The sequence below is a fragment of the Populus alba genome, chromosome 13 (assembly GCF_005239225.2).
Source record: "Populus alba chromosome 13, ASM523922v2, whole genome shotgun sequence".
NCBI classification, from domain to species: Eukaryota; Viridiplantae; Streptophyta; class Magnoliopsida; order Malpighiales; family Salicaceae; genus Populus; species Populus alba.
Genome location: NC_133296.1, coordinates 5,607,112 through 5,674,668, shown reverse-complemented (window position 1 = coordinate 5,674,668; position 67,557 = coordinate 5,607,112). Strand labels below are relative to the sequence as shown.

General features: G+C 32.5%; 7 protein-coding genes across 23 annotated transcripts in view; 4 read left to right on the top strand and 3 right to left on the bottom strand.

Annotated features, from left to right (window-relative positions):
• Positions 1-5,043: 5,043 nt before the first annotated feature.
• LOC118042409 (F-box protein At5g07610) lies at positions 5,044-8,927 on the bottom strand. Of its 9 annotated transcripts, none has more exons than XR_004686451.2 (3): positions 7,114-8,913; positions 6,466-6,570; positions 5,044-5,507 (listed from the first exon to the last, which is right to left on the bottom strand). XR_004686451.2 is itself a non-coding variant. In XM_035050063.2 (3 exons), the coding sequence occupies exon 2, from the start codon at positions 8,348-8,350 to the stop codon at positions 7,133-7,135; it is 1,218 nt and encodes a 405-aa protein (XP_034905954.1). In that variant the 5' UTR covers positions 8,351-8,672; positions 8,793-8,927; the 3' UTR covers positions 5,044-5,507; positions 7,114-7,132. The 9 variants fall into 9 exon arrangements, 6 of the variants coding, with proteins under 6 accessions (XP_034905954.1, XP_034905955.1, XP_034905958.1 ...); XR_004686450.2 differs by lacking the exon at positions 6,466-6,570 and having other exon boundaries at positions 5,044-5,159; positions 5,244-5,507; positions 7,114-8,911; XM_035050063.2 differs by lacking the exon at positions 6,466-6,570 and having other exon boundaries at positions 7,114-8,672; positions 8,793-8,927.
• A 6,344-nt stretch (positions 8,928-15,271) lies between these two features.
• LOC118042406 (uncharacterized) lies at positions 15,272-17,923 on the top strand. Of its 8 annotated transcripts, none has more exons than XM_035050059.2 (4): positions 15,272-15,427; positions 15,854-16,085; positions 16,196-16,236; positions 17,695-17,923. In XM_035050059.2, the coding sequence occupies exons 1-4, from the start codon at positions 15,371-15,373 to the stop codon at positions 17,863-17,865; spliced, it is 501 nt and encodes a 166-aa protein (XP_034905950.1). In that variant the 5' UTR covers positions 15,272-15,370; the 3' UTR covers positions 17,866-17,923. The 8 variants fall into 8 exon arrangements, with proteins under 8 accessions (XP_034905950.1, XP_034905949.1, XP_073260236.1 ...); XM_035050058.2 differs by having other exon boundaries at positions 17,692-17,923; XM_073404135.1 differs by having other exon boundaries at positions 16,193-16,236.
• Positions 17,924-25,963: 8,040 nt separating this feature from the next.
• On the top strand, positions 25,964-28,521 carry LOC118042405 (uncharacterized). Its single transcript, XM_035050053.2, has 4 exons — positions 25,964-26,090; positions 26,506-26,737; positions 26,844-26,884; positions 28,095-28,521. Exons 1-4 carry the CDS (start codon positions 26,025-26,027, stop codon positions 28,263-28,265), a joined length of 510 nt encoding a protein of 169 aa, XP_034905944.1. The 5' UTR covers positions 25,964-26,024; the 3' UTR covers positions 28,266-28,521.
• Positions 28,522-34,648: 6,127 nt separating this feature from the next.
• On the top strand, positions 34,649-42,360 carry LOC118042408 (uncharacterized). Of its 2 annotated transcripts, none has more exons than XM_035050061.2 (4): positions 34,649-34,772; positions 34,981-35,212; positions 35,323-35,363; positions 41,928-42,360. In XM_035050061.2, the coding sequence occupies exons 1-4, from the start codon at positions 34,713-34,715 to the stop codon at positions 42,096-42,098; spliced, it is 504 nt and encodes a 167-aa protein (XP_034905952.1). In that variant the 5' UTR covers positions 34,649-34,712; the 3' UTR covers positions 42,099-42,360. The 2 variants fall into 2 exon arrangements, 1 of the variants encoding a protein (XP_034905952.1); XR_004686449.2 differs by having other exon boundaries at positions 34,670-34,828; positions 34,981-35,215; positions 41,928-42,025.
• Positions 42,361-42,964: 604 nt separating this feature from the next.
• On the top strand, positions 42,965-44,642 carry LOC118042443 (GDSL esterase/lipase 1). Its single transcript, XM_035050111.2, has 5 exons — positions 42,965-43,254; positions 43,355-43,479; positions 43,562-43,792; positions 43,892-44,147; positions 44,242-44,642. The coding sequence occupies exons 1-5, from the start codon at positions 43,011-43,013 to the stop codon at positions 44,472-44,474; spliced, it is 1,089 nt and encodes a 362-aa protein (XP_034906002.1). The 5' UTR covers positions 42,965-43,010; the 3' UTR covers positions 44,475-44,642.
• A 6,106-nt stretch (positions 44,643-50,748) lies between these two features.
• On the bottom strand, positions 50,749-58,920 carry LOC118042418 (cationic amino acid transporter 2, vacuolar). Its single transcript, XM_035050079.2, has 14 exons — positions 58,256-58,920; positions 57,539-57,740; positions 57,075-57,159; positions 56,100-56,240; positions 55,858-55,976; positions 55,675-55,771; positions 55,366-55,538; positions 55,185-55,251; positions 53,832-53,990; positions 52,770-53,040; positions 52,321-52,429; positions 52,077-52,189; positions 51,293-51,368; positions 50,749-51,096 (listed from the first exon to the last, which is right to left on the bottom strand). The coding sequence occupies exons 1-14, from the start codon at positions 58,407-58,409 to the stop codon at positions 50,940-50,942; spliced, it is 1,923 nt and encodes a 640-aa protein (XP_034905970.1). The 5' UTR covers positions 58,410-58,920; the 3' UTR covers positions 50,749-50,939.
• Positions 58,921-64,563: 5,643 nt separating this feature from the next.
• Positions 64,564-67,557, bottom strand: part of LOC118042414 (uncharacterized) — a 7,882-nt gene continuing 4,888 nt past the window's right edge. Inside the window, exons 8-10 of the mRNA XM_035050071.1 lie at positions 67,231-67,316; positions 66,545-66,714; positions 64,564-65,210 (exon numbers count right to left, since the gene is read on the bottom strand). Coding sequence (XP_034905962.1) covers positions 64,900-65,210; positions 66,545-66,714; positions 67,231-67,316 — 567 coding nt within the window. The 3' untranslated portion in view covers positions 64,564-64,899. The remainder of the gene's footprint in view (positions 65,211-66,544; positions 66,715-67,230; positions 67,317-67,557) is intronic.

Genomic DNA, 67,557 nt, shown 5'->3' with positions numbered 1-67,557 from the left:
AAAAACTATAAAGTTCAATTCTCAATCAATCAAATATTGAAAGATGAAATAAAAAAAATAGTTTCAATTATACAAAAGGATTAAAAAAAAAATTAAAAGAATGATGATCAAAATTGAAATACAAAATAAATTTTATATTTGGATGAAAGGTGAAATTAAAAAGAAAAACCAATTTAGCAAAAGGATTCAAACAAATCAAAAAAATAAGGATCAAAATTTACATAAAAAAATAAAAATATTTTTAGATTGAAGGGTGCAATAAAAAAGAATAATAACTTTTACAAAAGAGCCAAGAAAAACAAATTAAAAATCAAAACAATGAGGACCAAGTTAGAAAATATAATATCATCATTTTAAATTGAGGAATGAAATTGAAAACCAATAAAACTTTTATAAAAAGATCAAAGAAAAAAAATTAAAATCAAAAGAATAAGAGACCAAATTGAAAAATACAATAATTGGTAAATTGAGATTGAATGATAAAATTAAAAACAAATAAAACTTATACAAAAGGGTCAAGAACAAAATTAAAAATTAAAATAATAAGGATTGAAGTTGAAATACTATCAACAAATAAGACCAAGCTACAATGTTCAAGAGAGGAGAGAGAAAAAAAAAAAAAAAAGGCCCATTGGTGATAAATTAAACCACCACTACTGACACTTGTCGATCCACATTGAAGAGTACACATTGGTACTTTCAATGGCACAACAAAAAAGTATTTTTTGATGTTAGGAGATGCATCACAAGTTAAAATTCTTTGTTAAAAAATGAAAAACCCCCTTGAGGCCAAGTATGTGTGTGTACTTTTAATAACATTGGTTGTTTTACCATGCTTTTGGTTAGCTTTTTTTTTTTTTTTAATATATATTTAGCCAAATAAAAAATTATCCCTCATTTTACATGACAATAACAAAAAAAAATAAAAATTAACTGCTCCTTTCATACTGTCTTACTAATTGAGACTCCTTTCTAGTTATTTCATGATTGAAGAAATTTATACCCCCCTCACTTCTTTCATGACCTCAACCTTGTTAACCATTACAACCACAATCTTAGTTACATTATTCTTTTTGCCATTTTTATTTTCTTATTTTTTTTAGCAATACTTTTGATTGGAGAATTTGAGATAAGAGCTCCTTTTCTTTTTCAATCTTTTTTCATATGCTTATAAATAACCCAAAGGCTGATCAATGGTTATAATCTCTAAATTCTTTAATTCTTCAATGGCCACCATAATGTAGTTAAATTTTGAGTCTATGGATCAAATATTTTTTTCAATCACCCTTACATCCTTCAATTTCTCTATGTACCTTCTTAATTGATGCACAACAACCAAGACTCCAGGAAAAAAAAAAAAAAAAGGATGGCGAGGTTTAGCAAATCCTAGTTCGTAGGTAATATGACCTATTTTAGACTATTGGAATACTAGAGATACATTACAACAAATTGATAATGATTTCTAGAAGAACTATTAAAGCCATTTAGTGTTATACTTGATGGGGTCATGCTTTTTCAACCTTGAAAAAATTTATGGGGACATTAGACCTAAAATATAGTTCACAAATATTTGTAGTAAAAAATAATGGAAGATAACCCAACAAATCACTCTTTGATTAGGAGCTTAAGCACATCTAAGACTACTTTATTAGACTTTTTATTTAGTTTATAACTAAACTTAATTTTATGTTATTTTTAGACTTCATCTTATTTAGTGGGTTTTAAACCTAATTGTTGGTTGTGATTAGGGTTTTACTAACACTATTTATATATAAATTATTTTTACTTGTTAGACAACTTTTGATGAGTCAAAAGGAACTAGACAACTTCTTCTTCTTCTCACTTTAATTTTAGTGATGTCTTGCATCGATATCTTAAAAACTATCATCATATCTTTCTTTCTTTTTTACTTATGTTTTGTAGAATTGACTTTATGAGACATTGACACATATAGAGTATTGGCTGAGATTGTCAATTGTATTATTATTTCTTGTTATATAATAAGTTATATGAGATTTTCTTGCTCCCGATTATTAAGGTATTATATTTCATTGGAAAGAAATAAAGGGTTGCAACTTCAACCTAGATTTGTTGTTCATATAATAGATAAATTAAAAAAAGAGTTTAAGAAGATAAATCTTTTCATTCAAGACTTGCAATGTTTAACAACTAAACTTCATAACACATCTCTTTGATTAGCATTGTTGTTTCACTTTTTTTTTTTCTCTGACTTGTAGCTAAAAAATATATCATCACAAGGTTTTTAATAGTATTATTACTATATTTTGTTGTTGCAATTATAAATATCCTTTTACAAATAGTCAATCAATTCTTATAATGGATTGGGAGAAGTATGTTTCTTAATTATCTTAATAATTAGGAGTAGAGTCTTATAAGTTTTCATATTTTATGCATATTATATTTGTGTAATGTATAAAATAAAATAAATAAATAATTTTTATAGATCCATCTTTCTTCATTTAAAATTTTAAATCAAACATGTTCTCCATATGCTTTAACTTTAGGTGGAGGAAAGTTATGGGAGCTACTTATTAACTTTATTCCTATAAGAGCTATTCTAAAGGTAATGACCTTTATTGCATTTTTCTACAACTTTTATTTTCTTTAAATTGCACTTCAAATTTTCTTTTGGTTTTGTCTTATAAGCTACTTTATAAATTATTACATAAACAAGACGAGGAATTAAAAAATGAGGCCTGCCACTAGGCTACATATTATGTACATTATAATTTCTCATGTAATATGTTTTATTTTTTTTTATAATGGTCACTCCTTTCTCCTTTTGAGCAATTTTAGGTTGTTGCATACTTACATTTACTTCATGTGTTAGGTTGCAACTTGATGGGGATGCATTATTAATGAATTAAAAAACATTGACTATAGTTTTATTGATCTCAACTCAGTTCCTTAACTCCAAACAAAATTAATTTTATTATTTACTCTCTATATCATGATTTTTCATAGATTCTTTATCAATCATAAATAACTTAGTGTGTATAAGCATCCAAAATAAGAAACTTTTTTGCTAACAATTACTATTTATCAATTAATTAATAATGAATCTAAAAAGGAAACAAACATAGATAATTAAATGATTTACATACATATAGGTGGTTTCCAATTTTGTTTATTAGTTGTTGATTCCTTATGCATCACAAGTGTTACAAATGATGCCTTTTGTTTTCAAAAAAAAAAAAAAAAAAAACAGAATTCATTGTTGAAGGAATAATATACATGAATGTATAATAACAAGGATGTGGAAATTTTGATAATAGTGATTATTTTAGAAAAATTGAGTGATACAACTCTGGTATTCAGAAAATTAATAGCAAAAGAAAAGTTTTAGTTATTATTGTCGATGTGCATGGCTTGAGGAGTTTCTTAACTATAAATATTGTATCTTGAGGTTATTTTTTGGTTTTTTTTTTTCTGGCCATTTTTCAATGAATAATTTTTGTATTTTTCAACAGGAACATATGGTGTGTTTGGGATAGAAAGCCATATTTCACCTTGAATATACTTTAATTTTTATAGAAAATAATATGATGAATTCATGTGTTGCAATATAAATCTAATTATGTTTTTAGTTTCCATCCTCATTCCAAGTACATGATTGAACCTTACTTCATTTCAAAATATTTTTTAAAAGTTTTTCTTTTAAAGTTGGAGACCTAAGAGGACTTCTAAAAAATCCTTTAATGAACATATGGCATTCTCTTAATGTTTTTCACCTTAACTAGTCAAGCTGTAAAAATATTCTCACATGCATTACCATATTCCTTCATGAACATGTTTGAGTCATCTAATGGTGCACCATGTTTTTCATCATTTGTTATTAAGATTTGTAAATTTTTTAATTATGTTTTATTTTACTAATTTGATTTTATCCATTTTAGATCATGATAGTTGCTATGGAATATTGGGAGCTTATGTTGTTCTGTTGTCCTAACATTTTAGTTTATCAAGTGTAGATGCTTGGTTATCAATTTCTTTTCTTGTTTGTTATCTTATGGAAAATATTCCTTAATGAAAAAGAACATTGATTATGGTTAAATAATTGCATTAGAAAATATATCACTTAGATACATGATAATTAGGTTTTTAACTTTTATCATACTTCAATAGATGTTTCTACCAAAAGTTGATTTTCATGAATGATTTTTTATATATATAGTTTGATTAAATGAATTTTATTTTTAGAATTCCTTTCTTATGTCTTTTCTCTCTTTTATTGAATAAAAATATGATTTATTATGTGATTTATTATGAGATTAAATCTACGCAAAATTTTATTACCTGAAATGAAATATTAGTTTTCATGTGAAACCAAATGTCATTTCATACACCCTATTGAGCTCAAATGGCTCTTTGACACTTTTTCTTATTATACATCTTTTAGTGTTTATGGTCAAGTTCGTAAGCATTTATAAAAGTTTTCTTATTAATAAATCTGGTCAAGAAAGGTGTCCTTGCATTATTATGCAACATTTAAATACATTGAGGGAGAAGAGAATAACTCTATTCTAAATTTAAAAGTCTTGGGAAGAACCTCTCTTGCCATATCCTTAAGAAGTTATGTTAATATTGTTGGCACTATTACATTTATAAAAAAGATTGCAAGTTTTGGATCTCTTTCCTCTTTATTCCTCTTATACCATTTTTATTTCTCCTTATAGGCTAAAAACTTGTCTACGAATATATGGTTAAGATGGGTTTGGAAGGTACCTCATTAATGGTTTGATATTTAATTATACCTCATCATTTGTTTGATATTTGACTATATTAAATGAAGTTGAATTTTGTCAAAACATTCTTAGTTTGATGACATCTTTGTTGTGAAAGCAGCTTTTGTTTGAAACAAATCTCAGTTTCCCCCTATCAATATCTGCATCATCTAAGGTTTATCTGTCACTTGATAGGAAAATTGCAAGTCCAGTTGCTGTCTTATAATCACAGGAATGCTTCCTCTCTAATCCTATCTCCTTGGATATCCTATCTCCTTGGATATGTAGGCTTCTTAAATATGGTCCAGAAATGCAGAATGTGTCCCCATTTTGATACAAATTATAAGACATGTTCCTGGTATAGACAGGGTGGTAGTTTAGAAACCCTCCTGCTGGCATTGCTTGATGCATTACCTAGAAAATTACAGCGAAAACATCAAAAAATCTCTCTGATTTTGTCCAAGAAATGTTTCCTTTTCCGTATTCCTAACTTCCTACCTGTGTCTTTGCATACTCGAAGTTCTTGATGTATGGTTTCAGAATCCTTAAGACAAAACAGGCGATCTGATTAGAAGATGAAAATTGTTGCTTGAAATCATGATTCATACCCACCACTTCTCACAAACACGCAAACGTTGGAACATACTATTCGTAACAAAGGTCTCCTGAGTTTATACAAAAAGCTGTCTTAACGTTCAGAAGGGGGAGGACAGGTACAATAGTGACTTCTTTATACAATATCCATGATGATGTGCCTTCAACCTGTCAAATTAACATAAGCCAATTACTTAGAAAACATGTTGAAAAAAAAAAAGGAAAAAAAAACCAGAAAACATGTCAATTATTATTAATGATTTGATAGGATAACTCTTTGTAGTCACCAAAAATTAAAAAGAAAAATCAAACTCCTCAATATAGTAATAGAGGCCAATGAAGATACTGCTGCACCACAACCTTGCAACATATCGATGATCTTTTCATCACTATCCAACCACCTTACCATCATCTCGCCATTACTAATACCACCCGTGCCTTGGGTCATAGACTTCTTTGAACTTTTATTAGCATAAGTTTTGTCTCTGGCAAAAATCATTATCGTTTTGTCTCATGCAGTGAGTGATGTTGATGGGAATAATTTCTGGATCACATAACTTATAAATGAAATTACTTGGAGAGCAAACTTTACATCAAATTAGACCATGTTGCTACAAAAAGGAAACGCTCACTTCCACACACAAATTTTAATTCAAGCTTGCCAGAGGAAATTGATGCATTTCAGAGTTCTGACTCCATGCCAAGGCCTGGTGTCCCTACATCCTTCTTCAGACTCCATTACCCCTATTTGCAGCATATCATTGACAAAACGTCTTGCTGAATAAATCGGTCAGACTTCAATATCCATGGTTCCATTCCCCTGCTTTAGATAGAAATCTCCTTCATAAGTCATTTTCTTTAAGATCCCTGAATGTCCATAATGACACCTTTAAATCCTAAATTTTCCTCGACAATGTTTTTGATTGAATTCTAAGCAGTCCCACCGCAAACATCTCATCCTACAAGCAAAAGGCAGAACTTTCTTATGGCTTGAGTGGAGATTAGCAACTTGCCACTCCAATTTCTCGTCTTCTATCTACATTTCATAGCACATGTTCCTTGCATCTAAGCTTAAAAGTAAGTTGTAACATTCAGACACCCTATTGTGCATTATGGGCAACCTTACCTTTATTGTTCATGCTAAATTATTAACCATAGATTGGTATTCCCATCCTTCTTCCAAGAACATGACCTGCCTGCTCAACAACTGATATCTAAAGGAGATATGTACCTAGACAAGATGAAATAAGACCATACTGATGCAGATGAATATCTAGCTTGTGTGAAAGAAATGGTAGAACTACTATCTTGGTGTGAATTATCAATTAAAATACCACTTAATCCAGTTGAAGTATTGAGAACTGACATGAATTCGCTCATAACTGGTTTAGCCTAGTGGTGCACTTTCTAGCATGCAAAATACAGGTGGGGTTAGATGGCTGTAGTTGGATTTGCAGGTCTACATTTGGATCCATAACACCATAAAATCTGAGAATTCTAATGAATTCTGAAAGGGAATAGGAAACAATAAAATTTCATTTCCCAACATGAAATCTAACTGGGCTGCTTTGCCAAAGGCAAAATAAAGCAGTGCAATTTTCTATATGAGCAGGGGTTATTACTACGTAAACAATTGTTGTCATACGGAGCATCATTCATCTCTAAATGCATGCTGGATATAATGCTTAAACTGTCAAAGGCCTGGAATTTGTGTGAAAATTAAAATTTGTGCAAGATAAAAATGACTGAAAACAGCAAGCTGATAACTAAATACCTGCCAAAAAGTGTTGTGCTCAAACAGAAACGAGGGACTGGAAGTATGGATGGGCTTGACACCCTTCATAATGCCATGGTACTCTAGCAATTTCCGAACGCCTAGGTCTTGGTTCTAAATCACAGATCTTGATTGATGTCCCATCACAAAGATTATAGGACATAGCTCTACCGTCCACAAATATCACAACCTTCTTCTCCTCATCCTTTTCGCCCTGAATAACACTCAATACTGAAAACACAGCATGCTTGTTCATGAAGTTCCATGTTAGTTCAGGAAACATCAATCTCATAGGATGCATATTTACATGGTAACTGAAAGACCATCCTGTATATTCGAATTCCATCTCGAAAACATCAAATTCTAAAGAGGAACGGTTCTTGGTCAGTACCAAATGCATATGACCTCGGGACTCCCCAAAGTACATGATATCCCAATCCAGACCTTCCCATGAAAACATAAAAGGCATCGGCATTTTCTTAACGGACTGGCTATCAATGTGAAAATACAGTGAGGTCTCTGCATAACTGTACCAATGAACAGAACCATCCAAAAATACTCCATTAGAATAAGTCATTCCCAATGGCATTTTGAAAAGGATAGGAAGTAGACTCCATGATTCAGTCTCTGATGAATAAACATCAATTTGAAATTCTTCCTTCGATGAACTCCCTTTGCAAATACAAACAACCTTGTAGTAAGGTGATATCAAAGGATCAAACGCCAAGCTCAGCGACAAATATGTAGGTTTTGGAGGAGAGAGTATCTTGAATTCCTTAGTAGTGGGATTACAAACAAAATATCTGAACTCACAAAGACCATCAGTTTTCATTTGTGTCGTCTTTACAAATTTGGGTTTATCCAACATCAATTTACAACAGCAAAGAAGCAAGCCATTGCAAGAATGTATTATTTTGACCTCAGAAACATTAAAATAATCGAAGAATGGGACTTTAGTGGAGTGTTTGAGAGGGACAAGATGGAATTCAGGAGTGGATTTATAGCCATTGCTGAGCATGAGAGCATCGGCTGTACGGTTTAGCATCCGTTGAAAGCGGGCGTGGCTAATGCAGAATTTGGGGTCAGAAATCAAAGAGTGCCATCGTTTTGATACGCACTTGAATTTCAGGAGAGATTTTGCAGGTGCCCACAGAAGGATTTCAGTTAAGAGGTCCACGTTGCTGGCAATTATTTCTGATGACCAACAAATTTCCAATTTCCCTTTGGGGTTCCTCATTTCTGCTGTTTTCCTTTTAACTCTTCAACGCACAAACAAACTCACTCCATAATTTATTGTAATTATAGAGATCAAAACTTCACTTGGAACACATCAAATTCTAAATCAAGACTCCAACATGCATAGCCACCCACCAGAAATGAGGAAAACATTACCTGTTTTTGGCCTCAACATGAACATCTTACAAGATCTGTTGAATTAAAACTGCGGATCTCACAAGTGACAATCCCTTCCAGCAAGCCACGCACAACCCCTTCTACTTTTCTACATATGAGAGTTAGGTTCGAGAGTCAACTGTCAGGTCAACGAAATATCAAGTAGCCTGGTAGAAAGAACATCAAAACAGTAGTGCAGGATAAGGCTTAAGAAGAAAATGGAAAAGAAAAAACATAAAGAGTTAATGGCCAGCTGTAGGGCATGATGAATAAGAGAGAGCAGATGCCTGAGCTTAACTCGGATAGGACCTGAAGGAATCCAATTGGAAGTGGTTTTCCACGAAGTTCTTCTTGTTAGCACTATAGTTAATTGCCTGCGTGTTCTTACATGGAACTCTTTGATAATATTAGAATTAGAAATTAGAATTAGAATTAGAATTAGAAATTAGAAAATATACTAAAAGTGATCAGCCTTTCACTGTAGCAATCCACAGTGAAAGGCTGATTTGTATCTTCTTCTTTTTTCGTTTTTTTTTCCCCTGTTTTTTGAGCTGTTTTCCTCTTTAAAAAAAAAAAAAAAAACTTTTTTTTTTCATTTTTTTCTATGCCTTTCAATTTCTTTTTTCTTCTTTCTTTGTTTTTTTTTTTCTTTTAATAATTTTTTTAATTTAGTTTGTTAATGTTAATTTTTTTATTTAATTATCAAACTTTCATGATACTAATCCCGTGTTTAACAAGTTAACTTGGTTTCATTCGTTTTTTTTTCTTTTTTTTTCCCTGTTTTTTGAGTTGTTTTCTTCTTAAAAAAAACTTTTTTTTTTCATTTTTTTTCTATGCCTTTTAGTTTCTTTTTCTTCTTTCTTTGTTTTTTTTTCTTATAATAATTTTTTTTTAATTTAGTTTGTTAATGTTAATTCTTTTTATTTAGTTATTAAACTTTCATAATATTGATCCCGTGTTTAACAGGTTAACTTGGTTTCACGAGTTAACAAAGATTTTTTTTTTGCATTTTTTTTAATTAATTTTTTTCGTTTACTTTAGTTTGTTCATGTTAAATTTCTTTCTATTTAGTTATTGTAGCAATCCACAGTGAAAGGCTGATTTGTATCTTTTTTTTCCCTGTTTTTTGAGCTGTTTTCTTCTTCAAAAAAAAACTTTTTTTTTTCATTTTTTTTCTATGCCTTCCAGTTTTTTTTTCTTCTTTCTTTGTTTTTTTTCTTCTTTTAATATTTTTTTTTAATTTAGTTTATTAATGTTAATTTTTTTATTTAGTTATCATACTTTCATGACACTGATGTCGTATTTAACAGGTTAACTCGGTTTCATTCGTTTTTTCTTTCTTTTTTCCCCCCTATTTTTTGAGCTGTTTTCTTCTTAAAAAAAAAAAACTTTTTTTTTCATTTTATTTCTATGCCTTTCAGTTTCTTTTTCTTCTTTCTTTGTTTTTTTTTTTCTTATAATAATTTTTTTAATTTAGTTTGTTAATGTTAATTTTTTTATTTAATTATCAAACTTTCATGATATTGATCCCGTATTTAACAGGTTAACTTGGTTTCACGAGTTAACAAAGATTTTGTTTTTGCTTTTTTTTTTAATTAATTTTTTTCGTTTACTTTAGTTTGTTAATGATAAATTTCTTTCTATTTAGTTATCAAAATTTCATGATACATATCTCAGGTTTCACGGGTTAACCAAGTTAATTCTAGATTAACCCGTCCATTTTTTTTGTTTTTTTTCTTTTTTTAATGTTAATTTTTTTTTATTTAGTTATCAAATTTTCATGACATGGATCTCGGGTTTAACGGGTTAACCTGGTTTGACAAGTTAACCCGAAGTTTTTTTTTTTGCTGTTTTTTTTTTAATTAATTTTTTTTTTGTTTAGTTTAGTTTGTTAATATTAATTTTTTTTCTATTTAGTTATAAGACTTTCATGACACATATCTCAGGTTTTACAGGTAAACCAAGTTAATTATGGGTTTACCCCTCCATTTTTTTTTGTTTTTTTTTTCTTTTGTTAATACTAATTTTTTTTATTTAGTTATTAGACTTTCATAACACAAATCTTGGGTTTAACGAGTTAACCTGGTTTGACAAGGTAACCCAAAGTTTTTTTTTTTTTTTTTCTTTTTAATTAATTTTTTTCGTTTAATTTAGTTTGTTAATGTTAGATTTCTTTCTATTTAGTTATCAGACTTTCATTACACATATCCTGAGTTTGACGGGTTAATGTGGTTTCACAGGTTAACTGAGTTAATTGTGGGTTAACCCGTCAATTGTTTTTTTATATTTAGTTATCAAACTTTCATGATGTAAATCCAAGGTTTGATGGGTTAACTTGGTTTGAAGGGTTAAACTAGTTAATTTAGATTTTTTCCCCTTTTTCTTCATTAGTTTTTTCTTCTTATAGGTTTTTTTTTTCTTCTTAATTAATATTTTTTTGTTTAATTTAGTTCATTAATATTAATTTTTTTTTATTTAGTTATCGACTGGTGCTTTTATTTATTTTTGTTGTTTTTATGTCTTTGACTCTGGATTGCACAGTGCAGTCTATAGTGAAAAGGCTTATGCGTTTTTTTTTTTTTTTACATTTTTTTTTTAAAATTTGGTTTGTTTATGTTAATTTTTTTTTTCTATTTAGTTATAAGACTTTCATGACATGGATCTCATGTTTGATAGGTTAGTCCGGTTAATTCAGATTTGTTTTCTTTTTTTTCATTAGTTTTTTTCTCTGTATAGGTTTTTTCTTCTTTGTTTTTCCCTTTCTAACTAAATTTTTTAATTTAGTTTGTTGATATTAAAATTCTTTTTATTTAGTTATCAAACTTTCATGAAACGGATCTCAGGTTTGACAGGTTACCCAGTTAATTTAGATTTTTTTTTTGTTTTTCTTCATTAGTTTTTTTTTTCTTCCTATAGGTTTTTTTTTTCTTTTAACCCAATTAGTTTTTTTCTTTCTTTTTTTTTTCTTTTGCTTTGTTGCCTTTGTTATGACATTGACTATGGACTGTAGAGTGCAGTCTATAATGAAAACCGATGCTTTTTGTTTGTTTTTGTTTTTTTTCCTTTTTAATTAATTGTTTTTGTTTATTTTAGTTTGTTAATGTTTAATTTTCTTCTATTTAGTTATTAAAACTTTCATGACACGGATCCCGGGTTTAACAGGTTAGCCCAGTTAATTTTAGGTTAACCCGTCAATTTTTTTTTCTATTTAGTTATCAAACTTTCACGACACGAATCCAATATTTGACGGGTTAACCTGATTTGAACGGTTAACCCAGTTAGTTCAGATTTTTTTTCTTTTTCATCATGTTGGTTTTTTTTTTATGTTTTTTTTTTTACTTAATCTATTTGATTATCATACTTTTATGATACGACTTTATAGCCAGACCCACATCCAAGGCTATTAAGTTTGATATTGCAGCCAAACCCACTTAAATTTGGATCATACAAGTTTAATATTATTACTAATATTATAAATATTACTCTTAGGTTAGACATTGTAGCCAAACCCAAGACTCTTGGGTATAACTTTGCAGAAAGACCTAATACTTTTAGATCTTAGTTTTTTTGATATTTTTTATACAAAAAAAAAAATGCCGCGGGTCATCTAACTAGTTTTAAAACTAATCTAAGTTTGTTTGGTTAACATGATGACCCGTCAATCTGGTCTTTGAACAAGGCTGGGTTTCAAAATAAACTTTGTAAAACTTGAAACCTAAACTCTGTTTTTCTTAAAAAAAAATAAAATAAATTATAAACGACATTGATTTAATGTTTTTTTTATATAAAAAAGTATTGAAATAATAATATTTTAAATATATTTATTAAAATCGAACCAATTTGGCGAGTTAAAAAAAAATTATGGAAATTATGGAAACTTATGAATATAAAATTTTAAAAAAATTGATGATAAGAGAAAAAAAAAACTTAAAAAGAAAAAACCTATTAAAATTTATAGTGCTTTGTAAGTGAGTGAACAATATTTTCCATGACTCTTTTAGGTTTCTTTTAATTTAATAATATTCATAAGTTTTTATAATTGAGGCAACTTTGTATATGGCCAACGAAAGGTAAAACTGGTTTTAGTCATAAATTAAAGTGGGTAGATTTGATTATTTAAAATGAAGAATATTTAATAAAATTTGAATTAGGATATGGTTGTTGATAAATTGAGTATTACGGTGGTCAAAGTTATTGCAAGAGATTGAATTGTATTGAGATTGGAGGGGAGGTTGGTTGTTTGTTATAGAAAAATATACATAAGAAAGAAAGAAAAATAGAGGAGAGGAAGAAGAGGTCGATTGTCAGATTATAAATTAATTATTATCAATGGCATGACCAACAAGACCAATAATTTCATTAGTTATTTTATCGGTAAAAATATCACATGACTATACAATTTGTTTTTTTTTTAATCTCATTGTACTATCCCATGTAATTCCCTCAATATTTACCGAGAAAATTTTTTTGTCAACATATTTACAGATGTACTTTATTGTGTGGTTAATTACATCAATAATGTTATCTGTAAAAGTCATACATTATCGTATTATTTGACTTTTTTATTTTCCCACTACGAATCTCTTAGTACATACAAAATATTTTTTTTGTCAGTGTTTACCAATAAATAAAGTGATAGAAAATTATGTTAGTAAATGTCATTATAATATACTGAGGGAATGACTGGCAATCAAGGGAATTACTTAGTTGTTAATTTCAGGATCTTGAGGGTTAGTTAAGGTACGTATAAGCTTACTCGGACATCCACGATAAAAAAAAAAGAAGAAAAAAAAAAAAAGGGGAGGTCCCATCACTTGCTACAAGAAAAAACAAAATAAAGTCCGGATAGTGCATGGATAACTTGTTGAAGAAATACCGACTTTTTCTTTCAATATAACTTGTTGAATAACTTGGAAATCAGGAAACTGTAAAAAAAAAAAAAACAAAAAAGAAAAAAAATCCTTTCTTCAGTTGGATTAGAAATACAAACCTACACCGTTACGTGGAAAAGTCTTCCTGTTATGAAACGGATTAAAAAAAAACTAGTAAATTAAGTCCAGACAGTACAAGGATTTGCATGTACATTGCCCTATTATATACAAAAATCTATTTAATAAAGTCCGGATAGTGCATGGATTCGCATGCACATTGCCCTATATATAAATGCAGTGCGCAGCCAGCCAGATATAACACCCCGAACATATTCAGTTCTTTGATTTGCTTGTTTTGAGTTGTCCCTGGGTGATTTGTTTCTTCGAGTTAGAGATTTAGCAAATATATCCCTAGAGATATGGCACGGATGTGCGGTTGCGGTCAAAGTGATCATCATATATTCATTGCTGATATGAATATTGATGAATATGACGATGGGTCTTTTGATCAACTGTTTGAAAAGTATCGACAAGAAACAGACGACAATGATGAGGCATTTACGTTGATGGAAAAGGAAATTATCAAGGGTTTGTTGTGGATGAGGAACAATGGTGCCAAGAGAGAGTCTTCCAAGTCCAGAAGTACAAGCCCCTCTAGTGATGGTAGTAGCCATGCTCAATTTACACACCCACTTGTGATATTGCCTGTTATACCCAAGAAGAAGAGAAGTGGGGATCAAGGGTTTATATATCCCAAGAAAAGCCCAAGTAGTTATGACAACTGTCAAGATGATGACGACGATCATCATCATATTCTTGAGGATGAGGAGGGTACGGTCTCTGGTAGGAAAGAGAGAGGATCTGGAATTCTTGATGGGTTTGTCAAGAAAAACAAGTACTGTAAGACTAGTGTTGCTGATGAAGTTAAGAAAGAGGGGAGACAGAAAGAGAAAAGAATCAATCGTACTAATAGAAAACGACGCTTTGCACTTGAAGATATTGACGAGGAGGAGGGAATGAGGTCGACAAGCAAACGAAGGAAGGGTGATTCAAGGGCACTGGACTTGGGTTTTGATTTCTCTGATGAAATAAAAGCTCTAATCGGAGAAGATGGAGATAAAGATTTCAAGCTAAGGATAAGGAAAAAGTTGTACCAAACCGATACGAGTGCACACCATGATCGTTTCACAATGCCTTGTAGGCAAATTAATGAATGCGAAAGTCTTTTAACCGGCGATGAGAAGACGAATATCTGTCAAGGCGATGGCATAGGAGTAACATTGGTAGAACTGGGGCTTGGTGATGAAAAAGATAGCACGTTCACCAGTCAACTGAGGCTGAAGCAGTGGAACATGAAGAACAGCAGTTCCTATGCGCTAAGAAGTAGCTGGAATGACGTCATGGTTAGGAATGTGGGAGCGCTCCATCAAGATGACTATGTGCAGATTTATTCCTTTAGGCGCAACGGGGAACTCTGGTTCGTCCTCATCAAGGAGTCTGATCATGAAGAAGGCCGCACAGATGGTGTCTTTGGAAGGACTAGTAGTGCTCAAGGGGAATGATGGGAAAGGTCCTGCTACAGTTTTGCTTGTCAAGAGAAGGAGAATGGAGACGGTGCTAGCTAGTACAAGCCATGCATAGATAGATATATAGAGAAGAGCAACCTTAAGCTTAATGTTTAATTACAGTCATTCATGTCTTCTTTGAGTAATGGGCGATGAATTTGCTTTTAATAAATATAGTTTTTTCAGAACAATTTATTAATTAGTTCTTTATATATATATATATATATATATATATATATATATATATATATATATATGTTTCTAGTAATTTCATACAGAATCAAATTCATTTATTTAGCCAAAAAAGTCTCATGGATCATGAGCTCATGGTCTTGTTATACATTGAGCCCATGTATTAGCTCGTTGGCCCATATTGGCCTAGTATTAAAAACACGAGCTGATATTCTTCTCTCCCTCTGGATTCATATCATGGCAGAACGAGAAGAAGAAGATTCAAAAGTCAATTCTCCTCCTCCTCCTCCTCCTGTACTCTCTTTCTCTATCTTTCTGATACAGTCTTGTTGTGCTTGTTAAATTGCCAAGTTATCCATTGGCTTTACTCAGTGTTATGTTTTTTTTTTTGCCTGTTATTATTTAAGAAATAGTGTTGAGCTAATTCACTTTATAAGCAAAAAGAACACCATTCTCAATGAAATTAAAAGAAAACCATTAATCTCAATTTTAAATTTGAATTTTTATTGCATTTGATTTAACAAAACCTATATGGGATTTGCTGAATTATGAACTTTTTTTTTGTCAATGCATGGATAAGATTTGGAGCCCATTTACATTTATTAGGAGATGAACTACGGGTTCATTCATTTTATTTATTATTAATAGTGTTTATTCTTCTTCTTCTTCTTCTCAATAAAACTCATTAATTAATATTTGACAATCTGCTGTAACCAATAGTTTTTGGAGGTCATATGCAAAAGTTTGGGAAAGACGAGTTGCTTTGCAGCAGGCACCAAGGCGGGATTTGCAGTGTCTTTGATAAACCGGAAGTTGGATGTCGGGGCACCTTTTGTTTTGCATATTGAAGCCGTTAAGGATGGGGAGGAACCCATTAGCTTTGGACCAGATGCGGTGCTTGTTGATTATGGCAATGGCTGGAAGTTGCAAACATTTACTGTGTTAGATTATGGTGGTATTAGCTTCTTTTAGTGTAGATTATCTTGTTGTCCTCTCTTGTGGTTGCTGTGTAGAGTTTGCTTAAGTGTTGGTTTTGCTAACATGATTTCTTTTCTGAAGTAGGTGTTAGACAAGCAGAACACTTTCAGCAGATTCCAAAACAGGTATGGATTTCTACATTGTCTTCATCAAATTTTGTTTTTTATCGTATCCATTAAGTAGAAGTTGCTGTATATACATATATTGTTTGATAAAAGAAACTAGGATGTATTTACAATATCGCTATATAGGGTACTGGGATAGTCTTCTTTCAACTCATAATCCATTGCAAAACTTGAAAAACTACGTCTCAATAAGTTCTATTGAGTTTTTTTGTTTGAGTCAATATTTATTTCGATACCATGGAGTTGATAAACTTGTTTTTCTAATTCCTTAATCTGTTGCTAATGAATGAGATATGGAAGATAGTAGTAGAAACCAGTCTGTATTTTTGGGTAAAAACAAATATAGGAACCTGACTTTAGCTTTTCTTTCAAATATGTTTACCAGAAGAGGTCAAGATGAATGATTGCATTTCAGATTTCAATGAATTTATATTATATAAGATTATTTTAATTAAAAATAGGATTGTGGCCTGGCAATGTGTTCCCAGCACTGAACCACTACTTGTCTCAAGATTCTAGACTAATTTGATATCTTTCTGTCAGAAGAAATTTGAATGGAATCAAACTGGAAATAGGACAATCTATGCATAGCTTGGTGTTGGTAGACGGCCAAGTGCTGGGTGCCTTCATTTGAAGGCTGTAATACTGGCTTGGTTAAAAAATGTGACAAAAGACAATAGTCCGTGTGCCTTGATGAGACCTTTTTATTTTCAAATAACTATGATTTGATCTGTAGTCATAGTTGCTGCCTTACTATATAAAGCCATACCAATATATAGAGAGACTGGTAGGTTTCAATCCACAAGTTCATTCTGTTCTACATCCATATGGCACCATTTTGTTGATCTCTTTTGACCCATACCAGCCTTCTCCAGTCATAATGGATGAACTAATATCAGATTGATTAAGAAAAGAAACTGGCAAGATTCCTGTGCAACAGTGTGAGAAATCATGTAATGTGGTGCTTAGAGCACAAATTATTGGTTGTGAGGAATACATAATGTGACCGATTATTAGGGTGACATCCATTTGGCTGTTATTTGCCACTCTTGTACGGCTATATGCTAGTTGTGTACCAGTATATCTGTGATAATTGTTTGGCTTTGTTGGTAAATTCATATTCTTGGGCCTATATTAGCACATGTATCATGTCATAAATATATATAAAATGAACTGGTAGCAGGACCATCCATCTCAATATTGTATTCACAAACTTGCCTTAATTTGACAGTTATTCATAGAAGAATACTAAACTCTGATCTTGATGAATATGAGGTTAAAGGCGTAATCTGATAATGATCTATTTATGAACCGAGTATAATGCTGCTTAGTGCCATAATTTTTCCTATGTGAGAGAAACTTTGGCTAATGAATTATTCCCCTCGTGTAAATGTTTACTGGGATTTGAAAATCGTGTGCTTAGCTAAATGATCTAATATCTTCTTTTACTTTCAGCAGAGTTGTGATGGTTCACGTCCTGCAAAGACAGCTACCAACCCAGGCATCAGTTTTTTGTACATGGCAAAGATACTTGTAGCCTTCGTTTTGCTTTTTGTGCTTGGAGCAAGTTTTACATTAGCTCTTGAGAATCTTCCTAGACTCATATTGTTGATCAACTCGTTCATGTAAATACTTGCTGGCATTCTTCTAGTGATGCATGGAGTGAATGACGCTGAGTTTGTATTTCTTTCTGGATAATTTGAATTGAGGCCCTTGAGAGTTATAACGCCAGAAGAGAAGAGCAACAGCAGATGAAGGCCTCGTAACAGGATGATCAAAATCTTTCAGAGGACCAGTGAATAAAACCTTGCACTGATAATGGGGTTGGAATCACAATTAATCTTTCCAACCCCATTATATATATATTACAGCCCAAGATTTGTTCTCTCCTTGGTTGAACCATCGATATGCTGTTTAATTCGTTACCTTGTCAAGATCCTGAATGTCTGTGGCTTGAGTTGAAAAAAAAAAATAAACCTGAGTTGCAAATACAAGATTGGGAAGTGAATCTTTTCATTTCTGGAAGGAGATGTGGGGGGTGTTGTTTCTGGTCGACAGTTCAATCCAGGTTGTCAATTCTGTTTCTTTTCATATGGAATGACTGAAATATTCCATACCAATTCAAAAAAAAAAAAAAACAATATTCATCTCATTTTAAATCTTGGTATGTTCTGGATTTTTTGGTTAAACTTCAGCTGGAACGTTTCAGTTTCATTCCACATATTTCGTTCCGCTCTTGAAAAGCCATTGAATCACGTTGAATCTTATTTAATTTAATTAATTAAACCATTCAAGTATAAAAAGCTCTTTTTCATTACTATTCTCAATAACAATGATATTAAAATAATATTGAAAATTATTATTACTATTTTTATTAACAATGATTAAAAGGTCTTTGAATAAGGCTGGGTTTCAAAATAAACTTTGTAAAACTTGAAACCTAAACTCTGTTTGTCTTAAAAAAAAAAAACATATTATAAACTACATTGATTTAATGTTTTTTTTTAATATATAAAAAGTATTGAAATAATAATATTTTAAATATATTTATTCAAATCGGACCAGTTTGGCAGGTCTACAAGAAAAAATAAATTATGGAAATTTATGAATATAAAATTAAAAAAAAAAATTGATGACAAGAGAAAAAAAAACTTAAAAAGAAAAAAAAAATCCTATTAAAGTTTATAGTGTTTTGTAAGTGTGCGAACAATATTTTCTATGACTCTTTTAGGTTTTTTTTAATTTAATAATATTCATAAGTTTTTATAATTGAGGTAACTCTGTATATGGCCAACGAAAGGTAAAGCTAGTTTTGGTCATAAATTAAAGGGGATAGATTTGTTTATTTAAAGTGAAGAATTCTTAATAAAATTTGAATCAGGACATGAATGTTGATAAATTGAGTATTGTTGCACGAGTGCGGCGTTGCGGCGAAATATTCCACTTCAATCTAAATGTATATCTAATGTATCTGGCAAATATGGGGAGATAAGAAATTCTTGCTGTTTATCGGTGAAAAATAGAATGGGAGTCGCCACATAATATTTTGGTCACTAAGAACCCTAACATGTCTAAGAGATCGGGTACGAGGACTGATTGCGTAAATGGAAGGTATTAACACCCCAAATACGCCTTACCTAAGGTAAGCTGCATTGTTTGATTTATCTGATAAAAAGCTAAGGTGTTATTGTATTTCCAGTTTTAGGTTTGTCTATGGTTCAAGAAAAATCCTCATCAGTCAAGAGATCCTTATCCTGTCGAGTAAAAACCTAACTGTTCCAACGTCTATATGAAAATTATATTTTTAATATCAGAAATACGTTTTACGTATAAATTTGTAATCCCATATACAAAGAGAAGACAAAAATAATTTTTTAGAATTTTTAAAATATTGGCTTAGTTCTCATGGTTCTAACAAACTTCTTGTTAAAGTCAAAGTGCATGCAAATACATATGTTTTTGAAATTTCTTTTGTTATGAAAATATGATGTGATGATTTTTTTTTTTTAATTTTGGAGAGACTAGGCCATATGCATTAAAACAAAATATATTTTTTTATTTTATAGTTTTTTTGATGTCTTGACGAAAACATGGTATTTTAATATTGGATTTGTATCTTTATGGTATAAAAATACAAACTAGTATTAAGCAATTTTGATAAAAATATGCAGGAAAATCAATATTTTTTTTTTTTTAAGGATTTTTCAGAATTTTGAAAACAAAACATTTATTTTATTTTATATTTTTTTGATGTCTTGACGAAAACAAAGTATTTTTAATACTGAATGTGTATCTTTACGGTATAAAAATACAAACCAATATTAAGCAATTTTGATAAAAATATGTAGGAAAATCAACAATTTTTTAAAGGATTTTCCAAAAAAAATTTTAATTTTTTATATATCTATATATATAAATAATATAAAAATAGTATAATATATAATATATAATATTAGGTGGGCTGGGCCGGACTCATCCCTAAAAGGGATTGGGCCAATCTCGACCCAACAAATCTCTCTTTTTATGTCTGGGCTAGACCCGACCTAGACATCTGGGCTGGGCCAGAACCAGCCTGCCCAGAAAACAAACTTGATGGGCTAGAGAATAAAACAAACATCACCACTGGGCTAGAATCAAACTAGCCCAGCAACAAAACTGACGGGGGGAATTATTTCCCCCCTCACCCTCCTACATCGTTCTGCATGCAGGAGGGAACACGACCATCGAAAGAAAACAATGAGGGGAAAGAAGGGTTACCTGGCGCGGAGGAGGCGGTGCCCTACTAGTAAGACTACTTCGCTGGCATTGCTGTGGTGAAGGCCGGTGGCGATGTCGTTGCTTATAGACGGCGGCTACAAACAGTAATGTTACTGTTTCAAGCGACGGAGAAAGAGGCTCCTGCTCTTCCCTTCTCCTCTGTTCTCCTCCTCTTCTTCTGCTGCATTTCCTTTTTTTTTTTTTGTTCTAGTTTAGACGTGTTGTTTTCAAGTCCCAACCTCTTTCAGTGTCAGTATCGTTTTTCCTTATCTCTCACGGTCCACTCTCCTTTACCTCTCACTGTCCCTCTCAGCCGGTTTTCTCTCCCTTTTGATTTGTTTTCCTTTTCATCTAACCCTCACAATCCCTCTCCTTTTTGGTTTGTTTTTTTTCCTCTTCGGTTCGTTCTCTCCTCTCTTTTTTTCCTGCCCCGCGTGCTGGCGTTCAGTCTCCATTTATAAGGGCAAGGGAGCGGGGCCTCTTTATTGTTGTGCATGAGGAGCAGGGCAATGCCAGGTTGGTTGGTAGGCATGGGCGGCAAGGCGTGGTGCCCTTGATTTCTCATCATCAAGGTGCGTGGAGTTTCGGGTCTTTTGCAGGGCAAGCGGCTCACAGGAATTAATGAAGAAAGAAGAAGAAAACTGCCTACCTTCCCCTGCTGCACGTCCGGGGGAAGGAGAAGGAAGAACAATGTCGCTCAAAACGATAATGTTCTTGTAAGACCCAGACTTTTGGCCCCAACCTAAACCCAAGTCAGCCCAAACCCAACCTAAGTTAACCTAGGTATTTAAGGAAGAGTTGCAAGAGAATTTCTTTCCTCATTTCTAATTCTTATAACCGCCATGACCCTCCCCTCCTCAAACCAAAGAGTTTAGTTTTTGATCTTGAGTTTTTGATTCAAGAAAGGTGGAAGTAGTAAGTAAGTGGTTCCCTTTCATATTACTTTTGATTATAGTTTGCTTATGGAGTGATTAAAGAAGAGATTAGGGTCTATAAAGATTGAAAGTTTATATTGTTAAGATTGATTTATGATTATAAAGGGTTTAATGTTAGGTGATTGATTATTATGTTGTTAGAAATAAGGATTTGTGAGTTGATTAGTTTAAATTGATTTTTATGGGTTAAGAAATTTATTTTAACCTTTCTGGAAAATCTAGACAGAATAGCATTGAGGTTGAAGATGACCAAATTTTATTTTGGTCCTTGATTTATGAAAATTTCAGTTTAGTCCCTAAACTTTGGAAAAATTACAATTTGACCCCTAAATGTATTTTGAGATTCTGGAAAGTGTTATTATGAGGTTAATGATGATGAATCTCAGTTTGATAATTGATTTGGAATATTTTTATTTTGGTCCCTCAATTTTAGGAATTTACATTTTAGTCCCTAAACTTTATACAATTACAGTTCGGTCCCTGATTCGTTCTAGACATAATTGAGGATGGTTTATGGATGAAATTTCAGTATGGTTATGTATTTATAGTTTGGTCCAGTTTTGGTAAAATTATGTTTTGGTCCCTATTTTGGATAATTGTCGTTTTAGTCCCTAAACCTAGGAGACTAAACCTGGTTTTCTTTTATGCATTGAAATCTTTTAATTGTGTTGCTTTGAGTTGCTTTTGAGTATATTTTGTATATTTATTGTAGGTTTTTCTAACGATCCTCAATAGGTTTTTCGGGTCTTTCATCTAATATTCCTTTTAGTTCTATATTTTTCGGGTGAGTGGGATAATCTTTAATATGCATATATTATAAATAAATATGTATGTTGATTATACGATGAGTACAACCAGTTAATTTCTTGAATATCTATATATGTTGGTTTATTTTCCGAGTACTCATCTATTCTTGAATTTGCACTCGCAATATGTCGAACTAAATTCTATTTGATATGATATACGTTTCTTTGATGATTATGTAAATATCTATTATGCCTTGATATAGGACTTGTCAGTAACTCCATGCTAACAGAGAGTAGTTAACCTATGTGCACATAGTATTCTGTATACCTAGTTGGTGAGAGAGGCATCAGCCTATGACGACTGATCATCCCATAGTGGTCACCTTTGGGTGTCATCTGGTCACTTTTGAGTGTCATCTGGTCACCTTTGGGTGTTATCTGGTCACATTTGAGTATCATCTGATCTCTGACATGTATTCTACTACGTTATGATAATATGTTTAGTATATATATGTCTATGTATATATCTGTATATCAAGATAAATCATCTTGCAAACTATTAATATCTAAAATGTATATTAAATATTATCCCCTCACTGAGTTGGTTGAACTCACCCCTCATTCTTAATATTATTTCAGGTTTTTAGTTTCTGATAGCAGTTGGACTTTGTTAGGGGTTTCCGTTTCTTCAATTTTGGTCGGTATGCCTTGCTTATTTTGCGAGGCTTTCCTTTTAGTTTTGATTCGATGTCTTAGACGCTCCACTATTACCTTGTTTTAATTAAGTTTGGATTTTGACAATGTAATGAGTATTATGGATTATTGTTTTTGTTTTAATTACTAAGAAGGAGTTTTAAACTATCTTTTGGTTTTATCAGTTTTGAATAATATAATATTTCTGAAGATTATAAAATGCTGCGTATTTTTGAATAAATTGTTCTTTTGATATGTCTGTTCTGAGGCTTAGCGTAGGTGAGGTGTCCTTTCAACACCGCTCATGCGTTGCCGGTCATTGACCCGGGATTCAGGTCGTGACAGTTCTGCTCTCTATTTGTTTTTTTTTTTTTTTTTGTGGGAACCAAAAAATGGGTTACAACAAGTATTATGGTGGTCAAAGTTGTCGTTAGAGATTGAATTGTATTAAGATTGGAGGGGAGGTTGGTTGTTTGTTGTAGAAAAAAAATACATAAGAAAGAAGGAAAAATAGAGGAGACGAAGAGGAGGTCCATTGTCAAGTCATAAATTAAATATTATCGATGGTATGACCAATAAAATTATTTCGCCAGTAACTTTATTGGTCATTTTATCGGTAAAAATATCACATGACCATACAATTTGTTTTTTTAATCCAACTATACTATTCTCTATAATTCTCTTGGTATTTACCGAGAAAATTTTTTTGTCAATATATTTACAGATATACTTTACTGTTCAGTTAATTACATTGATAATGTTGTCTGTAAAAATCATATATTATCGTAATATTTGACTTTTTTATTTTCCCTCTACAAATCCCTTCGTATATACAAAAATAATTTTTTTGTCAGTGTTTACCAATGAATACAGTGATCGAAAATTACGTTAGTAAAAGTCATTATAATATACCGAGGGAATGACCTGGAAATTGAGGGAATTACTTGGTCATTAATTTTAGGATCTCAAGGGTTAGTTGAAGTACGCATAAACTGACTCGGATATCCACGGTTTAAAAAAAAAAACAAAGAAAAAAGAGGGAGGTTCCATCACTTGCTGCAAGAAAAAAGGTCCGTCCATGTAATCTACTTTAACCGGAAATATTCCCATAAGAAAGGAATTAATGAAATTATAGACCTAACAAACTAACTACAGATAGAGTATTGTCATCCAGCTTTCAATTAATTAAAATACCGAGACAGCTCAATAATCTATATAAATACCGACTTTTTCTTTCAATATAATTTGTTGAATAACTTGGAAATCAGGAAACTGTTTAAAAAAAAATCCTTTCTTCAGTTGGATTGGAAATACAAACCTACACCGTTACGTGGAAAAGTCTTCCAGCTATGAAACGGATTAAAAAAACTAGTAAATTAAGTCCAGACAGTACAAGGATTTGCATGTACATTGCCCTATTATATACAAAAATCTATTTAATAAAGTCCGGATAGTGCATGGATTCGCATGCACATTGCCCTATATATAAATGCAGTGCGCAGCCAGCCAGATATAACACCCCGAACACATTCAGTTCTTTGCTTTGCTTGTTTTGAATTGTCCCTGGGTGATTTGTTTCTTCGAGTTAGAGATTTAGCAAATATATCCCTAAAGATATGGCACGGCTGTGCGGTTGCGGTCAAAGTGATCATCATATATTCATTGCTGATATGAATATTGATGAATATGACGATGGGTCTTTTGATCAACTGTTCGAAAAGTATAGACAAGAAACAGATGACTATGATGAGGCATTTACGTTGATGGAGAAGGAAATTGTCAAGGGTTTGTTGTGGATGAGGAACAATGGTGCCAAGAAAGAGTCTTCCAAGTCCAGAAGCACAAGCCCCTCTAGTGATGGTAGTAGCTATGCTCAATTTACACACCCACTTGTGATATTGCCTGTTATACCCAAGAAGAAGAGAAGTGGAGATCAAGGGTTTGTATATCCCAAGAAAAGCCCAAGTAGTTATGACAACTGTCAAGATGAGGACGACGATCATCATCATATTCTTGAGGATGAGGAGGGTACGGTCTCTGGTAGGAAAGAGAGAGGATCTGGAATTCTTAATGGGGTTGTCAAGAAAAACAAGTACTCTAAGACTAGTGTTGCCGATGAAGTTAAGAAAGAGGGGAGACAGAAAGAGAAAAGGATGAATCGTACTAATAGAAAACGATGCTTTGCACTTGAAGATATTGACGAGGAGGAGGGAATGAGGTCGACAAGCAAACGAAGGAAGGGTGATTCAGGGGCACTGGACTTGGGTTTTGATTTCTCTGATGAAATAAAAGCTCTAATCGGAGAAGATGGAGATGAAGATTTCAAGCTAAGGATAAGGAAAAAGTTGTACCAAACCGATACGAGCGCACACCATGATCGTTTCACAATGCCTTGTAGGCAAATTAATGAATGCGAAAGTCTTTTAACCGGCGATGAGAAGACGAATATCTGTCAAGGCGATGGCATAGGAGTAACATTGGTAGAACTGGGGCTTGGTGATGAAAAAGATAGCACGTTCACCAGTCAACTGAGGCTGAAGCAGTGGAACATGAAGAACAGCAGTTCCTATGCGCTAAGAAGTAGCTGGAATGACGTTATGGTTAGGAATGTGGGAGCGCTCCATCAAGATGACTATGTGCAGATTTATTCCTTTAGGCGCAACGGGGAACTATGGTTCGTCCTCATCAAGGAGTCTGATCATGAAGAAGGCCGCACAGATGGTGTCTTTGGAAGGACTAGTAGTGCTCAAGGGGAATGATGGGAAAGGTCCTGCTACAGTTTTGCTTGTCAAGAGAAGGAGAATGGAGACGGTGCTAGCTAGTACAAGCCATGCATGGATAGATATATAGAGAAGAGCAACCTTAAGCTTAATGTTTAATTACAGTCATTCATGTCTTCTTTGAGTAATGGGCGATGAATTTGCTTTTAATAAATATAGTTTTTTCAGAACAATTTATTAATTAGTTCTTTATATATATATGTATGTTTCTAGTAATGTCATACAGAATCAAATTCATTTATTGAGCCAAAAAAGTCCCATGGATCATGAGCTCATGGTCTTGTTATACATTGAGCCCACGTATTAGCTCGTTGGCCCATATTGGCCTAGTATTAAAAACACGAGCTGATATTCTTCTCTCCCTCTGGATTCATATCATGGCAGAACAAGAAGAAGAAGATTCAAAAGTCAATCCTCCTCCTCCTCCTCCTCCTCCTCCTCCTGTACTCTCTTTCTCTTTCTTTCTTATACATTCTTGTTGTGTTTGGTAAATTGCCAGGTTATCCTTTGGCTTTACTCAGTGTTATGTTTTTTTTTTTTTGGCTTGTTATTATTTAAGAAATAGTGTCGGAGCTAATTCACTTTATAAGCAAAAAGAACACCATTCTCAATGAAATTGAAAGAAAACCATTAATCTCAATTTTAAATTTGAATTTTTATTGCATTTGATTTAACAAAACCTATATGGGATTTGTTGAATTATGAACCTTTTTTTTTTGTCACTGCATGGATAAGATTTGGAGCCCCTTTACATTTATTAGGAGATGAACTATGGGTTCATTCATTTTATTTATTATTAATAGTGTTTTTATTCTTCTTTTTCTCAATAAAACTCATTAATTAATATTTGACAAATAGTTTTTGGAGGTCATATGCAAAAGTTTGGGAAAGACGAGTCGCTTTGCAGCAGGCACCAAGGCGGGATTTGCAGTGTCTTTGATAAACCGGAAGTTGGATGTCGGGGCACCTTTTGTTTTGCATATTGAAGCCGTTAAGGATGGGGAGGAACCCATTAGCTTTGGACCAGATGCGGTGCTTGTTGATTATGGCAACGGCTGGAAGTTGCAAACATTTACTGTGTTAGATTATGGTAGTATTAGCTTCTTTTAGTGTAGATTATCTTGTTGTCTTCTCTTGTGGTTGCTGTGTAGAATTTAAGTGTTGGTTTTGCTAACATGATTTCTTTTCTGAAGTAGGTGTTAGACAAGCAGAACACTTTCAGCAGATTCCAAAACAGGTATGGATTTCTACTTTGTCTTCATCAAGTTTTGTTTTTTATCGTATCCATTAAGTAGAAGTTGCTGTATATACATATATTGTTTGATTAAAGAAACTTGGATGTATTTACAATATCGCTATATAGGGTACTGGGATAGTCTTCTTTCAACTCATAATCCATTGCAAAACTTGAAAAACTACGTCTCAATAAGTTCTATTGAGTTTTTTTGTTTGAGTCAATATTTATTTCGATACCATGGAGTTGATGAACTTGACTTTCTGAATTCCTAAATCTGTTGCTAATGAATGGGACATGGAAGATGGCAGTAGAAACGAGGCTGTATTTTTGGGTAAAACCAAATATAGGAACCTGACTTTAGCTTTTCTTTCAAATATGTTTACCAGAAGAGGTCAAGATGAATGATTGCATTTCAGATTTCAATGAATTTATATTATATAAGATTATTTTAATTAAAAATAGGATTGAAGGCTGTAATATTGGCTTGGTTAAAAAATGTGACAAAAGACAATAGTCCGTGTACCTTGATGAGACGTTTTTATTTTCGAATAACTATGATTTGATCTGTAGTCATAGTTGCTGCCTTACTATATAAAGCCATACCAATATATAGAGAGACTGGTAGGTTTCAATCCAGAAGTTCATTCTGTTCTGCATACCATATGGCACCATTTTGTTGATCTCTCTTGACCAATACCAGCCTTCTCCAGTCATAATGGATGACCTAATATCAGATTGATTAAGAAAAGAAACTGGCAAGATTCCTGTGCAACAGTGTGAGAAATCATGTAATGTGGTGCTTAGAGCACAAGTTATTGGTTGTGAGAAATCATTAGGGTGACATCCCTTAGCCTGTTATTTGCCAATCTTGTACGGCTGTATGCTAGTTGTGTACCAGTATATTTGTGATAATTATTTTTCTTTGTTGGTAAATACATATTCTTGGGCCTATATTAGCACATGTATGATGTCATAAATCTATATAAAATGAACTGGTAGCAGGACCATCCATTTCAATATTGTATTCACAAACTTGCCTTAATTTGACAGTTATTCATAGAAGAATACTAAACTCTGATCTTGATGAATATGAGGTTAAAGGCCTAATCTGATAATGATCTATTTATGAACCGAGTATAATGCTGCTTAGTGCCATAATTTGTGAGAGACCTTGGCTAAATGATCTAATATCTTCTTTTACTTTCAGCAGAGTTCTGATGGTTCACGTCCTGCAAAAACAGCTACCAACACAGGCATCAGTTTTTTGTACATGGCAAAGATACTAGTAGCCTTCGTTTTGCTTTTTGTGCTTGGTGCAAGTTTCACATTAGCTCTTGAGAATCTTCCTAGACTCATATTGTTCATTAACTCGTTCATGTAAATACTTGCTGGCATTCATCTAGTGATGGATGGAGTGAATGACGCTGAGTTTGTATTTCTTTCTGAATAATTTGAATTGAGGCCCTTGAGAGTTACAACGCCAGAAGAGAAGAGCAACAGCAAATGAAGGCCTCGTAACAGGATGATCAAAATCTTTCAGAGGACCAGTGAATAAAACCTTGCACTGATAATGGGGTTGGAATCATAATTAATCTTTCCAACCCCATTATATATATATTACAGCCCAAGATTTGTTCTCTCCTTGGTTGAACCATCGATATGCTGTTTGATTCGTTACCTTGTCAAGATCCTGAATGCCTGTGGCTTGAGTTGAAAAAAAACATAAACCTTAGTTGCAAATACAAGATTGGGAAGTGAATCTTTTCATTTCCGGAAGGAGATGTGGGGGGTGTTGTTTCTGGTCGACAGTTCAATCAAGGTTGTCAATTCTGTTTTGTCTTGTTTGGAATGGCTAAAATATGTTATACCAATTAAAAAAAAACAATTTTCATTTCATTTTAAATCTTGATCTGTTCCAGAGTTTTTGGCTAAATTTCAGCTGGAATGTTCCGATTTCATTCCATATTTTTTGCTCTGCTCTTGAAAAGTTATTGAATTAATTAAACCATCCAAGTATAAAAAGCTCTTTTTTATTATTATTTTCAATAACAATGATATTAATAATAACATTGAAAATTATTATTACTATTTTCATTAACAATGATTAAAAGGTCTTTGAACAAGGCTAGGTTTCAAAATAAACTTTGTAAAACTTGAAACCTAAACTCTGTTTGTCTTAAAAAAAAAACATATTATAAACTACATTGATTTAATATTTTTTTATATATAAAAAAAGTATTGAAATAATAATATTTTAAATATATTTATTAAGATCGGACCAGTTTGGCAGGTCTACAAGAAAAAATAAATTATGGAAATTTATGAATATAAAATTAAAAAAAAATTGATGACAAGAGAAAAAAAAACTTAAAAAGAAAAAAAAACCTATTAAAATTTATAGTGTTTTGTAAGTGCACGAACAATATTTTCCATGACTCTTTTAGGTTTCTTTTAATTTAATAATATTCATAAGTTTGTATAATTGAGGTAACTCTGTATATGGCCAACGAAAGGTAAAACTAGTTTTGGTCACAAATTAAAGGTGGTAGATTTGTTTATTTAAAGTGAAGAATTCTTAATAAAATTTGAATCAGGACATCAATATTGATAAATTGATTATTGTCGCATGCGTGTGGCGTCTTGGCAAAATATTCCACTTCAATCTAAATGTATATCTAATGTATCCGGCAAATATGGGGTTTTAATTTAATAATATTCATAAGTTTTTATAATTGAGGTAACTATGTATATGGCCAACGAAAGGTAAAACTAGTTTTGGTCATAAATTAAAAGTGGTGGATTTTTTTATTTAAAGTGAAGAATTCTTAATAAAATTTGAATCAGGACATGAATGTTGATAAATTGAGTATTGTCGCATGCGTGCGGCGTCGTGGCAAAATATTCCACTTCAATCTAAATGTATATCTAATGTATCTAGCAAATATGGGGAGATAAGAAATTCTTGTCGTTTATCGATGGAAAATAAAATGGGAGTCCCCACCTAATATTTTGATCACTAGGAACCCTAACTTGTTTGAGAGATCGAATACGGGGACTGATTGCGTAAATGAAATGTATTAACACCCCAAATACGCCTTACCTAACGTAAACTGCACTGTTTGATTTGTCTGATAAAAAGCTAAGGTGTTATTGTATTTCTAGTTTTAGGTCTGTCTATGGTTCAAGAAAAATCCTCCTTAGTAAGGAGATCCTTATCAGGTAAAAACCTAATTGTTCCAATGTCTATATGAAAACTATATTTTTAATATCAGAAATACGTTTTACGTATAAATTCGTAATCCCAGATACTAAGAGAAGACAAAAAGAATTTTTTAGAATTTTTGAAATATTGACTTAGTTCTCATAGTTTTAACAAATTTGTTGTTAAAGTCAAAGTGCATGCTAATACATATGTTTTTGAAATTTCTTTTGTTATGAAAATATGATGTGATGATTTTTCTTCTTTTTTTAATTTTGGAGAGACCAGGACATATGCATTAAAACAAAATGTATTTTTGTATTTTATATTTTTTTGATGTCTTGACGAAAACCTAGTATTTTAATGTTGGATTTGTATCTTTATGGTATAAAAATACAAACCAGTATTAAGCAATTTTGATAAAAATATGCAGGAAAATCAATAAATTTTTTTTTAAAAGATTTTTCAGAATTTTGAAAACAAAACATCTTTTTTATTTTATATTTTTTTGATGTCTTGATAAAAACCAAGTATTTTTAATATTGGATGTGTATCTTTACGGTATAAAAATACAAACCAATATTAAGCAATTTTGATAAAAATATGCAAGAAAATCAACAATTTTTTAAAGGATTTTTCAAAAAAAATTTAATTTTTTATATATCTATATATATAAATAATATAAAAATAGTATAATATATAACATATAATATTAGATGGGCCATGCCGGACTCAGCCCCAAAAGGGATTGGGCCAATCTCGGCCCAACAAATCTCTCTTTTTATGTCTGGGCCAGACCCACCCAGACATCTGGGCTGGGCCAGAACCAGCTTAGCCTAGAAAACAGACTGGCTGAGCTAGAGAAGAAAACAAACATAACCACTAGGCTAGAATCAGACTAGCCCAGCAACAAAACTAACGGGGGGAATTATCCCCCCCACCATCCTGCATGCAGAACAATATTCGTTCTGCATGCAGGAGGGAACACGGCCATTGAAAGAAAAACAATGAGGGGGAAGAAGGGTTACCTGGCGCGGAGGAGGCGGTGCCTTGCTGGTCAGACTGCTTCTCTGGCATTGCTGTGGTGGAGGCCGGTAGCGGTGTTGTTGCTCACGGACAACAGTTACAAGCAGTAATGTTATAGTTTCAAGCGGCGGAGAAAGAGGCTCCTGCTCTTCCCTTCTCCTCTGTTCTCCTCCTCTTCTTCTGCTGCGTTTCCTTTTTTTTTTTTTTTTGTTCTAGTTTAGATGTGTTGTTTTCAAGTCCGAACCTCTTCCAGTGTCAGTATCGTTTTTCCTTAACTTTCACGGTCCACTCTCCTTTACCTCTCACTGTCCCTCTCGGTCGGTTTTCTCTCCCTTTTGGTTTGTTTTCCTTTTCATCTAACCCTCACAATCCCTCTCCTTTTCGGTTTGTTTTTTTTTTCCTCTTCGGTTTGTTCTCTCCACTCTTCGGTTTGTTCTCTCCACTCTTTTTTTCCTCCCCCGCGTGCTGGCGTTCAGTCTCCATTTATAAGTGCAAGGGAGCGGGGCCTCTTTATTGCTGTGCATGGGGAGTAGGGCAGCGCCGGGTTAGTTGGTGGGCATGGCTGGCAAGGCAAGGCACCCCTGATTTCTCATCATCAAGGTGCGTGGGGTTTCGGGTCTTTTGCAGGGCAAGCAACTCGAAGGAATTAATGAAGAAAGAAGAAGAAAACTGCCTACCTTCCCCTGTTGCACGTCCGGGGGAAGGAGAAAGAAGAACAGTGTCGCTCAAAACGACAATGTTCTGCTCTTTATTTGTTTTTTTTTGTGTGGGGATCAAAAAATGGGTTACAACAAGTATTATGGTTGTCAAAGTTGTCGTGAGAGATTGAATTGTATTAAGATTGGAAGGGAGGTTGGTTGTTTGTTGTAGAAAAAAAATACATAAGAAAGAAGGAAAAATAGAGGAGACGAAGAGGAGGTCAATTGTCAGGTCATAAATTAAATATTATCGATGGTATGACCAACAAAATTATTTCGCCAGTAACTCTATTGGTCATTTTATTGGTAAAAATATCACATGACCATACAATTTGTTTTTTTAATCCCACTGTACTATTCTCTGTAATTCTCTCGGTATTTACCCAGAAAATTTTTTTGTCAATATATTTACAGATGTACTTTACTGTTCAGTTAATTACATCGGTAATGTTGTCTGTAAAAATTATACATTATCATACTATTTGACTTTTTTATTTTCCCTCTACGAACCCCTTGGTATATACAAAAATAATTTTTTTTGTTAGTGTTTACCAATGAATACAATGATCTAAAATTACATTAGTAAAGGTCATTATAATAAACAGAGGGAATGACTTGGAAATTAAGGGAATTACTTGGTCGTTAATTTTAGGATCTCAAGGGTTAGTTGAGGTATGCATAAACTGACTTAGATATCCACAGTTAAAAAACAACAAAGAAAAAAGAGGGAGGTTCCATCACTTGCTGCAAGAAAAAAGGTCCGTCCATGTAATCTGCTTTAACCGGAAATATTCCCATAAGAAAGGAATTAATGAAATTGTAGACCTAACAAACTAACTACAGATATAGAGTATTGTCATCCAGCTTTCACTTAATTAAAATACCAAGACGTACAGCTCGATAATCTATATGCCGAAGAAATACCGACCTTTTCTTTCAATAAAATTTGTTGAATAACTTGGAAATCAGGAAAATGTAAAAAAAAAAAAAAAAAAAAAAAAAAAAAAAAAAAAAATCCTTTCTTCAGTTGGATTAGAAATACAAACCTTCACCGTTACGTGGTAAAGTCTTCCTGTTATGAAAAGGATTAAAAAAACTAGTAAATTAAGTCCAGATAGTACAAGGATTTGCATGCACATTGCCCTATTATATACAAAAATCTATTTAATAAAGTCCGGATAGTACATGGATTCGCATGCACATTGCCCTATATATACATGCAGTGCGCAGCCAGCCAGATATAACACCCCCACCACATTCAGTTCTTTGATTTGCTTGTTTTGAGTTGTCCCTGGGTGATTTGTTTCTTCGAGTTAGAGATTTAGCAAATATACCCCTAAAGATATGGCACGGCTGTGCGGTTGCGGTCAAAGTGATCATCATATATTCATTGCTGATATGAATATTGATGAATATGACGATGGGTCTTTTGATCAACTGTTTGAAAAGTATAGACAAGAAACAGATGACAATGATGAGGCATTTACGTTGATGGAAAAGGAAATTGTCATGGGTCTGTTGTGGATGAGGAACAATGGTGCCAAGAGAGAGTCTTCCAAGTCCAGAAGTACAAGCCCCTCTAGTGATGGTAGTAGCTATGCTCAATTTACTCACCCACTTGTGATATTGCCTGTTATACCCAAGAAGAAGAGAAGTGGAGATCAAGGGTTTCTATATCCCAAGAAAAGCCCAAGTAGTTATGACAACTGTCAAGATGATGACGAAGATCATCATCATATTCTTGAGGATGAGGAGGGTACGGTCTCTGGTTGGAAAGAGAGAGGATCTGGAATTCTTAATGGGGTTGTCAAGAAAAACAAGTACTCTAAGACTAGTGTTGCCGATGAAGTTAAGAAAGAGGGGAGACAGAAAGAGAAAAGGATGAATCGTACTAATAGAAAACGATGCTTTGCACTTGAAGATATTGAAGAGGAGGAGGGAATGAGGTCGACAAGCAAACGAAGGAAGGGTGATTCAAGGGCACTGGACTTGGGTTTTGATTTCTCTGATGAAATAAAAGCTCTAATCGGAGAAGATGGAGATGAAGATTTCAAGCTAAGGATAAGGAAAAAGTTGTACCAAACCGATACGAGCGCACACCATGATCGTTTCACAATGCCTTGTAGACAAATTAATGAATGCGAAAGTCTTTTAACCGGCGATGAGAAGACGAATATCTGTCAAGGCGATGGCATAGGAGTAACATTGGTAGAACTGGGGCTTGGTGATGAAAAAGATAGCACGTTCACCAGTCAACTGAGGCTGAAGCAGTGGAACATGAAGAACAGCAGTTCATATGCTTTAAGAAGTAGCTGGAATGACGTTATGGTTAGGAATGTGGGAGCGCTCCATCAAGATGACTATGCGCAGATTTATTCCTTTAGGCGCAACGGGGAACTATGGTTCGTCCTCGTCAAGGAGTCTGATCATGAAGAAGGCCGCAAAGATGGTGTCTTTGGAAGGACTAGGAGTCCTCAAGGGGAATGATGGAAAAGGTCCTGCTACAGTTTTGCTAGCCACCAGTACGCATGATAATAGTATGAGTCAAGAGAGGGAGAATGGAGAGTTGGAGACGGTGCTTGCTAGATATATAGAGAAGAGCAACCTTAAGCTTAATGTTTAATTACAGTCATTCATGTCTTCTTTGAGTAATGGGTGATGAATTTGCTTTTAATAAATATAGTTTTTTCAGAACAATTTATTAATTAGTTCTTTATATATATATATATATATGTTTCTAGTAATTTCATACAGAATCAAATTCATTTATTTAGCCAAAAAAGTCTCATGGATCATGAGCTCATGGTCTTGTTATACATTGAGCCCATGTATTAGCTCGTTGGCCCATATTGGCCTAGTATTAAAAACACGAGCTGAAATTCTTCTCTCCCTCTGGATTCATATCATGGCAGAACAAGAAGAAGAAGATTCAAAAGTCAATCCTCCTCCTCCTCCTCCTCCTCCTGTACTCTCTTTCTCTTTCTTTCTGATACAGTCTTGTTGTGTTTGTTAAATTGCCAGGTTATCCTTTGGCTTTACTCAGTGTTATGTTTTTTCTTAGGCTTGTTATTATTTAAGAAATAGTGTTGAGCTAATTCACTTTATAAGCAAAAAGAACACCATTCTCAATGAAATTCATTAATTAATATTTGACAATCTGCTGTAACCAATAGTTTTTGGAGGTCATATGCAAAAGTTTGGGAAAGACGAGTCGCTTTGCAGCAGGCACCAAGGCGGGATTTGCAGTGTCTTTGATAAACTGGAAGTTGGATGTCGGGGCACCTTTTGTTTTGCATATTGAAGCCGTTAAGGATGGGGAGGAACCCATTAGCTTTGGACCAGATGCGGTGCTTGTTGATTATGGCAATGGCTGGAAGTTGCAAACATTTACTGTGTTAGATTATGGTGGTATTAGCTTCTTTTAGTGTAGATTATCTTGTTGTCTTCTCTTGTGGTTGCTGTGTAGAGTTTGCTTAAGTGTTGGTTTTGCTAACATGATTTCTTTTCTGAAGTAGGTGTTAGACAAGCAGAACACTTTCAGCAGATTCCAAAACAGGTATGGATTTCTACATTGTCTTCATCAAGTTTTGTTTTTTATCGTATCCATTAAGTAGAATTTGCTGTATATACATATATTGTTTGATAAAAGAAACTTGGATGTATTTACAATATCGATATATAGGGTACTGGGATAGTCTTCTTTCAACTCATAATCCATTGCAAATCTTGAAAAACTACGTCTCAATAAGTTCTATTGAGTTTTTTTGTTTGAGTCAATATTTATTTCGATACCATGGAGTTGATGAACTTGTTGTTCTGAATTCCTAAATCTGTTGCTAATGAATGAGATATGGAAGATAGTAGTAGAACTAGGCTGTATTTTTGGGTAAAACCAAATATAGGAACCTGACTTTATTTCAAATATGTTTACCAGAAGAGGTCAAGATGAATGATTGCATTTCAGATTTCAATGAATTTATATTATATAAGATTATTTTAATTAAAAATAGGATTGTGGCCTGGCAATGTGTTCCCAGCACTGAACCACTACTTGTCTCAAGATTCTAGACTAATTTGATGTCTGTCTGTCAGAAGAAATTTGAATGGAATCAAATTGGAAATAGGACAGCCTTTGCCTTTTCCTTCTTTTAATCTATGCATAGCTTGGTGTTGGTAGACGGCCAAGTGCTGGTTGCCTTCATTTGAAGGCTGTAATATTGGCTTGGTTAAAAAATGTGACAAAAGACAATAGTCCGTGTACCTTGATGAGATCTTTTTATTTTCGAATAACTATGATTAGGGTGACATCCCTTTGCCTGTTATTTGCCATTCTTGTACGGCTGTATGCTAGTTGTGTACCAGTATATTTGTGATAATTATTTGGCTTTGTTGGTAAATACATTTTTTGTTGTAAATACATATTATTGGGCCTATATTAGCATATGTATCATGTCTTAAATCTATATAAAATGAACTTGTAGCAGGACATCCATTCCAATATTGTATTCACAAACTTGCCTTAATTTGAAAGCAATTCATTAGAAGAACACTAAACTCCGATCTTGATGAATATGAGGTTAAAGGCCTAATCTGATAATGATCTATTTATGAACCGAGTATAATGCTGCTTAGTGCCATAATTTTTCATCTGTGAGAGACTTTTGCTAAATGATCTAATATCTTCTTTTACTTTCAGCAGAGTTACATGAATTTTTTGTTCTAACTATGAGCTAATTTATTGTTATGTACTATGAGCTAATTTATTGTTATGTACTATGAGCTAATTTATTGTTATGTACTATGAGCTAATTTATTGTTATGTTGTATATATTCATATTGTATATGTTTTTTCTGGTTTTTAGCATGCCTTGACGAGGATCCATATTGGATTCTAGAAGTGATAGGTCCACTTCAAGGAGTGACAAGTCCACTGCATCCAAATCATTTCAAACTACATCAAGGCATAATAACAAGGGATCCACATTTCATCAACCTGTGTATCAAAACGCAAATAAATATTATATACCTACTTTGAAGAGTACACATCCTCCTAAACATGATTATAGGAGGGTTGAAGTATATCAATATTGTGAGGGCTTTCGCTTCCAAGATTTGCTTCAAACTCAAGGAGGTTTCCCTCGAGATAACCAACTTGTTTATGGAGGACATAATTCATATAGGAGTTATGGGAGAGTTGATGGTGATGATGCTGATGATGCTGATGTGAACATTAGAGATGAAGATGAGGGAGACGGTAGTAATGAGAGAGGTGTATGTGATGAGGATCCAGATGGTGTGCCATCAAACCACGGTTCAACATCTTCTCTATACAATTATGATCAAAATGTTAAAGGGAAGGGTTTTGACACACCAATAGATCCAATTACAAGAAAAAAAGAGCTTTGTTTGTATGGAACAACAGAGTAAGTTTAAACTTTTAAAAACTAACTTATTAAGGTTATATTTTCAGGTATGAAAAAAATTACTTATTATTGTGTAATTATTTGTTTACTATAAGTTTGTTATTATATATTTTCAGGTTCAATAACGCATCGTGTGGACGTGCAATCAGTGATATTTTGAGGTCCAATTTTAAGGGTGCATGGCACTCTTGGGAAAAAGTAGATTCAATGTGCAGGTATGAACTATTTAAAGAGTTTAAGGTAAGAACCAACACTAATTGGCATATTCTTTTCAATTTTGATCACTTTCATATACCATTATGAAAATTATGAATTGAATAGCTATAGAAGTGTGCTGGTAATTGTCTTGTTATTTGTAACTATAAATTATTAACTGAATAGCAGGTACTGATTTGTGTTATAATTTGTTCTTATTTCTTGTTTACTCTTTAATATCATTTAATTTTTTTAGTTATTACATCATCTTGCAAATTCGGAACAAGATAACACAATATAATTAATTATTTATATAATTTGAAATTTTGTGCACTCTTTTTACTTGGTATATATATTATTTGGTAAAAAAAATATTCCTTTCCTAAAGAAGATGAGTCGATTGTTCGTAATATTTAGGAAGATAAGGCTAGGATAGCTTTGAATCAACAATTGACACGAGCTCACAAGAAAGTCATGCCAAAAGAAAACATTACAAATATTATAGATTGCCTTGATAAAGGTCCTGCTTGGATAAACAATAATGACTGGAATCAAATGATCAAAGATGTTTGGTCCACCCTTGAATTTCAAAGGAGATCTGAATCTGCTAGGAGGAATCGATTAACCAAAACAGATGGTAAAATAAGCACTCATTCTGGAGGAACAGTGTCATTTGCATCATATCGAGCTAACATGGTAAGGATTTATTATTTTTTTTTTTTTTATGTTTAAGATAATGAATTTATTTTATATATTTATCTTTTATAATATTTATTAATCTTGAAAGCAAGAGGAAGCTGATGGAAAAGAACCTTCATAGGATGATGTCTTTTCAGCTTTGCATCAGAGTACTAAACAGTCTTGTAGCTTCGTGGACAACAAGTCTAAAAAAGTGGTTGTATGTATTTTTATTTGATTATTTCTTAATATAACTTAAGTATTATTTAACATTCAAATGAATTTATTGTTGCATGTATTTTATTTGTAGGAAAATTATAAAATGAAGATGATTTTAAAGTATGGAACTAATCGGGAAAATCATCCTTCATTTGATGGAGCAGCTCCGTGTGTGGCTTTAGGAGGAGTTACAAAGGGTAGGGTATATGGTGCACTTCATATGCCAAAATCTACCGTTGCTTACAATTAAACATTTAAACAAAATAAAATCTACCGTTTCTTACAATTAAACAAAATATACATTTGATTTCGCAGCAACGGAAATTCCGTTGCTTACAATTAGCAACGGATATTCCGTTGCAATTTTAGCAAGGGATTTTAGCAACGGAAATTTCGTTGCTAATTTTGGAAATCAGCAATGGATAATCTGTTGCTGAGTATATTATTTTTATTAAATTAATTTTTATTTATTTATTAAAATAACTTTTAATTTGTTTAATTAATTATTTATGGATATTTTAAAAGTTGTAAAATATTTATAACCAACATAATTTAATATTAAAAATAATTGTATAACTAATAAAAAATGAAATAAAAATAATATTCATATTATAAAAATTTAGTCAAACTTGAATTAATACAATTAAGTCGAAATACAATTAAAAAAAAACAACAAAAGATACAATCATGGTGTTGGTTGCGAAGACAAATCATGATATTGTGGATCGACACAAGATTGATCAGGATATAGTGGTCGAGGTGTAGGTCGATAAAGTGGTTGAGATGTGGGACCCATAGGTGTCATTATCTGGGGAGCCATAGGAGGCATACCTTGGCCAATATTTGATGTCCCACCATGGTATCCAAAATTGTTCACAAGATATTTTTGCATGGAATCCATCTACCGTTTCATTTCAAGAATAAAATCATCTTTTTTCTTTATCTCATCATATTTATCCATTATCTCCTGTTACAATGTTCGATACGATGAACTGGGATATGATGACTCCATCGAGTAGGAATGTGATGAAGAACTTGTGCTAACTATATATTTTGGCATACGAGGTGCACCATATACTCTACCCTTTGTAACTCCTCTTGAAGCCACACACCAAGCTGATTCATCAAATGAAGGATGATTTTCCCGATTAGTTCCATACTTTGAAATCATCTCCATTTTATAATTTTCCTACAAATAAAATACATGCAACAATAAATTCATTTGAATGTTAAATAATACTTAAGTTATATTAAGAAATAATCAAATAAAAATACATACAACCACTTTTTTAGACTTGTTGTCGACGAAGTTACCAGACTGCTTAGTACTCTGATGCAAAGCTGAAAAGACATCATCACATGGAGGTTCTTTTCCACCAGCTTCTTCTTGCTTTCAAGATTAATAAATATTATAAAAGATAAATATATAAAATAAATTCATTATCTTACACATAAAAAAAAAAAAATCCTTACCATGTTAGCTCGATATGATGCAAATGAAACTGTTTCTCCAGAATGAGTGCTTATTTTACCATCTGTTTTGGTTAATCGATTCCTCCTAGCAGATTCAGACCTCCTTTGAAATTCAAGGGTGGACCAAACATCTTTGATCATTTGATTCCAGTCATCATTGTTTATCCAAGCAGGACCTTTATCAAGGCAATCTATAATATTTGTAATGTTTTCTTTTGACATGGCTTTCTTGCGAGCTAGTGTCAATTGTTGATTCAAAGCTATCCTAGCCTTATCTTCCCAAATATTACGAACAATCGACTCATCTTCCTCAGGAAATGAATATTTTTTCTACCAAGTAAAAAGAATGCACAAAATTTCAAATTATATAAATAATTAATCATATTGTGTTATCTTGTTCCGAATTTGCAAGATGATGTAATAACTAAAGAAATTAAATGATATTAAAGAGTAAACAAGAAATAAGAACAAATTATAACACAAATCAGTACCTGCTATTCAGTTAATAATTTATGGTTACAAATAACAAGACAATTACCAGCACACTTTTATAGCTATTCAATTCATAATGCTATATGAAAGTGATCAAAATTGAAAAGAATATGCCAATTAGTGTTGGTTCTTACCTTAAACTCTTTAAAGAGTTCATCCCTACACATTGAATCTACTTTTTCCCAAGAGTGTCATGCTCCTTTAAAATTGGACCTCAAAATATAACCGATTGCACGTCCACACGATGCGTTATTGAACCTGAAAATATATAATAACAAACTTATAGTAAACAAATAATTACACAATAATAAGTAATTTTTTTCATACCTGAAAATATAACCTTAATAAGTTAGTTTTTAAAAGTTTAAACTTATTCTGTTGTTCCATACAAACAAAGCTTTTTTTTTCTTGTAATTGGATCTATTGGTGTGTCAAAACCCTTCCTTTTAACATTTTGATCATAATTGTATGGAGAAGATGTTGAACCATGGTTTGATGGCACACCATCTAGATCATCATCACATACACCTCTCATTACTACCATCTCCCTCATCTTCATCTCTAATGTTCACATCACCCTCAACTCTCCTATAACTCCTATATGAATTATATCCTCCATAAACAAGTTGGTTATCTCGAGGGAAACCTCCTTAAGTTTGAAGCAAATCTTGGAAGCGAAAGCCCTCACAATATTGATATGCTTCAACCCTCCCATAATCATGTTTAGGAGGATGTATACTCTCCAAAGTAGGTATATAATACTCATTTGCGTTTTGATACACAGGTTGATGAAATGTGGATCCTTTGTTATTATGCCTTGATGTAGTTTGAAATGATTTGGATGAAGTGGACCTATCACTCTTAGATTCTAATATGGATCCTCGTCAAGGCATGCTAAAAACCAGAAAAAACATATACATTATTATATGAATATATACAACATAACAATAAATTAGCTCATAGTTAAACTATCAGAAACAAAAAATTCATTTAACTATGATTTGATCTGTAGTCATAGTTGCTGCCTTACTATATAAAGCCATACCAATATATAGAGACTGGTAGGTTTCAATCCACAAGTTCATTCTGTTCTGCATACCATATGGCACCATTGTATTGATCTCTCTTGACCCATACCAGCCTACTCCAGTCATAATGGATGACCTAATATCAGATTGATTAAGAAAAGAAACAGGCAAGATTCCTGTGCAACAGTGTGAGAAATCATGTAATATGGTGCTTAGAGCACAAGTTATTGGTTGTGAGAAATCATTTGGGTGACATCCCTTTGCCTGTTATTTACCAATCTTGTACGGTTGTATGCTAGTTGTGTACCAGTATATTTGTGATAATTATTTGGCTTTGTTGGTAAATACACATTCTTGGGCCTATATTAGCATATGTATCATGTCATAAATCTATATAAAATGAACTGGTTGCAGGACATCTATTCCAATATTGTATTCACAAACTTGCCTTAATTTGAAAGTTATTCATTAGAAGAATACTAAACTCTGTTCTTGATGAATATGAGGTTAAAGGCCATGATCTATTTATGAACCGAGTATAATGCTGCTTAGTGCCATAATTTGTGAGAGACTTTGGCTAAATGATCTAATATCTTCTTTGACTTTCAGCAGAGTTCTGATGGTTCACGTCCTGCAAAGACAGCTACCAACACGGGCATCAGTTTTTTGTACATGGCAAAGATACTAGTAGCCTTCGTTTTGCTTTTTGTGCTTGGTGCAAGTTTCACATTAGCTCTTGAGAATCTTCCTAGACTCGTATTGTTCATTAACTCGTTCATGTAAATACTGGCATTCTTCTATTGATGTATGGAGTGAATAATGCAGAGTTTGTATTTCTTTCTGAATAATTTGAATTGAGGCCCTTGAGAGTTACAACGCCAGAAGAGAAGAGCAACAGCAGAAGAAGGCCTCGTAACAGGATGATCAAAATCTTTCAGAGGACCAGTGAATAAAACCTTGTACTGACAATGGGGTTGGAAAGATTAATTCTGATTCCTAGTATATATATTACAGCCCAAGATTTGCTCTCTTCTCGGTTGAACCATTGATTTGCTGTTTGATTCGTTACCTTGTCAAGATCCTGAATGTCTGTGGCTTGAGTTGTAAAAAACCATAAACCTGAGTTGCAAATACAAGATGAATTGTGCCATTTTGTAACAATTTTAAGATGGAGGGGAAATCACATTGAAACAAATCAACCATAGATGGAGGGGTTTCTAGTAGACAATCCAATAGAAGCTGTCACTGACCATTTACAAAAACACTGACGTAATGTGTGATTTCTCGAGCAGCTTTAAATTCACTGGATATTATATTTGTATGGACTTTCTCTTTCTTGTATGCTCAAGCTGGATAGATTAATAATAATAATAATATGATATAGTGGTTACGTGTGATATAAGCAAAGCAATGAAAAGATTTTAATCTTCGTACATGAACAATCTTCTGACAAAGCTGGAGACATGAACTGGTCAAAGCAGCCACCATCTCTTATCTTCAACGCAATTATATCACTAAAGAAATCAGCATGTTAATGTTCCCCTGTTTCTGTTCATCTGAGTTTTTTGAAACAGAGGACAAATCAACTGCCTGACTTGGACGGCAAGTTGTAGACCCTGTATATAAATAACCATAGAAGCTCAAGCGAAAAGGAGTATACAGAAAGTGATAGCTTTTATATATATAAAAAAAAAGATGGAAAATTCAAGGTCTGGTTTTTATTTCTTGGTTCTTTGCTGTGCTAGCCTTCTCTTCCCAACATGCTGCAGCAGTAAGCATATTCCCTTGTTTATATTTGGAGACTCGTTTTTTGAAGCTGGAAATAATAACTATATCAGAAATGCATTTGGCCGGGCAAACTTCCGGCCTTATGGTGAAACCTTCTTCAAGTATCCCACCGGGAGATTTTCGGACGGTCGAGTAATTCCAGATTTTATTGGTAAGATAAGAGGCTGATTTTTATTTCTTTATTTTGGTAATTTTTCTGCTGCTTTACTTCGTTAGGAAATAATTAATGGATGCTTGTTACTGTTTGACAGCTGAGTATGCAAAGTTGCCATTTATTCCTCCATATCTGCAACCTGGCAATCACCAGATTACAGATGGGGTGAACTTTGCATCAGGAGCAGCTGGTGCTCTAGCTCAAACCAGACCTGCTGGATCGGTATGCACTCTTACTCACCCTAAGCTTCGTCCTGATAAATTATTTAGGCTAAACTCCATAGGTTTTTCCCTTTCTGTCACAGGTTATAGACCTTAATACGCAAGCAATTTATTTCAAGAACGTGGAGAGGCAGATAAGTCAGAAACTGGGGGATACAGAAACTAAGAAATTGCTGTCTAAGGCTATCTACATGTTCAACATCGGTACCAATGACTACGTAGCACCTTTCACAACAAACTCCAGTTTGCTCCAGGCCTACTCCAGAAAGGAGTATGTCGGAATGGTTATCGGCAATACAACAACTGTGATCAAAGTAATCAATATATAACATCAAGAACATCTTTTCCTTTTCGGGTATCTTCCTTTTCCTAATTAGTTGATCATAGCTTATGGCTACATTTTGATGTTTCAGGAAATATACAAGAATGGAGGAAGGAAATTCGTGTTTGTCAGCATGGGTCCTTTGGGTTGTTTACCATATCTGAGAGCATCAAACAAGAATGGCACAGGTGGTTGCATGGATGAAGTCACGTTGTTTTCAAAACTACACAATAGCGCACTCATTGAAGCCCTCAAGGAGCTCCAGACACAGCTTCGAGGGTTTAAATACTCTTACTTTGATTTCTACACTTCATTAAGTGAAAGAATTAAGCACCATTCAAAATATGGTGTGTTTTCCTGCCCTATCAACTAGTTACACAGCTCTCTGTAAGAAATAACTGCACACATTTGATTTACTTTCTTGTGTGTTTGCTTTGTAAGGTTTTGAGAAGGGGAAGGTGGCGTGTTGTGGCAGTGGTCCATACAGAGGATTCTTGAGTTGCGGCAGAAGGGGAGCAGAAGAGTACCAATTATGTGACAATCCTAGCGACTATTTGTTCTTTGATGGTGGTCATCTCACCGAGAAAGCCAACAATCAACTTGCAAAGTTGATGTGGAGTGGGAATTCTACTGTCATATGGCCTTACAATCTTGAAACATTATTCCAGGAGTAGTCCAAAAATAGGTCATGCAACCATATGTATGGTAGTTTTCCTAGGACTCAATAAACATATATTCGATATCTTGTTGTTCTATCATGTATCACAACCTTCATGGTAATGACAAGAAAGGTAGCTAATGATAAAATGGTCTTTTCAATAAACTCATTTGTCATTCTTTAATTGTTTAGTGTATCTTGTTTTTTTCTTCTTTTCTTTTTCACCCAATTCCTGCACATTTCAATCGAGAAAAGTCATTTAATAAAAGATCAGTTAAAATCATGATTTTTTGGTGTTTATTATTGAACAGATGATCAATGAGGATATTATTTTGGTGTTTATTATTGAACAAGTGATCACCGACTTAATGGAATTCATAATTGTCTCAATGTTTTTTTTTTATTTATTATTATTTTCAAAATATTCAAGAGCTAAGACCATTCTAATATTTATTTTCACCATGTGTAAGCTAAACCAACAATTAGGATACATATAATAAAAATAGATGGTAAGTACCTCATCGAATTGATCGGGTCATGTATGAACAAGGTTCAAGTCTACCAATCTATTAGGATGCCAACTTCACACATCACTGCATTTTCACTTTGTATTCTATCTTATTATATCACATTCTATTCTATGATATTTGATAATCATTGTCAATAGCAAAAAAGGAAGAAAAGTCATGGCTCTTTAACTTCCTATATGATATCAACAAGCATAACAAACCATATTTCAAAATATGGATGGGGAACTTTGTTGCATCTGAATTTTTTCCTTTAAAAAAAAAAAAACACTTAACTATTGTCTAGAGACTTTTATGATATTTCACTTTTTTAAACATAGTTTAATGACTCTATTGCCTTTAAAATCAAAATTCTCAAAGCTTAGCTATATGAACTTATTTGTAATTTCACAATGGTTTTTTTCATAATAATTATATGGTTCTAGAGGTTATGTACTATTTTGATAAATAAAAAAAATTAAAAAGTTGTTGATGTTAGTGTGTCAATCGCTCCACTATCTTTGAGCTGTCTGTATGCCTAACTCTGGTGGTCAAAATCATTGTTCCTTTGCACCATTAGATTTGTAATGAAATCCTTTTTCTCTCTAGATTACTTCTTTGGTCCACAGATCTACAATTATATGTCAGCAACTCTTTTTTCCCCCTTCTTTTCTTTGTCCTATAAATTCACGTATAGCCCTCCAAATTTGCATATCAACCCTTCAAAGGTTTTTTCTTTGGATTTGCTCCCTCTTTTTTTATTTTAATGAATTTCCAAAATCATATTTTTTTCTCAATTTCATTCTCCTTTGATTTTTTTAGTCTATCAAATTTGATCCATATTTTTTATTTTTTTTAATTGTGGTAATTTTTTTATTTGATTTGTTTTTCAATTTCACCCTTCATTTTTTTCTTCAGATTTGATGCTCATTCTTTTTATTACTATTTTATTTGCTTATATAAATATTTTAAATTGAGATTTGTTTTTTCGATATCATCATTCAACATTAAATTGGTTGATAATAAAGCTTTTTAATTGAACCCATGTCTATGATTTCATGAGTTATGAATTAAAAAAAAATAATTTATTTTTAAAAGATTTTGTAAACCCTAGGATAAATTAAGAATAATATAATAAAAATTATAGTGCAATAAAATAAAATAAGAAAAAGAATAGAATAAATGTTGTAAAAAAAAAAAAAGAAGCTTATGGCCAAATGTGTATATTTTTCCAAAACTAGAAATGGTTAGAGCATTTCCCAAAACAATTAGAATGTTTTGACTATTATCACTGTTAAAACCCGATACTACAGCCAAAAGGGGGAGAGATTATTTTCTCTTATTTTTCTTTCTTATCACCTAGAGGGGTTAGATAAGTGATGATTAGGAGTGAAAAAGAGAGGATTTTGAGAGAGAGAAATATATACACCCTAGAAATTTAGAAAGATCAAAGTAAGGGTTTTGGAGAGATTTGAAAGAGAAGAAGAAAGGTGAAGGGAGCCACGGTTATTCTAGCATTTTTACACTTGAATTACCATATAACTAAGGTAACAAACTCATCCCATCGATCAATTTGATTGATTTTATGATATGTGAAATATTGAGTATATTAGTGTGGTATGAATCTTGAGTTATGGATTTTGGCTAGTTCAATTGTTGTTTTTATGATTGATTTATGTTTGTTAACATTAAAGATAGTTGGGTATCATCCAATTGAAAGAATTGAAGGGAAAAAAAAAACTATTCTTTTTTGTGGGATAATTTTGACCTAAAATGGAATAAAGGGAGAGCTGCAGGAAAAATTCAACCAATTATGATTTGAAAACCGTTTTATTACTAGGTTTGGGGCATTAGACTTATATGTGTAAGCCTAAATGAATTCGATTAAGAATTGATATGTAAAACATGAATTTTATATTAGGGTTTGTAGTAGAAAGTTAAGGGGAAATGAAAGTGGATGGTGAATTGAACCAATTAAGTTAGGTCAGCTTGTGATGAGTGTTAAATCATTTAAAAATAATGAAGAAAAACATGGTGAATTGAACCAATTAAGTTAGGTCAGCTTGTGATGAGTGTTAAATCATTTAAAAGTAATGAAGAAAAACATGGTGTCTCAAAAAGCATATAGGGCCAGCCAAGAGAAAACAAGTTAGCATGCAATGAAATTATGTTTGCTTAAGAAAATTATGAGAGGTTAATACATAATGTTGTGTGGGAAATGAATTTTGAATGAGTTTGGTTATGTTATATAAAATGAATAAAATTTGTATATGGTAGTAATCTGGAATGTTAAGAAAGGTTATTGTATTTAAAGGTAAAGATTATTGTACAGTGCTTGATTTCTCATATAAGAGAAAATTTCGATTAAAACTTTTAAGAATAAATTATGGTATAAAATAGGTTGTAGTGCCGGCTAAAGAGGAAATAAATTGGAAGTGAATGCGACGACTATGATCATGGTTGTGAAATGTAGCATATATATGAATTGTTGTAATGTGTATATTTTACTTGAAATAATTTTAACTATTTTAAATAAATATGAGTTGGATTGATTGGTTCTTAAAAGGTTGAAATTAGTGATATTATTATATAGTTGAAGAGGCAATTCATGTTTGAATGATGAGAAAACAAATAGAAATGCTTAGTTGTTTTTAAAATCTGTAGATAAAAACTGGACAATTTTATCACCAAATTTTCAAGGGAAATTAAGGTGTGAAAATGATAAAATTTAGGATAAATTTCTTCATAAAAGTTATAGTTATAGATGTTAGCTTTCCAACTAGACTAACTTTGCATAATTTGAAGTTAGAAAACTCTAAATATAGGTTAAAAGTTGAAGGGGAGGTCGAATTGGAACCATATTGAAAAGTTTTATATAATATGATAATGGGTGATTTTAGGTGTGTTAATGACAAAACTAGATTTTAATTTATTAGTGAAGTTTTATATCTATGTTTTAGTTTTTTATAGAGACAAGTCATACCCAAATTTGAATTCTACAACTTTAGGAATAGTCAAAATAGTGACTAGTGTTTATAAGGATTAAATTAAAAATGGTTAGAGTAGAAAATTCCTGAAAATTATTTCGGATGAAAGATTTAAATGATGGAGGTTATAAGAGTAAAATATTCAACATGAGCTATGTGTAAATGATGCTAAGTGTGGGTAAAATTAAACTAAAATACGATATGGAATGGAAAAGAGAGAGAGACTATGATTGGTTCAAAATGTTATGATGTTATGTTAAAATCATGTTATATTAAAGCATGGAATAATTGAGTATAAAGTTAAATTCATGATTAATTAAAAATTGAATGGTACATGATGTTGTGTGCCAAATGGTATAGGAGAGGCAACAAATTCAGCTTAATAGCAGGGGACTTCTTTATGAGTTCAAGCTCCAGTTATGTGTTCTTTACCTTCACTGTACATATGTTTTTTGTTTAGAATTTCAAATCATTATATTATTAGAGTAACTGTTGTTAATTTATGTGATATAAATATTAATATGAAAATGATACGTTTAGACTAGCTGACCTTGATGGAGCTAATAGCATCCATGTTTGGATGAATGAGATTGAATATTTAGACTAGCCGACTTTGATGGGCTAGTAGCATCCGTGTTTGGATGACTAGGATTAAATGTTTAGACTAACCAATCTTGACCGGGCTAGTGGCATCTATGTTTGAATTATCAGAATTAAATGTTTAGACCAACTAACTTTGATAGTGCTAGTGGTATTTATGATTAAAGTGTCGAGATAATGTTGCTTAAATTACTTCTTGGAAGATATTACTAACCATGACTTGTTTGATTTTAGTAAGTTTAGAATCATTGTAAGGGTAAACTATAAACCTAAAATGGTGAATTAGAATATAGAAATGAATTGAAATTATTTAAAGGAATGAATTCATACATGAATTAGAAAAGTATGAGATTAATTATTAAATTTTTGTTGTATATTCTAATGAATTGTATAAATTATAAAATGTTGACATATACCTCTAATCCTAGAGCCGATTAGTAGATTTCTATCATTATTTCTCTTTTGAATTAGATTTAACTATGTAATTCATAGGCAAACTTTGATATGTATTTGAATATTGATAACTTTTTTTTGAATTATTTAACTAAGAATAACATAGATGTTTATGAAACTAATAACTTGTAATGCATTAAATTATCTTAGTAAGTCAAATATAAATGTAATGATGTGTGTATGTATCATTTTTAATTTTTACGTAAAGTATTCTATATTCGTGCATTATGGAATTTGTTGTTTGATGTGGATGTGAATGTGTTTGATGAAAGGTCCAAGATGGTTCAACCATGATTATTACATTGTTTTAAGATGTATATAGAAGTATATCGATAACGTGGGATGGTTTTAATATAGAGAAAACTCCGATAAAATTTCAGTAGAAATTTGGTTAGACTATATGTAGCTGACGACACACGAGAAAAGAAAAAAAAATACCATGGTTTTTGGTTAACCTATGGAATACACATGGAATTTTGCATGTTAAAAATTAGAGTTGTTACATATTTACCACTGTCGATTAGATTTTTTTAATTAATTGAGGTTACTATCATTTTTTTTACAACTTTTTTGTATAGTTAAATTATTATAATACTCTTCAAAACAAAACAACATTTAACTTGGGTTTAGGCTTTTTCTTTTTAAAAAAAAATTTCATTTTTCAAAGCACAATGTTATTACTATATTGCCCTTAAAATCAAAATTCTTAAAGCTTAACTTCAAGAGCTTATTTGTAATCTCATATTGGTTTTAGGGGCAATTTTGTCTTCTAATTAATATCAATAACAATTAAAAAACAGTTGTTGACACGTGAGAATTGAGCTTTTTGATTGAATCCAAATTTAAGATTTAACATGTTGTGATTTTTTAATATTAACATAAGTTTTGAGATTCGTCCGATTTTGCTTGATTTTTCATATTATTAAATTAACCGAACTTATTAAACATGGTCAACTCAATGAACCAATTCTCGGGTTGTTTTTTCTTTTTTAGAAATCCTAGTGTCACATGAACTTTTACCCTTTTATGTTCAAAAACATCTGGTATGGCCTGTAATATTGCACTGACCACCAATATATAGGTTTACTTAGGTCATTTTTGTGAGTTTTTTTTTAAAATTTATTTCGCTTTTGATCTTTAATTTTGAGTTCATTATAATTAAGATTTCTAGTTTGTTTTTATATAGGTTCTATTATTTTATCACAATCTTATACCTCAAATAACAAATTTCACATATTAACCATAATTGAACCAAATCAATCAAATATATTATTGTTTTATTATTTTTTTAAATATATATATATATATATATATATATATATATATATATATATATATATATATCATCCAGTATTTGTTTTAAGTGTTTTAAAAATGTTTCTGCGAGTATATATTAAATTTTTAACTTAAAATGATTCTACACAGCATAGCACAAGTACACAATCTTTAGGGACTCATTTGAAGATTAGCAGAGAAGTGGATCTGGCTATTACGTGGGCCAAGAGTTCTGGATCACACATTTGTTTGCAAAGTTCCACCAAGTAAGGAGGCAATGATAGAGAGAATTACACAGGAACTGTGATTAAACATGAGATTATCAATTTAAGCTTATCATCGAAAAAGACCCCACATAAATGGTATAGTTTGCATCAAGGCAAGTGCAAAGGAAATCCAGGTCCTGGCACACACACCGCAGATGTGTTGCGTGAGCGTGTGTGTAGAGAGAGAGAGAGAGAGAGAGTCATTGTAAATTCTATAAAAGGATCTTCTTGAATCAGAATATTTACATTGTTTTGAGCAAGTCCCCGAGCAAATAACAAATGGGGAAGGGGGGAAATAGTATTATAAATGATTATAATCATACAACAAAGAGATTCTGTTGTAAGAACCGCATCGGATTGCATCATGGATGCTGTGAACTGGAAATCCATTGTTCTATGGTGAACTTTCTCCAGAGCTGCGATAAATTTCATCAGCGTGAGTTGCAGGCACATAGACAGCATCCAGCAGTGAGCTGTGTGTCCGCCCATAGAACGTATATACAAGCACTCCAACTATAAGCCATACAGAGACACGGGTCCAAGTGGCAGCACTGAAAGGTCAGCGAGAGAGGGAGGGGGCATGTTATATGACATGTTGAGAAAGAGAAATGAAGATCCACAGAATGAACAAATCATACAAGAGGATTGTTGGATAAATACACAAAGAAATGTTCAATAAATAGGCAAAATACTAATTCTCTGAATGGTAATCGCATAGTAACTGCAGCTTGATTGATTTTCACTCACCCAAGATTAATCAAAAGGTAGATGTTGACAAGAAAGCAGACAATAGGAAGGAGTGGAACAAATGGGCAGATAAAACCTGAAAAGATATATATTTTTTTTTAGTTCACCAAACTTTAATCAAACGAATTCTTAATAATGTAATACCAACATAACCAGCTATATGGTACATATACTTGTGTGTGTTTACACTGCAAATGAATGCCTGGTAATACAAAACCTACCGAATCGAGTAATGATTAGAATTTAATGCACTAATAAAATGCAGTGGTATGAGATAAGACTCGATTGGAAGACGAGCATGCACGTAAAGAACACTCCTCATGTGTGCAGATATGAGAGCCAATGGAAACCTAGTGGTGTCCCATCTAGGAACTATCTCAGGATGCTACAGATAATGGTTGCTCAACCGCTGGATTTACTTGAATGTCCACATGTTATGAGCAAGTATTGTGGCTAGAATGTTGAAAATACCCTTTTTCCTCCAGAGTGATTCGAGTGAGTAGTTAACCTACATGAGAACTCCTTTATTTAGGAAAGTGAGTAGTTAACCTACATGAGAACTCCTTCATTTGGGAACACGACACAAATTAATTCCTAACTGTGGAAGGGCATTACTATAGTTGAGCATTTTTTTTATTCTGTAACATAAAGGCCCGTGGTCAGACATCCAAGTTATCCTATATATATAGCATGCTAAATGCATGCACTTGACATATTATGACGTTTCCATCAAAATTATGAAAATAAGAAACTGCACAGGGTATAAGAGCAAACAGCCACATACCTCCTGAATGCCCAAAGTTGTGCCTCGCATCATCTTGTTCTATACAGGTCAGCACAATCAGACCAAAAAGGAGAAGTGCACCACCAATTCCACACACTATAAAGCGAAGAAGTCTGATGGAAGAACAATCCAATCAAATAATAGCATTGAAAGAAAAGCAGAAAAAAGTTCATGTCTAGTCCAAAAGCATTGGGAAATGCATGTTTGTAACTGGAAATTACTGTTACGATCAATATTGACCCACCTAGGAAGATTCAAGTCTGAAGCTGCATAAGCAAGGAGAAATGCCCCAACAAATGTGGCTGTTATGGTCCAGCCAGCAATTTTTCGCCTGCTCCCTTCATTTATAAAAACTGAAACAAATTAAAAATAAACGAGAATCAGAGTACAAACCATCAGATGAAAGTCAAAGTTGCGCAATAAATTCAGCTCAGGGGCTACACTAGGTTAAAGTACTGGGAGTCAGGTCTAACATCTTTAGATTAAAATCTATAGATGAATACCATCTGTAAACATTTCAAAGCACTGTAATTTAAGCAATATATCTTTTACATATGCCAATCAGGCACATGCCATATAAATGGGCAGGTGATAGGAGATGATGAGAGATGTTTAGATTATTTACAGATCCTAGTAAGTAATATTCATATGCATGCCAAGAAAAGTAAACCACGATAGCTGCAATGAACTTACAATTGCCTTGCGCCCCTTGTTTTACAATTATTGGATATTCAATTGCTGTTGCTTTGCCTAATAAAGGCAAATTGCTATCCATAGAGGTACTGGCATGAAAACCAGACTTTTCCTTAGTGACCTCTTGGCTACCTGTACTGTACCGTAATGACACAGAATCAATAATCTCCTGAAGTGAAGATGGAAAAGGCACCTCATTTGGTGGTACATATCTCAGTATCAATACAGAAACTGCTACCATAGTGAATGCCAGAAGCGTTCCCACACTGACCTGCACAAAATGACATTATTCAGAATTGACATTACAGTAAGAAAAAATTATTTGAAAGTGTAGAGGTTTCCCATAGTCATTATTCATATACCATTATGTTATTGCATGCCACTCTCATGCCACAATCCATAGTTTAGGTACTCATAATTTGAACATAAAAAATGTGGTCAGACAATTCCTCAAGAAATGTGACATCCATCTTGAAATTAGCACCAAAGATGTGAACTTTCTCCCTTTCTTTGGGTTTTAACTTTTTCATATTAGTGGCTTTCAAGGGGAGGTCACTGTTGCTTAGTGTAGGTGTATATGTACATAGAAATACACATGCATGCATAGTATATAGAGCAGCAGTCTCTTGAAATTTTTTATGTACATGAGCTTGCCAGAGAATGAAGCACTCATTTATTTTCTTTTGATTTTGATTTGAATGTGTTGCATAAGTTGGATAATAGAAACTGGTAAAAATCTTAAAACAAAGGGACAGGTCATAATAGGTAGGGAAAAACTTTGGTTTAACATTTACAGAAAGACAACTTATTTGTTCATTTACCAAAGTAAAGAACTATTAGCAGTAACAACCTCATTCACACATGAAGATGGAAGCAGGAAATCTCCTAGAAACTATTATTCCTGGCAGGTAGGAAATAGGAGAGAGAGAGACTACTCAGCCATTTCCCATCCCATCACCTTTCCTACTTAAACTTGAAGTGAATGGGTCCAAGCCCAACCCACGCAGGCCTCATCAGCGACAACAGTACTATATTGCACATTTACTTTCAAATTTCACTTACCATCCCGGCTAATTGTGAAACATCCATAAAAAATGCCAGTACTGCAGAACCTAAGCCAGTCACCAATGTGCTCTTAACAGGAACTTGGCTCCTTTTATTAATATCTGAAAAGAATGATGGCAGCAATCCATCTCTAGCCATTGCCATTAAAATTCGAGGCTGAGAAAGACAAAATCTATGTGTGAATCAATCACTTAGAGATAAAGACAAGGTCAATAAAATTAACCAAGAAAAAAAAAACTCACAAACAAACAGGAGTTCAGTTAACATTTGGCGGATCTTCTAAAGTAAGAGACAAAAGAAACAGATTAAGCATTCCTTCCCACTAAGGCAGATGTACAAGATAACCACCAATTAGAGAAAATTTAAGCTGAGTTATTGCCTCTTCTAAATAACACATTCTAGCATTAGCCAGCCATATAGTAGCTGTCCAAAAGTTTATTACACACATGGTTTACTTATTCAAGAATCCCTTTTATGAACCTATTGCAACAAGCTTTTCATCTTGACACTGGTGCTCGATGAGATTAACACCAATGACTTGTTGTATATTAGGCATCACAAGGTCTTCTAATATTTGTGTTATGTTCCATCATGATAGAGAATATCAAAGTCAATCTCTTTCTGCATTGCCCTTCAGCTTGATATCTGCAGCAAACATTGTTACTGTTGAAATTATGAGGATGGTTGAACAACTGTTGCTGATTTCTTTTGTGGTCAAGGGTGGGAGAGAGATTTTAAGAACTATGGAGATATGCTTCTAGTGCAGTTTTTGGTGCATTTGGAAGGAGGGCAAGGCAGGATTTTGAATCATCATTTCACATTGAGGCAGTTAGTGTGGGATAGGATACTCATCCTGGCTTCTTTGTGGTGTCACATGGCAGGAGCTTTTGGGGGCATTTCCAGAGCTGATATTCAGAGGGCTTGGAGTGCTTTATTATTTTGATCTAGATTACAGTGTATGTTTCACTTTCCCAGAGGATGACTTACTCTCAATGTTGTAGTGTACAATTCATTCTTTCTAATAATACTCTCTACTTTTATCAAAAAAATAAAGAGAATAATGATAGAAGGAAAAGGCAGTGTGGAGCCTACTGATAAAGTACTGGACTGTCAGAAAATACAAACTAATACAACACAAGTTTTGAAGGATCAACAATGTTGATGAAATAAAGGAAATCAAAATACACTTTGTACTTGAACTAAAAAGTAATAGTGTATGTGGGCAGTCATGAGGTGCATGGCTGGTTGAGAACAACCAAGAACAATATTCATCATATAACAGATTGCATCCAGGAGTAGCAAGTCAGAAAAATATGGTACACTAGAACCTTGAAGATTCTGTTTAATTACCTGAGGAAGTATTGAGCCCATCAATGTTGAGCAGAGAGCCATAACTGCTCCAGCAGCTACTAAGTACCTGCACACACAAGCAACAAAAGGACTTGTAAACCAAAACGGTTCAATTACTTCCTATATGATTTAGGAGAAAACAATAATGTACCACGCATTTGACCAAAAGAAACACACTTACGCTGCCCATTGCATCCCATATGCAGCGAATGCAGAGGAAATAGGGGTATCAGGATCCATAGCATAATAAGGTACCAGACCAACAATGACAACAGAGACCAGCATATACAAACAACAACAAATAGACAATGCGAGACCAATGCCTAGAGGTAAATCTCGCTGAGGATTTTTAACCTGTTACAAAATATGCAGACACAAAATAAGATTCCTTCAAGTCACTGTGTTCCTATGAAATGAAGACTGCACACATAAAATAACTACTGTAGGAAAGAATAGGGAAGGATTAACCCAAAAAAAGGGAGATGTGTACCTCCTCAGCAGTGCTGGCAACTGAATCAAAACCAATGTACGCAAAAAAGACAGTTGCAGACCCCGCAAGCATCCCATCCACCCCAAAAGGAAAGTACCTATGAGTTCAGAAACATCATATCAGTTATGAACTTTTTACAGAAAAAGTTTCAAAATTGAATCTACAATCTGGGATGTCTATTACCCAGCAGGAAGTTCATATCCAGCCCATCCAGTCTTGAAGCCAAGATAACTACCAGCTATTATGATGAATAGCATGGCACACACATTTATGGAGGTTACTACAGCTTGTGCCAGAGTACTCTGCACAATGATGTTACTAGAGGACATTAATATAATAACGAGATAAGAAAGAAGAACTTTACCCAAGTATAATTGCATGACAAAAGAGAAAAAAAGAACACGACAAAGAGTTATGGTAGGGACCTCCTTTATTCCCACGCACAAGAGCCCAGTGACAACCAATACCAGAACAGCAGCACAAGGGTCAACCAGAACATCAAACCCGGGTATATGTTGACGAGCCAGAAAAAATGGTAGACTGTCCTGACCTCCAAAGAACAATGCCTATAATCATAAAACAAATAAGTAGAAAAATAAACAATAATTCAAAAATAGATAAAGGAAAAAAATAATAAAAGAACGCACACAGACTATCCCAATCTGGAGAACATCCTCCATAAAAAAAATGCCTAGATAGATCAGAGGAAAAAAAATTAAGACTTTCTCATAAAAAAATACCGATTATTTACCAACTTGTCAGTCAACTAATCAAATTAAAGAGCATCAGCAATTCCTTTCCTAGAATTTTTTTATTTATTTTTGGTGGAAACCATGGATCTAGTCTAAAGCATACTACCTACTTGCCACTTGGACTAATAACTGGAAGCATTGTAGACATTTAATTTGCAGTGGCAAACATGGAAGAACATTAATATATTAGGAATTCTTGCGAAGAAAACAACGATGCCCCAAATGACTCTTCAAGTTTCAAATGTAAATGGTAATTATCAAATAGCTCAAGCATTTTAGTAAAATATTCAATTACATTGAAGCTAGAATCCACAAAAGGACTGACATGTTGTCACTATGGATTGATCATCTGAGAAAAATTACTAGCATGTTCTTTCATACACATCATACAAGAAATGAAAGAATTGGCAATGCTACTAATTTTGTGTTCTTTCCAAAATTCTAAATCAACAACAGGGATGCAATTAGCCACTATGCATCAAGATCACAATGCATGAAAACAGGAAATTGTGAACCTTTTCCATCTACAAAGAGAACAATGTAAAGTAATTATACTCAAAACAATAAGATTGAAATAATTAAACCCATAGAATTAAAAGAACCAAAATCTTAGTAAATTGAAGATTAGTTAACAGAAAGTCACTGAACTAGGTTTGGGGATATGCCACGAGCAACTGCTGAACCACCGATTGTGTATTCCAATATTAAAGCCCAGCCAATCAACCAAGCAACACTGCAAATTAAAAATGCAGAAATCACTGAGCATAGGGCATTGCAGGTTCTAGAAAATGCAATATTCAGTCCAAAAATGAAACATAAATACAAACAAAGAACTACCAGAACACAATGCCCGAGGATACTATCATATAAATCAGAAACTACATCAGCAACAGCAAGAAGTGTGCTGAAAGTTTATTGCATCATGAAACCAAGATATGGTCAACCAAATTCCCCAACAAAATGTTGCAATGGTAATTGAAAAACTAAGCAAAGCATCAACTTATATATAACCTTTGAATAAAGAGATAACACGATATAAACCAGGAACCAAATCTTTGAGAGACTGCCACAGAAGTAAATATGCTCTCGTAGAAGAAACAACTAATACTTACCCTTCTCCAACACAAATGTAGGAATAATGATATGCACTGCCGGCAGATGGACAACGACTTGCAAGTTCTGCATAGCAAAATGCTGAAAGAGCAGCAGCAATTCCAGCTATCAGAAAGGATATAAATAGAGCAGGTCCAGAATGCTCCCTAGCAACTGTTCCAACAAGAATATAAATTCCAGCTCCAATAGTTGAGCCAACACCTGATTGGAGTTCAAAAGTCAGCAATTCATAGATAGAAGGCAAGCTATAGCACATGAACCACCATTCGAAACTTAGAAAACTAACACAGTAAATACTGAAACTTACAAAAACGATCAAATATTTTTCAACGTTTTCGAACTTTAGATTGGCATCTAGATTATGCTTGGCAGGACCAAACATTTTGGCTTATGTTTTAATAGAAGTTAATTTTAATTAAAAAAAAGTTAATACAAAGAAAATATTATTTCATTAAGACAACAAGGAACTGACCGACATATCCAATAAAAAAAGGGGAGAAGAAAGCTTAAATTCCTGACCAAAGCGAAAGGCCAAGACCAGAAACCAATTAACACAATCAGCATCAACTCATCAAGCAAAGTAGCAAAGAAAAATGAATGAAGAAGCACAAGACAACCAAAACCCATGATCCAAAAAGACCAACAAACAAACCCCATATGAAATTCTTTGGTCAAAAAGAATAATTGTTAACCAAAAAAGAAGAAGAAGAAGATACCAATAGCAATAAGGTGTGGAACAGACAACTCCTTGGCTAATTGATGATGACCATGTCGTTTAAAATGAACAGAATCAACCTGTTTTCTCCTTATCAAACTCCTAAAACAACCACCACCCCTCACACCGTTTTGTGAACCAACAAGAAAACCCATCAAGTTTCTCAACTTCCCCCTTACAAAAACAACTTCTTCTGTGAATAATAATTAACCAACTGGGTATGTTTCAAACTTGCAATAAATAAATAAAAAAATCCTCCTAAAAGTTGGTAAATTTTATTATGAACAAATACTAAAATCTAAGCAAATCCTGCCAGCATTTCCTCCCTGTCAAAATAATTAAGTTTTATCTATTATCGTTTTGGTTTAAATAAGGGAAGCGTTAGATCCTGAAGACCCAAAGGAAATGAGGGAGGAGGAGTTGTTTTATGGACAAGAGTGTTTGACCAAGGAAAATGAAAAAAGCCCTGTCAATTGTTTGTTTCCTTTTAGAGCAGTAAATTATAGGATTCAAGAAGAAAAGATTACACAAGGTTTTGATTGCCTGTTGCCCGCTCTGCCTCTGCCCATGAATTGGATTGGATTGGTCGCCAACTCCATGATGAATGATTGAATGTAGATGTAGAGAGAGAAGTGAATCCAATTCGGTAGATTCTTCTGGTCCCACTATTTCTGCTTTTCCATTTATGCATGCATTCTTTTTGCAAGGCAGTCTTCCCATTTCACAGGCCAACGAAAACAAAAAACATTATGGAAAGGTTTTTTAATTTTAAGGAAATGATTTTTTTTAAAATATTTTTTATTTATAAAAATATTAATAGAATTGTTTTTATTTTTAAAATTAATATATTAAAAAAATTCTAAAAAGGTAATTTAAAATAAAAAATTAAATATTTTTAAAAACAAATATTGAAATGTAAAAAAAAAAAGGTATTTTAAGTTGTCTATCCATAAATTTATTAGTTGATAAATTTAAAAATCTATTTGGCATGAATTTTCAATTATTTTTTATAAATAAATTTTGATAAAAATAAATTAAAAAAACTTTGATTTATAACCATGACTCAAAACTATATTTTTATTTTTTTAAGAAAAAGATGTAATATAAGTTATAACTCTAAAATTAAAAATGTTAACTTTTGATTAAAATTAAAATTTTGACTCAAGTTTTCAATAAATTTTTTATTTAATTAAAAAATTATTTCTAACAAATATATTCATAAATTTTTTTTTAGTCAAATGTTTTAAAAAAAAAAACTTAAATTAATTTCTAAAAATCATACCAAACATAATCTTAGTTTCTCTCATGTTTATGGTAATATGATATGTCATATCATTGAAATGAAAATTGTTAATTTTGAAAATTAATGGTTTTTATTTCTTTATAAGGAAAAACTCCAGCTACCCACAGATTGATAAATTAATTCGCAATTGAATTTACCTCTTCGGCATTGTTAAAACGACATGCTTTGTCCAGGATTTACATATTACCTGAGCCAAGTCCAAGGTTGATGTTTTTCAACTTGACTTGTTTATGTTTCAAGATTATTTTTGTGTTGTTTGTTTTTTTGTATTTAAAAATATTTTTTAAAAAAATTTAAAAAAAAATATTTTTTTTATTTTAAATTATTATTTTTTAGTGTTTTCAGATTATTTTCAAATTAATATTTATTTGTTACGAGTTTGACGAATTAAATTAGATTGACAAGAATCAATTTAAATAGTCATATTTCTCAATGTTAAAAAAAAAAAATAGTGAGCTATAATTATTAATTTTTAATTCAAACTTTTTTTTAACAATACTTCAGATCACATTTATATCCAAGTGTCTAGTCTTTATTTTTTATGTTATTTTTTATTCTTTGATTTTTTTTTTGTCTTGAAACCCACTAACTCAATGGAGTCACTCAAAGTAATTCTCACATGATTTAATTGGAAACTCAAACAGACTTGAGTCGGGAGTTTTAAGTTTGATTTATTGGATCGTGTTTCATGATAATATTAAAAAATTCCTCACAACTTTGATATTTTTTTTATGTTAAAAAAAAATATTAATTAAGCTCGCAGCATAGCACGAGAAGTAAACTATTAAGTACTTATTTTTAATTTAGTGCATCTTTAAAATATTAGTTTATTGATTATATGAGAGATGAAATGATACAAAAGACACACATTTGTTTAATATATTAGGTTTGATGTTGATTTGTGCAAATACTTGTTTTTAAAATAGAGTTTGGATGTGTTTAGCAATATAACGCATAGTATTTTTATAGAATGCTTTTCAATTAAAAATACATCAAAATGATGTTTTTTTTTAAAAAAAAAAAAAAAAGTTAACACCAATACATCAAAACCATCAAAAATCACCTAAAAGCATTAATTTGATTTTTTTTCAAGTGAAAAACAACTTGAAAATACAAAACCAAACACTCTTTATTTGAGTAGTTTTTGCAACCCAAACTCTAACATAATCCAAACTTTAAATAAACCAACATTTTAGGATAGACAAACCTAACTCATGTGTGTTAACAACCATACTAAATTTGAAGTTTAAAAACCTAAATATACTAATAGTAATAAATAAATTTAAATTTAAAATTTTTAACAATTTCTTTCATTCTTAGTTCTCATTTGGTAAAACCCTAGTATATAACATTAAGAGATATGCAAAGTGAGTAAAAAAGTTTGCTCTCTTTTTCAATTTCTTGAATTCAAATTTAAGATTAATAATTAGAAGAATTCATACCCTTAAATGCATTAATGAGGTGAGATGTGCTTTCAAAATCTTTGAAGAAGAGAATTTAATCATTATTGACATATAAGTTTATCTGAAAATACCTTTAATTAATTAAATATAAAGAAAAAAAATACAACATAGTATATAAAATAATCCTTTTTTTTTTTCTTTTCCTTGAAAAAGGGAAAGATTTATCTTTCTTCTCTTTCCATTAAGCTTTTTATTCCATGGTGTTATTCATTTTGTACAAGTTAGGGTCTTATAATAGGATTTGTAACTAACCCTTTAGGGTTAGATTATCAATAAAAAAATGTTCATCATTAATTAGTGGTCATTATTATCTATTGAAAGTGATAATAGTCAATTAATTGCATGTCCATCATAATCTAAGGTAAATCTTCATGAGATTTCATGTCTTTTCCTTTAAAGTTTGATCATTTAAAGGTAATGAACCAGAATTTATCAATATTTTTTAAATAACTTTTTCTCGTCTCAAAGCCCATTCTAAAAATGAGTTCGGGTCTAGGAGCTAAGTGCAATATGCGCCTAATGTCTCGTAGGCCTTGTGAATATATATATATATATAAGCTAAGCTCCATCCTTCTCTTTATTTGGCTTCAAAAAAAGGTATCCTCCATAAAAAATAAAAAAAAAAATAAAAAATAAAACAGCATTTGCATGTTCAAGGAAAAACTCATCAAAATAGGGAACATTGTTGGGATGGAAAACTTGAGCAAGATCTATATTATTATTCTTGGATATGGTGTCAAAGTAAAGATCCCCCATTAAACCTGCCAACTCATCATCCACGCAATCTTTAAAGGTAAGGGTATTTCCATACATAATATGAAATTCTTCATCATTATTCCTAAAAACTTGCAACCTGGACACCTTTATTTGAGTACTAACCAGCATAGACTCCACCTCTGTGAGCCTTTATTAATAAAAAGTCAATGATTGTCTAATTTTTTTTATTTCATCATGAAGACCATTAAGATCAACCAAATAAGCATTTATATCCCAATTGTAGCTTGATATAATGGCTTTAGTTCACATATTCCACTCTCTGATCCTCTGTAATAGATCTTAAATCTTCAAGTTTCACTCTGTTATTGATATGCTACCCTTAACACTACTAATATCATTTCTTAACTTTCCACCTCCTTATAGCCATAAATTGCATTTGAAAAGACTATAAAGAAATAATATTTAGAAAAACACTTAAGACGAGAGGGAGAAAAAAGAGATGAAGTGCACTCATATGTAAAATCAATCTTTATGTTACGTTGAATGGTTAGACAAACTAGAATATAACTAGTGTTTACTTCTTCATGTATTTATGATATTATCTCAGCCCACTAATTCTATGCTATTTTATCATTGAAAATATAAGTATTATCCTAGTAATGCATTTATAGCCCCATTTTACTCTCATGACCATTCAACATCAATAGATTGTGAATAATTTATCATTTGCAAATCCTGACATGTACAAAAATTGATTTTTACCTCAAATTAAGAAAAAAAATGTTAGAGAAAAAGACAATAAAAGAGAATTGACAAGAAAGGTCTTTGGTGTAACAGAAACTAAAGGAAAGAGAGAACTTTTTTATTTTCCAAAAGAGCAAAGATTAGCAGATACATGCCTACGATGACATGCAATTAACCTAGTAGTTACAAGTCAAAAATCCCTTTCTTTGCTCTTCCATCTCCAATGATGATTATGTTTATATTTTTGTTTTCTTTTCGATGTCCTCATCTTCAATGTCCATGTTGTCTTTGAATTCTTCTTATCATACTAAATATTGAAATGTCCTAACTCATTTAATATAACCATAACCATATTTGAAAGTATAAAAAAAATCAAATCATGAGAAGGATGGGAAGTAAGGCAAGACAAATAATATATGTACTCCACACACATTGCTCTAAAAAAAACTCATTTTCTAAAAGCATAAAATTGTATCAATTTTGGCTATATCACAATTGGATACATAAAAACCTTTATGCATTTGTATAAAAAGTAAGGTATTATAGCCTGTTATTGGTACTCTCCTATTAGAAAAACACCCTTACTTCTCGCATTCACTTGATAGAAAAATTAATTCAACATATTTTACAACAACTCATTCTTTTTTTTTCCCTATTATGGACTTAAATTTTCCTTAAAATATGTTTGTTAAGGTATTGTTTAAACAATCTTAAAAGGTGAAAAACCAAACAACATCTTTATTCCCTTTCTTTGCATTCTTTTAGTTCAAAACAGATCTTAAATATCCAAAATACATCATGAATTTATCAAAAACTAAGTTGACAAAGTTATATTTCATACATTAGAAATATACCCCTTGCCACCTAATCTACTGAGGGAAACTTGAACCCATATCTTAAACTAGCAATAAAAACGATTAATTCTGATTCCCTAACAACTAAAAACCCTAAAATCCCTTTACCACATGTTGCCATGATACTTGAGGGTGTATAACCACCCTCTAGTGAATGGTCAAAGTGATTATGAACTTTATGTTTTTCTTTACCATTATGATCAGCCAAGGTGATCTCAAAACGGATACGAACATCACTATTTTCTTTAGAAAGATCAATAAAAATAAAGATAAGAAGAATTGCCTAGGTAGAAATAAATAGCACATTTATAACCAACAATAGTGAAAGTCTAGCTAGTTATGTGTTTCTCTACACCAATTCCCTTGGCTAGCTAATGAGTAGCCTTGAATTGTAAATTTATAGGACCCATTTACTATTTTTGTTATGAACAGGGAGGATGTTGGGGATGTAGAAGATACTGGTGGGGAGGTGGGCTGGAAGAGAAGAAGAAATGCTATGATGTTGGAATCTAAGATAAAGTTGATTGAAATTTGAAATGTGGGAAAGTTAAATTTATAAGAGGGGATAGGGTTTTTATTGTGGTGGGTCCTTTGAAATAAAAGGGAAAAAGATTGTTATTTATTAATTATTAATTATTTAGGGGTAAAGGTGAGAACAACTTGAAAGAAGATTTGAGATACTTTATTGTTCTAAAAATACTAATAGATTATTTTGTTTTTCTTTACTTTTTAAGAAGAGAAAAAAAAATTATAATAAGGAGACTTTTTTATTATTATTATTTTGTATATCAAAGAGAAGGATCCTTTGTTGGATTTTGTTCAATTCATCATAGAAGAAAAAAAATTTGGTTTCTTTGAATCATGTAAGTTAATTAAAAAAAAAAAATTTGAAACCCTTTAAATAGTTCTCGAGATTGTTATTTTTCTTTACCCTATAATATTTTTCTTTACTCTAGAATAAAATACAAAATAAATATAAAAATATAGAATGATTTTTAAAAAAAAAATCAACATAAGACGATGACTTTTGAACTTGAATTTTCCCTAGTAAAAACTTCCAGATTCACTCAGCAAACTGGTAATCACAATTTCTTGAAATGTAAAAACTTCCAGATTCACTCAGCGAACTAGTAATCACAATATCTTGAATTGTTCAGTCTATCATGTGAAATTAGACAAGAAAGATCACACAGTTCCTTAGCAAACAACTTACAAAAACCAACAAATCTCTGTTTCAAGGTATTTGTTTACTTTAATATTTTGTCTTCGCTAAGATGACACTTCGAGAATAAATAATTAAGAACTAACTATAGCATTCCATTCTGTACCGAACTGTAGTTTTATACTTACAGACCTACCTTGCATATCTTTTGGTTATTACATCGATTAAATTCTGAAAACATACAGCTAATCAAATGGTTAGCTAATCCTAGAAAAAAATGTCATTCGGCTTGTTGGTATTGCTTGATGGTGCAGCGAACTAGATTCCTAAACTATTGCCACCTCTCTACACAATCTAAGGAGCAGATCCCTGACTGCTACTACAGCATTTCTAGTCCAGTCTCTACCAATTGAAAAGGCTAAATGGTTTGCCACTCCCGGCAACAGACGCATCTGTGGAGTCCGATTCACTTCCCACCATTTCTTCAGAACCATAATTGCTTGGAAGGAGTTGCATACGGTCAGCATTGTTGATGATCCAATTGGCAGCTTCAGGTGATGCTGCCCAGTCCATTAGGGCTTCACGTGTCGATTCCCTGGTGAAATCCTCCCACTGTTTCTTTGTGAACTTCTTTCGTCTTGGTGTTTTGTGGAAGGTTGAATAGTAATCCTGCTTATCTACTGGTGCCGAGTGAGAAGATGGTGATACCACACCTGCCAATGCGAAGAAAATCAAATCACTCTATACTGGATGGTTGATAAATGACAGATCCAGAACCTTGTTGAATGATCCAAAAACATTTGATAAAGAATGACCATACAAGATAAATGAACCTACATATCATCCAAATTAGAGGCACAAAAATATTGTCCCGGAAGCATCTGAATTTGTTACTTTAAATTCCTCTCAAGGAATGGAAATAGAAATTATATACTTGGTGTAGCAAGGAACGTGAACAGATCAGTGATACTGGAACATTCTGTCCACGTAAAGTAAATAACCAGATTCCCCCCCCCCTAAAATCTCAACACCATAGTCATTGGGAATCTCTGGTTATCATTAGGCATGGAACTCTAGATGTTGAATTTCCAGTTACATTATTAGGCAAGGAAACTCTAGATGTTGATGAAACCTACAAGGGGACACATTTATAACATAATGCAAGGATATGAGTCAAGAGCCAGTTCTCTTAATTAATATTTTAGGATGAGCAAGGAAAGTGTTAGAATGGATGATTTCAATTGCACATTATGGCGGAAATTTTTTGGGAAAAAGAAGATGAAAAATCTCAGTTTTTGCTCAAGTAAAGAAAAATGCATAATGCAAGAACTAGCACATACATGAGATGTGTTCATCAAACTGCCAATGAGCTGGTTAATAGCAGCAAAATAAATGCAGAACCAGAAAAACAGACATAAAAGTAAAAACAAGAAATTAAGTAAAATAAAGCAAGGAAAAATTCAAAGTGACACACACCCTTAACACAAACCCACAACACAAATGTCAATTTATGTTTTGATCCCTAGATTCTGTGATTGTGTGATTAGGTCCCAGACCAAACAAAAATAATAGAACCTTTTTTTCCCATTTTGCCCTTGTAGGTTTTAACATTGATGTAACTCTTAAAATAGTTTGGTTGTTAAGTTATAAAGTGCACAATTAACTCTTGAATTTTCAAAACTGGAAAAAGAAGCAGATACAATTGTTGACGTTCAAATTTGTTTGTGTTAATTGGATAATTATATCAACACCTAATCATAATCAAGTTTTTTTCTAAATAGGTTAGTATATTTTGGATCTCTTATTCATTGAATCAAATTTTCTCAATTGACCAATTTCATTTCAGATTTGAATCTGATTTGGTCCTTTTCATGTAACTTGTTTGTTTAAGGATAGTTTCATATTTAGTACCAGAGCCTAGAGCTAAAACGAACTTGTAGGATAAGGACCAAATAAACAAAAAGATTATAATCCAATGGCCCATATTTAATGTGTTCCCAGTTTCTAGACAAAATCATGCCAAGGTATCATGGTCCATAATACTTACCTTTAACAGGAGAGCTGGTCCAAGCAGATGAGCTTTTTGGACTGTTCCACATCTTCCCCTGGGGGCTCATTTTTCCTGACCTACTATGGAATTCAGCGCGTCGAAATCTTGCTGTTGTCTGTCCTGCAGGCTGGAGCCAAGCACTCCCACCCCCAGAATCTGATTGATCCCTGTATTAAATCACAGTTGGGTGCTGAAGTTATATACTGAACTAAAAATACATGAAGTGAAATTTTTAGAACACATACAAAAAAGCAAGTCTTTCAGAAGCAATTAGCAGACAGACACTAATACAATCTTGTTTATACCATCTGAAATAAGTCCAACTTCACCTTTGTTTTCTAATAATGCCAATGCTCTACTATAGGGTGTCCAACTTCACCTTTGTTTTCTAACAATGTCAATGCTCTACTATAGGGTGTCAGGATGACATTGGTCAACTTCCACATCTGTTCATTAAACTTCATAAACAAGGATCATGATGACCACCCATCCAATTAATTTTTCTCAAGACCATTGTGATGCACAATCTAGATAAGTTCTACACATTATTAACAAGATCACTAATTTGGTTTCAATCTCAAATACTAATTTGATACAGAATTACAACCCTTTTAACTGAATGCAATTCCTTCAAAAACAACAGTACTCTTAAACAACAAGAGGGAAGTGAAAATTACAGATACCTTTTATACCACAACTTCAAAGTAACAGAGCAGATTGCACAAGAAGAAAGCAAGGCGCCCATTGCTAAAGGAGTATCAAGAGTGCTCTGAGAAAGAAAAGGAAAGCAAGAAAACCTGGTCATACAGCAGTCATCACTCAAAATATGCTGTAAAAAAAAAATTTGTTCTTAAAATAACTACAAGAAAATGAGCTAAGAAGAAAAAAGCTTAACTAGCAGCGCACAAGAAGAGTGTAACAGAATGACAATATAGACTGCCTAAGTCAGTGAAATACGATGGCACATTTTATATAAAGTAAAGTATATACTACATGGACTCTGGAGTGCA

Bases quoted from the DNA above. Each gene is read 5' to 3' on its own strand.
- LOC118042405 (XM_035050053.2), top strand. From the start codon at position 26,025: ATGGCAGAACAAGAAGAAGAAGATTCAAAAGTCAATCCTCCTCCTCCT. The intron at 26,091-26,505 runs GTACTCTCTTTC...TTTGACAAATAG, and splicing joins CTCCTCCTCCTCCTCCTCCT to TTTTTGGAGGTCATATGCAA. The intron at 26,738-26,843 runs GTAGTATTAGCT...TTTCTGAAGTAG, and splicing joins ATTTACTGTGTTAGATTATG to GTGTTAGACAAGCAGAACAC.
- LOC118042418 (XM_035050079.2), bottom strand. From the start codon at position 58,409: ATGGGTTTTCTTGTTGGTTCACAAAACGGTGTGAGGGGTGGTGGTTGT. The intron at 55,977-56,099 runs GTCCCTACCATA...ATCATTGTGCAG, and splicing joins TGTGCGTGGGAATAAAGGAG to AGTACTCTGGCACAAGCTGT. The intron at 51,097-51,292 runs GTGAGTGAAAAT...CTGACCTTTCAG, and splicing joins TACCTTTTGATTAATCTTGG to TGCTGCCACTTGGACCCGTG.
- LOC118042408 (XM_035050061.2), top strand. From the start codon at position 34,713: ATGGCAGAACAAGAAGAAGAAGATTCAAAAGTCAATCCTCCTCCTCCT. The intron at 34,773-34,980 runs GTACTCTCTTTC...TGTAACCAATAG, and splicing joins CTCCTCCTCCTCCTCCTCCT to TTTTTGGAGGTCATATGCAA. The intron at 35,213-35,322 runs GTGGTATTAGCT...TTTCTGAAGTAG, and splicing joins ATTTACTGTGTTAGATTATG to GTGTTAGACAAGCAGAACAC.
- LOC118042409 (XM_035050063.2), bottom strand. From the start codon at position 8,350: ATGAGGAACCCCAAAGGGAAATTGGAAATTTGTTGGTCATCAGAAATA.
- LOC118042443 (XM_035050111.2), top strand. From the start codon at position 43,011: ATGGAAAATTCAAGGTCTGGTTTTTATTTCTTGGTTCTTTGCTGTGCT. The intron at 43,480-43,561 runs GTATGCACTCTT...TTTCTGTCACAG, and splicing joins AAACCAGACCTGCTGGATCG to GTTATAGACCTTAATACGCA. The intron at 44,148-44,241 runs GTGTGTTTTCCT...TTGCTTTGTAAG, and splicing joins TAAGCACCATTCAAAATATG to GTTTTGAGAAGGGGAAGGTG.
- LOC118042406 (XM_035050054.2), top strand. From the start codon at position 15,371: ATGGCAGAACGAGAAGAAGAAGATTCAAAAGTCAATTCTCCTCCTCCT. The intron at 15,428-15,853 runs GTACTCTCTTTC...TGTAACCAATAG, and splicing joins CTCCTCCTCCTCCTCCTCCT to TTTTTGGAGGTCATATGCAA. The intron at 16,237-17,691 runs GTATGGATTTCT...TTTTACTTTCAG, and splicing joins TTCAGCAGATTCCAAAACAG to CAGAGTTGTGATGGTTCACG.